The 72,089-nt window shown below is 45.5% G+C and overlaps 1 protein-coding gene across 1 annotated transcript; it reads left to right on the top strand.

The window, feature by feature from the left end:
• Window positions 1–18,070: 18,070 nt before the first annotated feature.
• On the top strand, window positions 18,071–26,711 carry LOC137361857 (probable G-protein coupled receptor 139). Its single transcript, XM_068026459.1, has 2 exons — window positions 18,071–18,251; window positions 25,810–26,711. The coding sequence occupies exons 1-2, from the start codon at window positions 18,071–18,073 to the stop codon at window positions 26,709–26,711; spliced, it is 1,083 nt and encodes a 360-aa protein (XP_067882560.1).
• The last annotated feature ends 45,378 nt before the right edge of the window (window positions 26,712–72,089 follow it).

Here is a 72,089-nt window from a genome sequence, read left to right as displayed (position 1 = left end):
TGGCTCCGAAACTCGATCCCCCTACTAATAAAAGCTAACACGCCATATGCCTCCTTAACAGCCCTATTAACCAGGGTGGCAACTTTCAGGGATTTATGTACCTGGACACCAAGATCTCTCTGCTCATCTACACTACCAAGAATCTTCCCATTAGCCCAGTAGCTGCATTCCTGTTACTCCTTCCAAAGTGAATCACCTCACACTTTTCCGCATTAAACTCCATTTGCCATCTCTCAGCCCAGCTCTGCAGCCTATCTATGTTCCTCTGTAACCTGCAACATCCTTCGTCACTATCCACAACTCCACCGACCTTCTTGTCATCCGCAAATTTACTAACCCACCCTTCTACACACTCATCCAGGTCATTTATAAAAATGACAAACAGCAGTTTCTCCAAAACAGATCCTTGCGGAACACCACTAGTAACCAAACTCCAGGATGAACATTTGCCATCAACCACCACCCTCTGTCTTCTTTCAGCTAGCCAATCTCTGATCCAAAGCACTAAATCACCTTGAATCCCATACTTCCATATTTTCTGCAATAGCCTACCGTGGGGAACCTTATCAAACGCCTTACTGAAATCCATATACACCACATCCGAGGCTTTACCCACATCCACCTGTTTGGTCACCTTCTCGAAAAACTCGATAAGGTTTGTGAGGCACGACCTTCCCTTCACAAAACCGTGCTGACTATCGCCAGTGAACTTTTTCTTTTCAAGATGATTATAAATCCTATCTCTTATAATCTTTCCCAACATTTTACCCACAACCGAAGTAAGGCTCACAGGTCTATAATTGCCAGGGCTGTCTCTTGAACAAGGGGACAACATTTGCTATCCGCCAGTCTTCGGGCACTATTCCTGTCGATTTCCGGTGTGATGTTTTGTGACCTCCTTTGTGAAGACAGAACCGAAGTATGCATTTAGTTGGTCGGCAATTACATTATTCCCCATACTAAACTCCCCTGTTTCTGACTGGAAGTGGCCTACATTTGTTTTCACCAATATTTTTCTCTTTGCATATCTATAGAAGCTTTTACAGTTCTTATGTTCCCCACAAGCTTACTCTCTTACTGTATTTTCCCCTTCTTTATCAATCCCTTGGTCCTTGCTTACTGAATTCTAAACTGTTCCCAATCCTCAGGTCCGTACTTTTTTTTCTGGCAAATTTGTATGCCTCTTCCTTGGATCTAATGCTATCTCCAATTTTCCTTGTAAGCCATGGTTTGGCTACCTTTCCCATCTTAATTTAGCTCCAGGCAGGATGAAACAATTTTTGGTGCTCATCTGGTGACAATGTCCTGGAACTTTTTATCTGACCCGATTGTGGAGCATCAACCATCACAGGGACTGCAGTGGTTCAAGAGAAACTAATCATGGACCCTAAATGTTGTCTCACCCAGAGAGCAGGCAATACAATACTCAGTACAGCTGGTGAGTTAGATTTCAGACATCAGAGCAGAGGCAATAGTGTAAAACATAGTCGGTTAGCACAGTTTCTTTATCCAGAATCCGTCCACCCTGTCCCCGTCACTTTCCCTTTCAGAACCTCAAACGGCCGGTGGTGACTCCAAAACTTTACTCCACCCGGGATAATGGGGCAGAAAAGAGTGAAAGGAGGTTAATTTCGGATTTTTTTTTTCTCCTGGGTGTGCTTTGTTTTAAACCAAGCAATATATCTCAATGGTTAAATCACTCCCCAAATATAGCGCAAAAGAAAACGTTATCGATTCGGTAGTGTTGTTGCCCTAGTATCGTGAAGTAGAATTGGTAGGTTAATGATAAAATTCAGCATACAAAGTGTTAGAATAAGTTTTTTGGTGGAAACCACCGATTTCAGGTAAGGAGGTCCTGATGGGAACATGTTTCTGATCCAGAAATCCAGTCACCTAGAGAAATAAAATGTCAAAGCGACTGTCTCCACTGAGGTCAGTGACTGTTTATGATCTAGCTTAAAGGGAATAAAATGAATTGGTAGTGACTCAGACTGCAAAGTCAGCAGATAGAGAATATGCTATAAAGGATGCGACGATAAATGAAAAATTGAAGATACTTTCAGTCGATTTATGACATTCAGTTGCTGTTTGAGGGAATATAAAATTAACAAATAACACGAACAGCCGATGTGTTTATTATTTGGGAGTTCAGCTATCTGGCAGTCAGTGTGCAGATGGAAGGGAAAATGAAACAACGACTTTGATTGCTATTCACAAACAAACAGAAAGCACGTTCTTAAAGCAGTCGCGGCCAGTGAAAATCTTCCCAAACCCATTGCTCGCCTTCCTCTCCACACAGAAATAGACATACGCGCACTGTGATTGGACTCCTTCACATGGGGATAGTGAGTGGATTTATGACAGATTTCAGTCAGTAAATAGACCATTAAAATGGGGTAATTAAGTGAAAGTGACATTTGTGCAGCGAAAATTCGGTACGAAATATAAAACACAGACCAGAACGCCAGATCTGAGAGGAATCCTTGCCAGGTACAATTATCCAAATATCTGTAGAAACAGCTTGGTATAAACCAGCTGGTGAACCTTTGCCGTGAATGACAGAACCTGTCGGATGGAGGATGGAGAGATTAACGTTTTGTTCCGACCCTCGAGCGTTTAACAGTAAATTATCTGCAAACACATTCAAATCACAATGATGGTGACAGCAAAGAGACAAAGCCAGGTATTGTGAATGCAGAGTAGTTTTGTTGTGTATACTTTTGTATATGTCTATGTGTCTATTTTTTCTGCATACTGATATGTTCATCTGCAGCAGTCTGGGGGCAAGAAGAAATGAGCGGGTATCGGGAGAAACAAATTCCAACTGATTACTGGATTCTGGGCCCACAAGTGGAATTCAGCTAAAGAGAAGCTGGATGAAGTTGACTGATTCTGTGACAGCATCAGTTGGAAATATGAGCGAGGAGCTTATTGTTCTTTGGTATGTTCCCTCACTGTGAGAAAAGATTCGTGTACATAGTGTAAGATGTAGGTTCAGGAGTCACAGTTTACCCAAAATAGGTGGTCGAGAACTCATAAGTAATTTTAAAATATTAAGCTTATGAGGAATCAACATTTTAGACTCGATGCATAATCTAAATTGACACAGGAAGTATACGACCTATGGCAGATAATTTTACTGTCACTCTTTGAAGCTGGAAGAGCGGGCTTCTTCCTCCCTCTCTCTCTCTCTCTCTCTCTCTCTGTGTTTTCACCTCTTCCAGTTAGCCGAGATGCCAGGAAGCTCTCGATCTTGCCCGCGATGGGGCATGCTGTCTCTGCTACTCCGAGCATCCATCGATGTACCTTATTTTGGGGAGCTGGTCGTTCACCTATGTCAATCATTTATTCGAAACCCTGTAATTCAGCACTGAGTTGGATGGGTGAAATTCGAGCGGAATCTTTATTTTGGAATATAGAAACAGGTTGGACAGCTCGAGAATGAATGGCTATACCTATAATGTGAATGTCTGGAATTATAACCAATGGATGAAGTAAGATAACATTTTAAATGTCGCATTTTACTACTTCCGAAGCACATTGAATAGAGCAAATCAGCAAAAACGATTATGATTTATTTCTAATGAGGCCACTTGGCATTCCTTGGAAAGTTGCAGTTAACTAGAGTCTTGCAACGATATGGCACAATATCAGGGATCTTGTGTTCATTCTGCGGTAAGGTATGAAGCTCACCTCTTCTGATTGACTTTTCCTGTATAACCTCCATCAGTGAGTTCAACTCACAGATTAACAGGACTCCGAAGCAGACCGCAACTCGGATGAAAGTCGTTTTATATCTCAGTTCTTAATGAAAACAGAAAGGTTTATCACAGACACAGTCCGCCTTGCATGATGAAATATTTGCAATAAGTATTTAATAATTATATACACTGCTTCAGAGCAATGAGTCAAGCTGAACATTTCCCAGTATGTGTGTTGTGCATTGCAACAGAGCAACGTGTGACCCAGTCTAAATTACAGAGATTTTGGCCCCATGTTTCTGTTGAGTGCAGGACAGTTCAGGTACAGCCAGAAACTGGGGTTAATGGAACTCCAACCAGACGCTTGGAAATATGCGGTGAGGAGAAAATGTTCCAGTCAGTCAGTGGGAATGTGCTCATATTATCTTCCGAAAATGGCAACGGTACTAAATAAACTAATACAAACCTTAACGCTAGCTGGAATACTAATAATGGTAAGTACCTGCAGATGTGGACGGGAAAGCAATTGGAGGCACATCGAACCCTGTGGAATATATTGTACAAAAAATTCAGGAAGATGAAATGTCAGCACTTTACATTAAAATGATAAATATTGTTCTTAACTTCCCGAACGAGTCAATTTAACAAAACAAAGAACCATAACCCACTCTCCAAACCCTGCCACCCTCACCGGAACAAATCACACTGGCATCTTCCTTGTGATCACAGTCGGATTGACCCGACGATGAGGAAGGACAGTCGTCCAGAGAAGATTCACTTCCGGTGCACTTCACCTCATCCAGACAGATAACACCGCCACCCTGGGAAAAAGTAGCTCCTCCTGGGGCGAGTAGAGCGTGGCCACAACCCAGCTCTCTGCAGACAGCATTGGCATCGGCCATATCCCAGGAGTCATCACACACCGTGCCCCCGCTGTTATTGCACAATATCTCCACTCTCCCAGCGCAGTTGTTGTTACCTCCAAACCGGCACAACCATTGTTCTGCATCTGTCAAAGAGAATCAATGATTATTGTTGATGTAGTACAAGACAGGAGTAGATGTCAGATAGTTCCTGACAGCACTGTGGGTGTACCTACCCCATCTGAACTGCAGCCGTTCAGGAAGGCAGCTCACCACCACCTTCGCAAGCGCAATTAGGGATGGGAAATAAATGCTGGCCTCGCCAGCAACGTCCACATGCCATGAATGAATAAAAAAAATTGTTGATACAATAAAGAGGAGGTTTTACCTGGTGAAAGCGCACATTTACAAACATATTCTCGAATGTGGTCCTTTGATCTGTGGGTCTGCTCCATAGTTACTTTTGCTTCTGTTGAGAAGAGAAACATGCTGACTGCATCAATTTCTGAAATTACACTCGCACATTGAGAGATCTGTTGTGTTACCTGCACAAACAACACTAGTACCTCCCTGTGTGTACATTTGTTTTTATCCCACGGGTCTGATTGGCACTGCCAAAGGAACGATTCGTGTGAAGTACACTCAATCTTATTGAGCCAAATGGGTCCAGATCTTTCTCCAAATGACTGAGCGTAATAATCGATAGAACTGAGGGGACCGCAGTCTAACTGTTTACAGATCACTTCTGCATCAGGTCCATCAAGTGTATCTGAGCACACTGTTCCCCATGTGCCATTGTCGAACACTTCCCCTCTCCCCTCACAGCGATGCTTCCCATTCACCAGCCGCAGCTCTTTGTGTTCTGTCAATGAAAGAAGAGATTTCCAGATGGTTATATGGATAATTCGTGTGTCCATACTGCACAGATCAACACATGCTGATTCCCGGGAATTATTTAAGAAAGGCAAGAGAAAAAACATCGACAGCCCGTGATGTAATAATGAATAATCACACGGATTTCACAACAGAAGAACATGCAACGTCATTGAATTCTTTGAAGAAGGTACTGAAAAATAACAGGGATAACGCAGTCGATGAAATATGCATGTTTTTTTAACAAAGGCCTCAGACAAGGTACCATATAGGAGAATCCTGACTGAGGTCGCGCATGTGGAGTCAAGGGATCAGTGAAACAATGGTAGCAAACCAGCTACAAAATAGAATGTCAGGGTTAAAGGTGGTTGCCCAGAATGGCGGAAGGTGGAAGTGGTGTTCCACAGGGATTGGTGCTGGGGTCACTGCTGCTCCATATTTACACAAAAGATTTGTACCTAGACGTGGGATACATAATTTCAAAATTTAAGGTGACAGCAATTTGGGGATATAATTAATATCAAGGAAGAGAGCGACAAAATACGTGAAGACATTAATAAATTGACCAAATGGGCATGCAATTGGCAAATTAATTTTAATACAAATAAAGTCTAAGGTGGTGAATTTTGGTAGCAAAAATAAAGAGGCCACGTACTTCGTGGAAAATACGAGTGAGAATGATGTATAGGAGCACATAAATCTAGGGATACGGGTAAACTAATTGCTTATAACGTGTCAGAGACCACAGCTAGAGATCATAACTATGAGAGAGTCATCAAAATACTAAATATGAAATTTTGCAGAATCGTTTTCTGCAGAGGGTGTGAATCGAATGTGGAACTTGGACCGCATGCAATAGTTGAGGCGAACAGCACAGATGTATGTTAAGTGAAGCTCGATAAGGACATGAGGGACAAAGAAATTGGAGGACATGCAGAGAGGGTTGCATGCAGTAATTTGGAGTGATGCACGTGTGCAGCCTAAATACCACATAGACTAGTTGGGCCGAATGGCCCGATTCTGTGCTGTACATTTATTATGGCCACGACCTGAACAACGCACTTCAATTCAATCCCTTCACTCCACAGGTTGCAACATATTATTAAGGTTTCACACCCAATTGGATAACAGCGAAATTAACCATTCTAGAAACCCCCGGAATACAACAGGCCAAACCAGGTATCTTTAGCCAACAACAAATTAACTATTTATGAAGAAATAAATCTTAAGCGCTATGAAGGCAAACCTAGGTCTAAAGACAGTATGACTTCTTATTTCATTCTAACTCCCCCATGTACACACATACATTAAAAAATAACTGTAGTTAATTGGTTGTTGTTAAAAATTAGTTGCTTCTTAAGATTAAATGAAATAAGCAAGTCTTTGTGGATGACCTTCCTGATGGATGAGGTATTCTAATGGGGAATTAGTCAAAGACCGCTGCTAGTCTTCACGAGGGTTTGATGCAGTAGTCTATTCTTAATAGGCACCAACAGTTCCTTCAGCAATACAAATGGTTTATTGGAAAAAAAGGTGGCTTTTCTTCTTTAGGCCCGTAGTTCCCTGTCAAATCTTTGCTGAGAGACAATAAACAGCTAATTTCTCTTCAGTGTGCTTCTCTAGCCAGTCTGGTTTCAAGCCAGATTTGCCAAATTTACACAATTAAATAGAAACATCATAACATGTGACATTTCTCTCCTGCTGTTGCCAAAGTAACAAAAATGCTGTTTCTGGCACTCAATGCCTTTGAAATTCCAAAACTTTCTATCCCTATTTCTATCCCTACAGCATTATTTTTAACAGAATCATGAAGGCACACACTGTTCTTAATCTAAGGTGAAAACAACACCCTCGCATATGGCAAAATGAATCGCCATTCCTACAATGCCTTTGATTACGTTGCAAAAGCTAAAAAATATTAGGAACTGGGATAAATATAACATTTTCTTCCATATTCAAACGCAATTAATTCTACTGATAGTTTGCAGCATTATCTTTATGCCATCGCAATCCATATAATTCAATAAGGTCTAATTCGGGACAAAGTGTCAACAATAGCATTATTTTTCCCCGATATATGTAAAATGTTTGGATGATTAGGCTGTCATAACAGACTCCATCTAAATATTCTAACTGTTCGGTTTTATTTTTTTACACGAACGTTAATGTGTTATGGTCAGTGTATATTAGTATTTATTTATCGTCTTAGCAGAACTATATTTCAAAATGTTTGAGAGCCATCAAAAGTCCTAATATTTCTTCTTCCACAGTGGAATACATTCTTTGATGACAACTTCGTTTTCTTGAAAAGTACCCTTCTGGCTTCTCTATGCCTGATTCGTCATCCTGAAATAGTACTGCAGCAGCCCCCAGGTCGCTAGCATCAATTGCTATTTTATTTGGTTTAGCAGAATTTGGAGCAGCTAACACTGGCTCATTAGTTAAGATTGCTTTCATCTTTTAAAAATCTGTCTGGCAATCATCTGAGCATACTACATTGTTGTTCTTTTTTGCTGTAAATTGGTTAATGGAGCAGCCACAGTACAAAATTTCCGTACATATTTCCTGTAAAAACCGCACATCCCTAAAAACCTCATTATTTCCCGCTTAGGTTCAGGGATAGGGAAGTCTACTAAGACTTGTACCTTTGCCGTTTTTGGCAGTAACTGTCCTTGCCCCGCTATGTGTCCGAGCTATGTTACTCTGGCTTTTCCCTATTCGCTTTTTGCCAGATGTATCTCTAAGTCCATGGCTTGTAACTTTTTAAACATATTTTCTGGTTGGTTTAAGTGTTCTTGCGAAGCGTTACTGTATATTAGTACATCATTGCGATACACTACACAGTCGGGAAAAACTGAATCATTCATCAATGATAAGTGGCTTGGCACTTTTCATTTAAGCCTGAATGGCATCAAGTGGCCTGATGAAGACTGTCAGATGTTAGACAAGCTGATATATCTGCCTCGACAAGACTAAGGAACTTGCTAGTATCCCTTTAACATGTCGATCTTGGGAGTAAATCCAGTACTGCCCACTCTGTCAATACAGTCTTCTAAACGCGGAATTGGGTAGGAGCCAGCCTTTATTACCTCATTGACTTTTCTGTAGTCCATACAAAATTGGGTTCACCCTTTCAGGTATAGATACCAGCCCATTATAAACGCAAAGTGCTGGAAATCTGAAATAAAAACAAGAAGTACTGGAAATACTCACCAGGTCTGGCAGCTTCTGTAGAGAGAGAAACAGAGTAAACGTTTCAGGTCAGTGACCCTTCATCAGAACTGATACTAGCACTATTGGTGAATTCCAGCTCCTTTGACGACGCTCGATCAAATTGTTTTCCAGCATGTACTGGATCTTAGCTTTTCTTTTTGCCTGTTTGACCAGAGATAAGCGGTAAGCATGTTGTTTTGAAGGAACGATTCCCCCTTTATCTCGATCATGTGTGACTAAGGTTGTACATCCCAGTGTATCCCTACAAACTCCATTAACTGCTGTTGAAAGCCTGGTTAGCTCTTTACGTTGTTTTGCCTCCAAGTGCAAAAGCATGTTATCCAATTTTCCTAGCCGTTCTGCACTCCCTAATCTGAGTGTTGGATGTTCAATCTGAGAATTTTCCATGCATCCTTCTGCCTCATCCTCACTTTCCTTTCCCTTCTCAAGAGTGCCGATTACCTGACATATCTGTACTGGCTTATCCTCCTCACTGAGATAATATTGCTTGAACATATTAATGTGACACAACCTTCGACGATGAGGGGTAGCACTCAAGTAATCTACCTTACCAACTCTATATGGGCAACTGAACCGTGTTTATAATGGTTGTCCCTGTAACTGTAAAAACACTAATATTTCATTCCCTGGTTAAAAATCGCGTGGTTTTGCATTCTTGTCTGCCCATTTATTCATGTTGGCTTGGGATGATTTAATGTGATCCCGAGCACACCACGAGTTCTCCTGACCCTTTCCCAGAACACAGATATATAGTCTAACTTCGAAGATTCCGCGTTTTGTTCGAATAATCTGTCTTTTATGAGTTGTACAAGACTTCTTATCTCGTAGCTGTTAACCAATTTGAAATGAATGAAGCCTAATTCACTCATTCATGACTCATTCAGTAAAGTCTCTGGGGGCAAATTAAAGAAAGTTTTGCTCTTTATCCCAGTCATGTGGATATTCGTGACAGTCTGTTCGAATAATTGTTTTGAGTGTTTGGTGGCATCTCTCTAAAGCACCCCGTGACTGTTGGTTTGATGCTGAAGATTCTAACTGCCTAATACCCTAATTGATCATACTTCTTGAAATACCTTAGGCTTTACATTCGAACCTTGACCCGATTGAACATAAAGTGATAAGCCATATCTCGAAAAGAATTGTGCTAACTTTGCTATTATTATTCTAGCATTAATTGTCCTCACAGGAATGGCCTCTGGAAATTGAGTAGCCATATCCATGATGGTAAATATGTATTGAGGTCCAGATTTTGATTTTGGCCAGGATCCTACAGAATCTACCATTACCCTGGTTCCTCAATCACTGGTATGGGAACTATTGGTGCCGGTGTTGTGGTAGGTTGCGGTTTTCCTACCATTTGACAGGTATGGCATGTCCTACACAATTGTCTCACATCTTTTGGAAGAACTGGCCAGTAATAAGGTTCATTTATACGTGATTTAGTTTTCTGAACTCGTCTAAGCTGTGCAAAAGGAATGTCATGTGCTAACCTTAATAATCTCGAGTAATATTTAGGTGGTACCACTATCTGTTCAACAACTGTCTAGTCTTCATCCGCAGGTCTATGAGACAGTGTCTATTCCCTCCTCACAATAATATAATAGCCTTCTGGAACGCCTTTTGCCTCAGCTTCTGTCAGAGCCTTTGTGATATTTGGTATATCTCTGGATCAGCTTGCTGTAATGTAATGATAAATCCCCTAATAAGGTTTCAGATACTTGGATATCTGTTTGTGCTGCCACGTATACCTCAGACAATGGATCCTGTTTAGCTTTTGCTCGGGTGACTACACACGCAGGAAGTATTCCTGGAAGTTGTTCATGTAATTGCTCTGTTTCCATAATTCACTTGGTTCCTCTGTAATTGTAGGCAAAACTGATTCTTTTGATCTCGCCAAATCATTTCCTAGGAGTCGATCAATTCCCTTGATTGTCTTACTGTGGACACAGATTTAAGGTGTTTGGTAGAAGGATTAGAGGGGGCAGGAGGAAAATCTTTTTTCACCCAGAGGGTGGTGGGTGTCTAGAATTCACTGCCAGGATCAGTGGTGGAGGCAGAGATCCTCAATTGTTTTAAAACGCACCTGGACATGCACCCAAAGTGCTGTAACCTGCGGGAATGTGGGCGAGGTACTAGAAGGTGGGATTAGTTTGGGTGGATGGCTTATTCGCCCAGCGCAGACATGATGAACTGAATGGCCTCCTTCAGTTCTGCATTTTTTCTATGTTCTATGTTCTAACTTGTACAGTTACCATACCAGATATTAAGTCACTCTCCAGGCATACTTTATATAAAGATGCGGGTATATACTCCCTGCCAACTCCATTAAGTAAAACTTTAGCATTCCAGGCGCTCTCTGGTAGAAACGTTATACCTTTCCCCAGTAAGTTTGGGTTGCTCCTGTATCCCTGAGTGTAATGACATGTCTTCCTACCTCACCTAAAGGATGCGCGGTTCCTTTTTCCTTTGAAAAAGAAAATCATAACGTTCGGGCATCGTTTTCTTAACGTTTATCCTCACTTTCATTCATGTATCTTGTTTTAAAGCTGCTGTTTAAAGCTCTAGCCTGGTATGCTATCCTCTTAGGCAGAGTCTTTTCCTCTGCGCAAACTTTGTGTACCCTGAGTCCTATGGGTTTACCTTGCGATTTCCAGCATTCTGAACGAAGATGTCCCGTTTTGTGTCAATGATAACACGTTGGCTTGCGAACCTCACTTCTATCCTCAGCACCTTCCTTTCTGACTTCAGGAGGTGCTACTTGGGCATTTCCAACTGTTCATTCTTGTCTCCGGACACTTACCTTCCTGTCACTCTCCCACTTTCTATCATTCTTGGGTTTTCGGGGGTGATGGACAAAAGGTTTTGCTTATTCACAAGGTCAAAATCATCCACAACTTCCGCTGCCTGCCTAGATTTCAAAATTTTCAGGTTATCTACATAGGTTCACAACACTGAAGGAATGCAATTTTTAAATTCCTCTAAGCGACTTAATTCTCGAAGGTTCTCATATGTGGTGTGTGTCTTTACTGCCCGTATCTACCGGTCAAAATTAAACTGTTTCAACCCCTCAAATTCTACATTTGTCTGCCCAGCCAATCTCTGTCAGTCCTGAAACTTCTGTCCATAAGCTTCAGGGCCTAACTAATACGCGAGGAGAATAGGATTTTTGCCTTCTCACACTCTGCAGAAGCCTCTTCAGGAAGCATCACATAAACTTCATGAGCTCTGCCAACCAACCGGCTTTGCAAAATCAGTGTCCAGCTTTCCTTCGGCCACTTCATATGTTTGACTATTTTTTTCATAAGATAGGAAAAAAGTGCCTCTACGTCCCTTTCCCCCAACGTAGGAACCGCTTTTATAAATTAAACAGCTTTTTGCTGGGTCCTGGGCTGAATTCAGATTCCTCATGACCCGAAATTTCCCTGGATTCAAGACTATCCCTTTGTCTTAGTTCCATCATTGTTCGGCTAAATTCCTTCTCCTTCTCCCTTTCCTCTTTTTCAAGTGCAAGTTTTCTTAATTCGTTTCCAGCCTCAAGTTTTCTTATTGTTATTTATTTTTCTGTTTCCTGTTGAAGCTCCAGTTGACTTAACTGCAACTGAATGTTTGCCAATTCTGCTGCATCAATCTCTGACTTAGTACGTTCTTGTTCCTCGTATTTTCCTTCGAATTATTAGAATTATTGACTATTCGGTCAATTATCGCTGCATTGATGACTTTCAATTCCTGAAAAAGGAATTTCAATTCCTACCACAATTTTGCCGCCAATTCTTTTCATTTATTCTGAGTTAAAGGTGTCAAGCCACTGAGAGAAACATTTTCGTTTCCCTAGAACTCTGCTGCAACTGCTGAGCCATTCCGATGTTATAGACTCTACCTTATTATTCAAGAAAAATCGTTCCCTTTTTTCATAATTGGTGTTAGATTTGGATCCTGACAACCACGTTTCCAATTAATATGATCCCAAAGCCGACAGCAATTAATATGCTGCCAGACACAAGATCCAAAATTTTATGCTGCCCAAGAGACAAGTAATTAATATGATTCCAAACATGAGACCCTCAATTCATCTGATTCTGATCTCAGACGAGCCACCTAATTAATATATTACAACCGCGGTATGAGCAATACACTGTCAATTCAGTCCCGTCACTCCACAGGTCGCAGCATATTCTTAAGCTTTCACACCCAATTGGAAAACTGCCAAAATAAAGACTCTGGTAACCCCAGAATAAAAGAGACCAAACCAAGTATCTTTAGACACCAACAAATTAACTATTTATTGAAACAAAAATCTTAAACACTATTAAGATAAATCTATGACTAAAGACCTGATGATTTTAAACTAACTCCCTGCATTCGCACACATGCATTCAAAAGCAACAGTAGTTAACTAGTTTTAAAATTAGTGTTTTCGAAATTTAGCTGCTTCTCAAGAACGAATAAAATAAGTAAGCCTGTGGATTACCTTCCTGGTGGATGAGGCATTCTAATGTGGAAGTAGTCAAAGGCCCATCGAAGTCTTCATGAGGATGGATGCACTGGTTTGTTCTTCACATGCGTTTAACTGTTGGGCTGCAGGAGGCAACAGCAGTTCCTTCAGCAATACAAACGGTTTCTTGAAAAAAAGGAATTTCTTCTTTAGGCAATTAATTCGGCCCGCAGCTCTCTATAGAATTTTTGCTGAGAGAGAATAAATAGCTCCTTTCTCTTCAGTTCGTTTCGCTGGTGAATCTGTGTTCAGCCACTTTTTTTTCAGTTTTACACACAGTTAAGTAGTAACATTACACCATGTGACCTCTCTCTCCCGCTGCCGCCTAGGTAAAAAAAATGCAGCATCTGGCACACTGTGCCTTAGAAATTCCAGAACGTTCTCTCCTTTAAAGGTGCTCTATTTTTAACAGAGTCTTAAAGTTGCACATTGCTTTTAATCGTAGGCGAAAAAACGAGACATGTGCATGACGCATTCCATACAATTCTGCGGCACAGTGGCGCAGTGGTTAGCACCGCAGCCTCACAGCTCCAGGGACCCGGGTTCGATTCCGGGTACTGCCTGTGTGGAGTTTGCAAGTTCTCCCTGTGTCTGCGTGGGTTTCCTCCGGGTGCTCCGGTTTCCTCCCACAAGCCAAAAGACTTGCAGGTTGGTAGGTAAATTGGCCATTATAAATTGTCACTAGTATAGGTAGGTGGTAGGGAAATATATAGGGACAGGTGGGGATGTCTGGTAGGAATATGGGATTAGTGTAGGATTAGTATAAATGGGTGGTTGATGTTCGGCACAGACTCGGTGGGCCGAAGGGCCTGTTTCAGTGCTGTATCTCTAATCTAATCTAAAAAAAAACTTCTGTGTGAATCCTCACTTACACCTCACTATATATAAAACGGCAGAATCAAAATGTGGATTTAATACCACTGTAAATTGCACCATGAAGACTAGGAAAGCATTGTCAGGACTAACCCATGTGGCCTATATGGGAAAGGGGAGATATTGCTTAACCACCACAGCGAAGGAGTACCAGTATGGACATAAACGGACTTGTCCGGTGAACAACAGTATGTTTTGGTTCAACCCACAATTACCAACCCGAGTAGGGAAGATGGAGTTGGTACAGATACATGAGCAAAAGACAGAAACGATAACTGTGACACAATGTATCAAGGAGGAATTGACAAATTAACTCAGAGAATATGAATATACTATTCAGCCATTGCTCACACGCTTGGGTAAAGAGAGACAGCAGCTGGAATCCATTGCAAGCTGGATCAACAGTCGAAGATGCGACAAGATGAGATTGACAAGATAAATGATTCTACCTGGAAGGAGGACTTATGGAACTGGGGGTCAGACGTGCAGATACACCCCTGGTTTAGAATTATCTCCCATGTCCTGATAGCGCTTTTGGGTATCATGGTGTTAGATTTGACGTACTTAATTTGGCAACTTAAGAAATTAATTAGGCAATGCAAGAGGATGTATGAATACAGGTTGGACAGCTACCCGAAAAGCAATTAGTGTTCGAACTTGCTCTGTAAAAGGAGGGACAATTAGTTATGCCATAAAAAGGGTAATTGTATAACCTTTTCATATATACTTAAAGTGAGCAAATAAATGATCAATGTACTTTATGAAATTGTATTATGTTTATACAATCGATTATGTAACAGTGATGTTTAAATGAATTTTTAATTGTACAAGTGTACCACCTTTTATGTTGTAAGCAAGTATTTGAAGCCCCTGCAAAACATATGCCTTTACAAAATTCCCGCTGCCCCCTTGTGATATAAGCAGGCAACGTATTGAGTGCGACCCCTGCGGGTGTTGAAGGCTGTTTCGAGACAAATAGAGACCATTAAAGGCACCGAGGTGGGATCAAGGGAAGGATTCTTAAAAGGGTTGTTGAAGAGTCAAGAGGGGACTGTGAGAACGGAATTTTAGAATTTTAAGAACAGAATTTTATGGGGACATTTAAGATGAGATTAATCAATCATGTATTGCTCGCTTGGCCTTGCGGCTGGTACAGCGCAATGGCAGGAAATAAACTATGCTCCAATGACTACTTTAAATACCTCTCCCCTCCACATACGATGAAATTGTGTTATCATGGTATGATAAAAGGAGGGATTGTTGGAGAATTTTCTGAGCTTTGCTAATTAATTCTTAACTTTGTAAAAATAGAGAAACAGGACGCAGCTTGTAGCTAACCTAACCAATGATCAGGAAATGTAGACAGAGCAACTGACCACAATCATCTGGCTTAGGAAGGGACAGAGCTCATGATGGATTTTGGGGAAGTTAAAGCAGAGTGTTCGTTACTGACTCTTCCGCTTTTATCATGTTTGTCCAACCTAGCCAGAAGTAACGGCCAAATATAGTACCTGGAGTGTACGTTAAATAGGGAACAATAGCTTGTTATGCTCGAACTAACGCTCTACTGACCTCGGACATTGCAAAGGGCACAGAGCTGCAGGTGGTCTTGTGGTTGTCCTGTGTTTGATGCTTAAATGTGAAACTGCAAGCTCTGCTTCTTTTATACTATATAAATCCACGGCGATTTGTAGCTGGCGGGAGCAGCACTGGACTGCATTTAGGTAAGGTGTGCTCCCCCATGATATCATGTAATAAAAAGTTTGTTCTCAACGTCTGAGTCCGGAGAATTTGTTCAACAATTGGGCACAATCTGGATTTTCTTCAACAGTCACATGGAAGGACAAGGGCAGCAGATGCATGTGAACATTACAACTTGCAAGCTTCCCTTCAAGTCACACAACATCCTGGCTTGGAATTTTATCGCCGTTCCTTCACTGTCGCTGGGTCAAAATCCAGGAACTACTTTCCTAACAGCACTGAGGGTGCACCTACACCACATGGACTGCAGCAGTTCAAGAATGCGGCTCACCATCACCTTCTCGAAGGCAATTAGGGATGGGCAACAAAAGCTGTCAAACCAGCGATGCCCACATCCCATGAACTAATAAAATAAAACTGTATTTAAAAAGATCAGTGGTCCTAATACAGAAGCCTGTGGAAGACGACTTCATACTTTCAATCTGAAGAACAATTGCCCCCCACATCTCTTTGCACTCTCTTCCTCAGCAAACATCATATCCAAACTGTCATTGGCCCTTTACTCCACCGGTTTCAGTTTACCAGACACGTTTCGTAAATGTTAGTTGATCAAACACCTTTATAAAGTCCATCTACATGACATCAACTGTACGTCCTTCCTCAACCCTACCTGTTACTTCATCAAAGAACTCGATGAATCTGTTTATCATAGAATCATAGAACAGGTCCAGCAGAGGGGCAGGTATTTACACCATCTTTTCCGTGCCAGCTCTTTGCAAGTACCACTCACCTAGTCCCACTCCTCTGGCTTTTCTCTGTAGCCATGTTTATTTTTCTGCATAATTGCCCTATTCTTTTTTGAAAGCCAAGATTGAATCAGCCTGCACCAACATCTCAGACAGTTTAATACAGAACCTAATGACTCGCTATGTAAAGGTTTGCCCTCATGTTGCTGTCATTTCTTTTGTCAATCGCCTCAAAACGGTGCCCTCTCGTTCTCCATCCTTCCAAGAATAAGTACAGTCTCTCCATATCTGCTATACTCAGACAACTCTTAATTTTGAACACCGCTATAAAATCATCTCTCAAATTTCACTTATCTAAGGAGAGCAGAACCAACTTTTCCAAACAATTCACATAACGGCATTCCCTCCTTCCTGGAACTATTTTATTGAATCTTCTCTGCACCCGCTCTAATGCCTTCAAATGCTTCCTAAAGTGCGTTGCCCAGAACTGGGCACAATACTTCAATTGAGGGGAACCAGTTTCTCATGCAGGTTTATCATAACTTCCTTGCTTTTCTACTTTATGCCCCAACTTATAAAGCTCGGGAGACCGTTGGCTTCATTAAACATTTTCTCAAGCTGCCCTTTGAACGTCACTGACTTGTGCACATATAACCCCAGGTCCCTCTGCTCCTGCAGCCCCTTTAGAATTGCACCTTTCATTTTATATTACATGTTCTTGTTCTTCCTACCAAAATAAACCACTTCACATTTCTCTGCATTAAGTCCATCTATTTTATATATATACATATATGTATATATAAAAGAAGGGCTGCTACCACTAACTCCTGAAGATCTCCACTGTATACTTTACTACAGTCAGCACTGCTTTACGTTTCCTGTCACTCATCCAATTTCATATCCATTCCGCTACTGCAATTTTTACAAATGTGTTCTAACCCCACCAAAAAGCCTGTTCTATAGCTCATTATCAAATGTTGTTTGGAAATCCATGTTTCCACATAACCCTCATCAAACCTTTCTGTTACCCCATCAAAAAACGCAAGCATTTATTATTCCATGATTTCCCAACCAGCCAATATTTCTTCCTGGAATATGGTCTCTGAAATTTCCCCCATCATTGACATTCTGCAGGCTGGCCTGTATTTACAGGGTTTATCCCCCTCCTTTTTATTCTACAGTTTTACATTTACAACCCTCCAGTCCACTGGCACAACTCCCATATTCAAAGAGGATCGAAGGATTCTGGCCAATGCTTTTGCTTTTTCCACATTTCCTTCCCTCAGCAACGCTCAAACATCTCCTCAAGACTGGGTAAATGGTCTACTTTATAGTTGTACAAAAAGTGTTGAATTGAAAGGAATTAACTGAACCTGTTTTTTCAGTCTATAATTAACATCAGTCTCCATGGACCCTAATTTTGCCACTGGAGGGTTTCCCTTTTCTATTAATAAGGTACTCTTTACAGTGTGCTATCCCATAGAGTCAGCGGAGGCATCACACCTGGCAGTAACAGGGATCAGCGGCCCTGGAGACAGGGAGAGGATAGATCAGGATATGAGAATAATAGATTGGAGTGTTAGAAAAATGGGTGAGAATCTGAGAACAAGAGATTGGAATGTTACAACAATGGTCAGGAGTTTCTCCCCTGCCTTTGACTTTCTTTCTGCATTTTATGATTGGCTAACATTGGATCGCCGAATCTATTTCGCCCTTTTAACGATGCAAACGATGTATTATCCCATCCTTGCTATTGTTGGTGTCGCTGGTAAGTGCCTCTCACAAGTTATTGATTCTATAAATTAAGCTTAACTTCAGTACTGTTATTGTCATTTACTCTGTCTTGCTTGTTGATATAATTGTTCCTGGTAACTCTCTGTGTCCAGCTATTAGATCGTGATATTTGATTTAACTGTATTATTTTCTTGGCACTTGCATTTTGGGAAGACTAAATCTATTGTCATTGATTTCCATCAGAAATTCTGTTCCCGATCCACCCACTCCATCTCGCGCCCTGGCCAATGTCTGAGAATGAACACGACTGCTCACAACCTCGGTGACCCTTTGATCCTAAGCGAAATTCGAATCTCTTAGCCTCTGTATCAGCAAAATTGCCGACTGTCACCTTCATAATATTGCACGTCTCCACCTCTCCGTCAGCTCATCTGCTGCATAAACCCTCATACTTGCCTTTGTCGAATCCAGTCGAATATTCCACAGTTTTTCTGGCCACCATCACAATTAAAAGCCTCCTTAAATTTCAGGTCATCCAGGACAATGCTGCCTAATTCACACCAAGTACAGTTCATCCATAACCCCTATGCTCACTCACCTATCCTCGCTCCAGGTCCGGCAATGTTACAATCTTAATATACTCATTCTTGGGTTAAAATCTCTCAATGGCCTCCACCCTCCGATTAGGCCCATTCCCCTGCACATTTACCATATTCCAGGCACTTCTTGTAGTTTGATTATTTATCATTCCCTTTTTATGGTGAATTTCTTTCTCTGTGGATCTCTCTCTGGCCATGATTTTGGCCTCAGTAGAGTCACTGGGATCGGTGCTGTGGAATCCACGCTGGTGATCATTTCTGTTGTGGCCTGCACGCTACCCATGATGGAGAGGGTGCTAGTCCCTGAGTAACCTGCATGGACTGGCAGCGGGAACATGGTCTGAATTTGGCATCAATCAGGCGTTCTGGCAGCTTTCTAACTTGGTCTGCACTGACCATCTGTGTTAGTCACTCTCAGCTCAACAGGCTATAGTTACAGTGTATCTCTGTCTGCAACATGACAAACAAATGGAGCACAGGCTGCAGTGAGGGGCTGCGCAAAGTATGCGGAGGGTGGGGGGGGGGGGGCGGTGCTCTGCCCTACCCAGCCGGGTTTCCCGAGAGTACTTTTCCTACATACACATAACCCAGGAGCAGTGTGTGAGGTGACTCTGATTCAATAAGGAGGTGGTTACAGAGCTGTGCCACCTGCTACATTACGACCTGAAGCCTCACACCAGGGTGAGGACAGAACTGCCAGTGACCATTACGTTCACATTTTCATTGAACTTCTGTGAATCTGGATCTTTCCAGGGAGGAGCAGGCGACATTTTCAACATCTCCTAATATGTCATCACTCGATGTACCCGGAAGGTGATGGAGGCATCCCATATGGTTTTTCTCCTCAGTTGGGAGAAGCAGGATGAGAAGACCTGTAGTTTTAACAGGATGGCCGGATTTCCGCTGGGGTATGTGGCTCTGTGGGGCCTCCAAGTCAACGGGCAGAGGTACAGAAACTGATATACTCAGTGCATGAATGTGCAGTTGGTGTGTGAACATGCCCAGTACATCATGTTTGTAAATATCCACCAGCCTGGAAGAAGCCACAATACCTTCATTATGAAGTAGTCAGCCCTTCCCCGCGTCTTCAGCTCTCCATGTAAAAAGAGAAATTGTCTCCTCGGAGACATATCCCTCTATACGCGGTTCATTTTCCACCCACCCACCATTGCCCCCACCCCATCACTCAAAATGCAAGGACATCAAGTATATAACGAGAGCAATGCAGTCACTAAGAACATCATGCAGAAGACCATCAGCTTCCAATGACTGAACCGTTCAGGTGGAGCCCTCCAGCAGACATTGAAGCAGGTGCCCAAGTTCATGGTGTTCTGCTGCACCATTCATATTGTTGCCATCATGAGAATACAAGTATTGCATCCAGGAATTCAGAGGACACCTCAGGAAGAGGAGGCAGAGAGGATATTTTCTGGAGACCTTCCACCCGAAATGTCCGTCATAGAATTCCTGATAAGATTCTGGTTCCAATAGGATCATGTAACCATATAACCATACAAATTAGGAGCAGAAGTCGGCTATTCAGCCCATATAGCTTGCTCCACAATTTAATGCTATCATCGCTGATCTGTTTTCTGTCTGAAATTCCACATTCCCATTTATCCCCGATAATCTTTCGTTGCCTTTCCAAACAAGGATCTATCTTACTCAGCCTTAAACGTATTCAATTACCCCACCCCCACCACCTTCTGAGGCAGAACATTCCAAAGTCACATGACCCTCTGAGAGAAACACATTCTCCTCGTCTCTGTCCTAAATGGGCGACACTTAATTTTCATCAGTGCACGCTCGTTCTGGACTCACCCGCAAGAGGAAACATCCCCTCCACATTCACCCTGTCAAGACCGTTCAGGATCTTATATACTTCAGTCAAGTCTCCCCTCACTCTTCTAAGTTCCAATGAAAACATGCCCGACTTGTCCAACATTTCCACATAATACAACCCACTCATTCCAGGTATCAATCTAGTAAATATCCTTTGAACAGCCTCCAATGCATTTTTTTTTAGAATTAGAACATTCCAAAGCAGTACAGGCCCTTCGGCCCTCGATGTTGCGCCGACCTGTGAAACCATCTGACCTACACTATTCCATTTTCATCCATATGTCTATCCAATGACCACTTAAATGCCCTTAAAGTTGGCGAGTCTACTACTGTTGCAGGCAGGGCCTTCCACGCCCCTACTACTCTCTGAGTAAAGACACTACCTCTGACATCTGTCCTATATCTATCACCCCTCAACTTAAAGCTATGTCCCCTCGTGTTTGCTATCACCATCCGAGGAAAAAGACTCTCACTATCCACCCTATCTAACCCTCTGATTATCTTATATGTCTCTATTAAGTCACCTCTCCTCCTCCTTCTCTCCAACGAAAACAACTTCAAGTCCCTCAGCCTTTCCTCATAAGACCTTCCCTCCATACCAGGCAACAGTCTAGTAAATCTCCTCTGCACCCTTTACAAAGCTTCCACATCCTCCCTATAATGCAGTGACCAGAACTGCACGCAATACTCCAGGTGCGGTCTCACCAGAGTTTTGTACAGCTGCAGCATGACCTCGTGGCTCCGAAACTCGATCCCCCTACTAATAAAAGCTAACACACCATATGCCTTCTTAACAGCCCTATTAACCTGGGTAGCAACTTTCAGGGATGTATGCACCTGGACACCAAGATCTCTCTGTTCATCTACACTACCAAGAATCTTCCCATTGGCCCAGTACTCTGCATTCCTGTTTCTCCTTCAAAAGTGAATCACCTCACACTTTTCCGCATTGAACTCCATTTGCCATCTCTCAGCCCAGCTCTGCAGCCTATTTCTGTCCCTCGGTAACCTACAACATCCTTCGGCACTATCCACAACACCACAGACCTTCGTGTCATCCGCAAATTCAATAACCCACCCTTCTACATCCTCTTCCAGGTCATTTATAAAAATGACAAACAGCAGTGGCCCCAAAACAGATCCTTGCGGTACACCACTAGTAACTGAACTCCAGGATGAACATTTGCCATCAACCACCACCCTCTGTCTTCTTTCAGCGAGCCAATTTCTGATCCAAAGCTCTAAATCACCTTCAACCCCATACTTTCGTATTTTCTGCAATAGCCTACCGTGGGGAATCTTCTCAAACGCCTTACTGAAATTAACATCCTTCCTTAAACAAGGAGACAAAAACTGTACGCAGTATTCTAACTGTGGTCTCACCAATGCCCTGCATAACGGAAGCATAACATTTCTACTTTTATTTCCTCTTGTAATAAAGCGTCTCATTCTATTTGCCTTCTTATTAACTGCTAAAACTGCATGCCAACCTTCTGTGACTCGTGCAGTAGAACACCTAGATCCCTCTACACCTCGGAATTCTCCAACACTCCCCCTTTGAGAAATACTCTGTTTTTTTTATTCTTCCTGCCAAAATGAACAACTTCGCATTTTCCCACATTATAATCCATCTTCCAGATTGCTGCCCACTCACTCAACCTATCTCTATCAGTCTGCAACCTCCTTATGTCCTTTCTCACCATGGCTCCCCCATTCACCACCATTACACCCATCTGAGATGCACCATCACAGCGTCGCCTTGGTCATAATAGTGCAATAATAAACCACCAGCAAAACCCTTTACATTTACATAGTTATCAAACAACATTTTCAATTATACAAACAAAACTGATCTATTGACTCTTGTGTATTCGCTTGGTGCCTATTTTGCGGGTTCCCGCGACTTGCCTAGTGCTGATACACAGTGCTTCCCCAGTGGCTGCAGCATGGCTGGTGGAAGACTGACGACTTTCACTGGGGTAGACTGCAGATGGACTTGCAGGACGCTCTCGAGCAGCTGTGGGCCTTGAGGGCTCGAATTCAGACTGCAACACCTCGGCATGTGAAGCAGAAGCCTGGGCTGGCTGATGGGAAGCAGCAAGGACAATGATGGAGTAGCGGTGAAGGGAGAACAAATACTGACATCCTCAGAGAGGACAGCAGGTTTAAGCTCCACGAAGCCACTGCCAGTAACATGGGGCAACACATCAGCAATCCTAGTAATCTACTGGATAACAGATTGCTCGACTGCTGTGAGAGCCTGCAAAAACCTTTGAGCACTGAGATCCACAGCCATGATGGCAGCAGTCTGATCCTGCATGGCAGCAAGCATGGTTCTCATGACCTCAGTCTGAGCTTCCACTGCAGCACTGAAACGTTGGGTGTCTGCCGCCTGTGCTGCAGTGGAAACTGAGACAATGGTTACCAGACGCTGTATCATGGCTGGGTTCGTGAGAGCTGTCATCGAGTTAGTGACCAATTCCACAGCAGAAAGAATGGACTTCATGAGCCATATCCTCTGCGACATTGGAATTGGAATCCTCCATATTCCTTGATGGTGACAACAGACAGCCTGACAGGCCTGTCAATGGATATTGTCTCATCACTCTCTGGGCTGGATTGTATGGGCCCCGTTGAGTTGAGGTCGGAGGCGGTCGACTAGAGAATCGCGATGGGTGGTAGGGGCAGAGAACCTGTCGTCACCCCATCGCCAGGTGATCTTGCCGGGGAGAGGGATAGGCTGACGGTGACTTTCCCACCCAAAGGCCAATTGCGGGCCTTCCGTGGTCACCTAAGGGGCAATTCCTGCTACCTCTGGGACCTCACGAGCCATGTGGGGGGGGGGGAGGGTGGAGGGGTGTTTGTGCGTACCTCTGTGAAGTGGGGAGTGCACCTTGCAAAACGCGGGACCCTTCCTACTGGCTTGGTGGAATCTCCCTCCTCTATGGGTAATCTATGGACCACAGAAGAACATCCCAGGACACCCCTACCCCTGGGCTTTATGGCCACCCCTTCAATCCCCCACACCAGAGACTTCCAGACTGGCCACGGTGAACCCACCTCACTCACCTTGGGTCCACGTTCCAGCACTGAACTTGTGTCCAAGACCTCTGCAGTACTGAAAGTGACCACCTCTCCTGGTGCTTGTGCCGATACTGCTGAGCTGCCAGTTCTCTGAATGGCCAGCAGCTGTTGGAGGTAGGATCCTCATTTTTAAAGGGACTTGGATCCTAGCATAAGACATTTAGACAAAAAACAACGCAGGGTCGCTTTGGGGCGAGGTGGGGGTGGGTGGCACGAAGAGGTCGAGGTGTTGTTAACCCCGCCTTTCTGGCCCGGCGCTAGGAGCCACGCCTGCTACACATATCCAGCCCCATATCGCTGTGATCGCCTCCTGTCCCACCACACACTAACATATCTATGTTCATCTTATATTGGCCTCTTGTGCATTCCTGATTTTAATATCGTCACCATTGGTGGTAGCACCTTCAGTTGTATGGACCCTAAGCTCCAGAATACCATCTCCGCGCCTCTCCTGCTCACTTTATGTCTTTAAAACACTCCTTGATGCATATTTATTTGATCCAGCTTTTTGTCATCTTACCTACAATCTCCTTATGGAGCTTGGTATCTTATTTTGTTACATAATGCGCCTATGAAACATCTTGGGACATTTTACAACATTAAAGGTGCTATAGAAATACAAGTTGTGGTTATTGTTGCTGTCCAGTCCATCACCCTGTCTATGCACTCATGAATTCTATTACTATCTTGCTCGCTCATCACTATACTTCCACGCTTCATGACTTCTGCAAATTGTGACATTGTGAACTGTAGCCTCCCCTTTCGGTAACCTGTGGCCCATGGATGGACCCTTGGCAGCAAAGGTGATTCTCCCTGAAATACCCCCGCACTAAGCGAGCACCATCACCCACTTTCCAGGGGTTACCATACTGGCACTGGCAATCCCAGCCAACTCACCTGGGGTCTGGGACTCCAAGGCTGCTAATATCCCAGGTGTGGTATTGTACCAACAGTAGTCCCTGCTCCCTGACTATCCCCTGCTGCAACACTTGATTTACTTCTGGTCTGGGACTCTAACAATGGACCTGGTCCCAGACCCGTTGTAGTACCGGAACTGGCACCGATCAGCTGACTGTGCGTGGTGTCATCGCCAGACTTACCTATTGGTCTGGGGCACTATGGGTCTAGGATGTAATACTGGCAGTTCCACTGCTCTCAGTGGCGTTGCCGATACTAGTGAGCAGCTGGCCATGATTGTTCAGCAGCTTTGGCAGATGGGATTCCCATCCTTTAAGGGATGTGGACCACGGCACCAGGCAGTTAATTGCTGAAGAGCCACACGGTGTGTAGGCTCTGAATTTCTATGACAGGCCCGCCGTCAGGAACCCCACTGGCTCCACTAAATTCAGCTCCCTGTCTCCAGCAGAAATTCCTGTCACTGGGAAAATAATTCGATGCATACTGAATGCAACAACAAATGTGCAATTGTCATCCTAAACTCCTTGAAACTGCTGTTTTCACTCCCAACCTGGAGTAAAATATCCTGATAATTTCCCTTGTTTACTTTTATCTTAGTGACGATTGAGATTATTTGTTTCATTGCTTTTTCAGTGGACTCATTCCCAATTATTCCTTTGAAATAATTGAATTCCGTGCTGCCTATCACAGGTGGGGGAATCTCTCAGTCAGTCCAACATTTAATTTCCTGCTCAAGAGCGACGTGCAGCAGACGTTGTAAATCTGAAATAAAAAACAGAAAATGCTGGAAACATTCATCAGGTCTGGCAGCACCTGTGGGGAGAGAAGCAGACTTAATGTTTCAGGTCAATGACCCGTCATCAGAACTGGGAGAGTTTAGCAATGGATCAGATTTTAAACCAGACAAGGAAAGGAGGGAGGGGGATGATTATGATTAACATTGATTTTAACATGTCAGTATCATCCTCTTTTCATTTAATCTCTCCTGCCTTCTATTACAACACTTCCCTTGATCTTTCAGCTTCCATCATTTCAGTACATCACTGGATACAGGAACATATTTGTAAATCTCAATAAGTCCTCAATCAAACTGGCAACTATGCTCCTAGACTGATGTATAATTTCTCTATTTATTCCCCTTCCTCACAGTTAACTTGCTGACGATTGGGATCTTATCTCGGGGAAAATGCGGGCTCTCCAAATGTGTCACTCGCTACCTGGTAGCCATGGCAGCGGCGGATCTCCTGGTCATTATCCTGGACCTGATATTGAGACACATTCCCATTGTTTATCCGGAACAGTTTCATTTCCTGTTGTCCATCCCCGTGTGTAATGTCCACGCTATCCTGCTTTACACAGCCACAGACTGTTCTGTCTGGTTCACCGTCACTTTCACCTTTGATCGATTTGTGGCCATTTGTTGCCAGAAGCTGAAAAGTAAATATTGCAGTGAGAAAACGGCGGCTGTGGTTCTGGGAACAGTGATTGTGCTGAGCTGTTTAAAGAACATCTTCTGGTATTTTATGTTCACAGGTCGGTATTTGCTGTGGAACATCCCATGGTTTTGTGATGCAGCAGAGGATGCTCGAAATTCTCCTGTCTGGGGAGCAATCGAGTTCCTCCATTACATTCTAACACCGTTTGTCCCATTTATGGTGATTGTACTGCTCAATGCTCTCACCGTCAGACACATTTTAGTGAGCAGCAGAGGTCGCAGGAGACTCCGGGATCATAGCAGTGGGGACAGATGCAAAGACCCGGAGATGGATAGCCGAAGAAAATCCATCATTTTGCTGTTAATTATCTCGGCAAATTTCATTCTGTTATGGGCAGTGTTAATGGTGTTTTCGATATGGAGCCGGATGTGGTATTTGGGCTATCACTCTGTATTTCTTCCCGAGTTTCTGCGGGAATTGGGTTTTATGCTACAGCTGCTGAGCTGCTGCACAAACACTGCAATTTATGCCGTGACCCAGACTCAGTTCAGAGTGCAGTTGAAGAATGTGCTGAAATATCCCTTTACTCCAATTTTTAAATTCATTCAATGTTGAGATGTGTGCGTGAGATAGAGACAGACCCGTTGTCGGTGCGAGAGAGAAATGCAGGCTGTGTGTGAGAGAGAATCAAGCAGGGAGTGGGTGAGAGAGAGACAGACAAGGAGCGTGTGCGAAAGAGACAGACAGAGAGTTTGGGAGAGAGACCGTTCGGGAATGTGTGTGAGAGAGACAGACAGAGATGGAGTGTAAGGGAGAAAGACAAGGTGTGTATGTCAGAGAGATAGACAGGGAGTGTAGGAGAGTGAGACAGTCAGGGAGTGCTTGAGAAATAAAGAGACAGGAAGTGAGTTTGAAGGAGAAAGACAGGGTGTGTGTGTGAGAGAGAGGGAGACAGACAGGGAGTAGTGTGAGAGAGACAGACAGGGAGACTAGGTGAGGGAGACAGACAGAGAGCGTGTCTGTGTGTGAGAGAGAGAGAAAGGCAGGGAGTGTGTCTGAGAGACAGAGACAGACAGGGAATGTGTGAGAGAGACAGGTAAGAAGTGTGTGAGAGAGGAAAACAAGCAGGGAGTGCGTGAGAGATTTATAGTGAGAGTGTGGGAGAGACAGAGAGGGACTGTGCGTATGAGAGTGAGGTACAGTGTGTGTGAGAGAGACTGACAGGTTTTGTGTGTGAGAGAGAGACTGTGAGGCAGTATGTGTGAGAAAGACAGACAGAGAGTGTGTGTGAGAGACAGACAGGGTGTGTGTGTGGCAGATGCAGACAGGCAGTAATTGAAAGAGAGGCAGACATGCATTGTATGTGAGAGAGACAGAGGGGGCGTGTGTGTGTGATAGAGGCAGTCAGGCCGTGCGTGAGAGACAGACAGTGCGTGTGAGAGATGTAGGCAAGGAATATGTGTGACTGAGGCTGAAAGGGTGAGTGAGAGAGAGAGACAGACACGCTGTGTGTTTGAGAAAACAGCCAGGTCATGTTCATGAGCGAGACAGGCATGGAGTGTGGGACATGCAGGGATTGCCTGTGAGACCGAAAGGGGGGAAGTCTGCATAAGTAAGGCAGACAAGGAGTGTATTTGAGATGCAGACAGGAAGGGTGCATGAGAGACAGTCAGCGATTTAGTATGAGAGATACGGACACGCAGTTTGTGAGCTGGAGAGAGCGACAGGGGGTGTGTGTGTGTGTGTGTGTGTGTGTGTGTGTGTGTGTGTGTGTGTGTGTGTGTGTGTGTGTGTGTGTGTGTGTGTGTGTGTGTGTGTGTGTGTGTCAGGCAAGGCATGAGAGACAGAGAAAGAGAGAGAAAACAGGGACAAGGCTAGAGAGTGAGACAGACAGGGACTGAGGTAGTTGGGGACATGGAGTGAGATAGTGACTGGGAATGGGAGACAGAGACAGGGTTTTTGAATGAGAGGCAGGGAGAGAGGGAGTGAAGAGAAATGTAGGTAAACAGGGAGTTAGAGGTGGTGGAATATGAGAGAGAGTGAGACAGAGAGAGAGTGAATGACAAAAAGAGTGACAGGAGTGAGGGAACGAGACAGAGCGGGACCAGGCGTGAGAAGGGGAGACATGGAGTAGAGAGATTGAGTGTGAGAGACAGGCAAGGAGTGATAGAGAAAGAGATGGGATTGCGGGACTGAGAAAGGGAGTGGCAGAAAGTGAGAGACAGACATGAAGTGTGAGAGATAAAGGGAAACGGAGTGCTGGCACAGTGCTGCAGTGGTTAGCACTGCAGCCTCATAGCTCCATGAACCCGCGTTCGATTCTCGGTACTCTCTGTTCGCAAGTTCTGCCTGTGACCCCGTGGGCTTTCGCCAGGTGCTCCGGTTTCCTCCCACAGCGAAGGACTTGCAGGTTGATTTAAAAATTGGCCAACTTAAATTGCTCCTCGTGTCGGTAGGAAATGTGAGATTACTGCAGGGTCAGTATAAATGGGTGGTTGCTGGTCTGCACAGGCTCAGTGCACCAAAGGGCCTGTCTCAGTGCTGCATCTCGAAACAAATAAAAATGAGAGGCAGAGGGAAAGAAACAGCAACAGAGTGAGAGCGGAGTAGGATACTGAGAGATATAGACCGACAGATCGTGACAGGGATTGGGAGAGACAAACAGACAGATTGTGTGTGGATCGGTCAGACAGACAGAGTGCAAGAGAGAATTACAGGGAGGTGGAGATGAAGAGTGATTCTCAGCCCTTACGGGCCACTGTCTGCCTCAGTAGCGTCCACTTCTCAAAGTGGAGCTGTGGAGGCACCAGAGCTGCTTGCCTTCTGACCTAAGAGCAGCGGGAACATGCTCTGTGCCCTTTATTGGACAGCGAGCTCAGAGCAGAAATTTAGGAAGCTATGTACCGGGCATGTTGTTCCATCAATCTCATTGCTGGGAAGAGCAGGCTCAGGTCCTTCTATGTGGTCCTGACATCAGGTTTCTGAAACCGCAAGAAAATCCGGTGCAGACATGGAGAAAGGGAACGACAGATGGAACATACTGGGTTTAATATTTTGTATGAGCTGTCTGTGGAATTGACCGGTGTCACTGGTTCATTCCCCAGTCTCTGTGAGTGGAATCAGATATTTGAAAATTGCAGTAATATTCCCGACAAGGACTTGGAGTTAAATATATCAAATCAGTAAAACAGATCTCCTGGTCATAATAATAAAAGCAAAATACTGCGGATGCTGGAAATCTGAAATAACAGCAAGAAATGCTGGAAATACTCTGCCGGTCTGGCAGCATCTGTGGAGAAATAAGCAGAGTTAACGTTTCAGGTCAGTGACCCTTCTTCAGAACGAGCAAATGTTAGAAATGTAAATGGTCATAAGCAAGTAAAGCGGGGGTGGGGCAAGAGATAACAAAGGGGAAGGTGTAAATAGGACAAGGTCACAGAAAAGCTGACCAGAAGGTCGTTGAGCAAAGGCAAACAATATGTTAATGTTGTGTTGAAAGATAACGCACGAGTACTGATCGGGTGTTGACAGACTGAGGATTAAACAACCGCAAGTACAAACATGAAAAAAACAGTGGGGAAGCAAACTGAACAAACGAGGATGAAATAAAATAAACACGAAAAAATATTTAAATAAGGAAAAAGAAAAAAAACTGAAAATAAAAGTAAAATGGAGCCCATCATCTTCTGAAATTATTGAACTCAATGTTAAGACGGGCAGGCTGCAATGTGCCTAATGAGGTGCTGTTCCTCGAGCTTGCGTTGATGTTCACTGGAACACGACAGCAGTCCCAGGACAGAGATATGAGCATGACAGCATGGGGGAGTGTTGAAATGGCAAGCAACAAGTAGCTCAGGGTCCAGCTTGCAGACTGAGCGGAGGTGTTCCGCAAAGCGGTCACCCAGTTTGCGTTTTTTTTCATTCATTCATGGGATATGGGCGTCACTGGTTATGCCAGCATTTATTGCCCAACCCTAACTGCCCTTGAGAAGGTGGTGGTGAGCTGCCTTCTTGAACCGATGCAGTCCATTTGGCGTAGGAGCACCCATCGTGCTGTTACGAAGGGAGTTCCTGGATTTTGACCCAGCGACATTGAAGGAACAGCGACATAGTTCCAAGTCAGGATGGTGTGTCATTTGGAGGGGAACTTACAGGTCGTGGTGTTCCCATGTATTTGCTGCCCTTGTCCTTCGAGTTGGTAGAGGTCGCGGGTTTGGAAGATGCTGTACAGGTCTTGCTGCATTTCTACACAGACTGCTTCAGTATCTGCAGAGTCACGAATGGTGCTGATCATTGCGCAATCATCAGCGAACATCCCCACTTCTGACCTTATGATTGAAGGTAGGTCATTGATGATGCAGCTGAAGATGGTTGGGTCTAGGACACTACCCTGAGGAACACCGGCAGTGATGTTCTGGAGCTCAGATGATTGACCTCACACAACCACAACCATCTTCCGTTGTGCTCGGTATGACTCCAGCCCGCGGAGGGTTATCCCCCTGATTCCCATTGACCTCAGTTTTGCTGGGGCTCCTTGATGCCATAGTCGGTCAAATGCTGCCTTGATGTCAAGGGCAGTCGCTATCACCTCACCTCTTGAGTTCAGCTCTTTTGTCCATGTTTGAATCAAGGCTGTAATGAGGTCAGGAGCTGAGTGGCCCTGGCGAAACCCAAACTGAGCGTCACTGAGCAGGTTATTGCTAAGCAAGTGCCGCTAAATGGCACTGTTGATGACACCTTCCATCATTTTACTGATGATTGAGAGTCGGCTCATGGGGCGGTAATTGGCCGGGTTGGACATTTCCTGCTTTTTTTGTGTAGACGGCATAACTGGGCAATATTCCACATTTCAGGGTAAATGCTAGTGTTGCAGCTGTACTGGAGCAGCTTGTCTAGTGGCGCGGCAAGTCCTGGAGTACAGGTCTTCGGTCCTATTGCCGGAATATTGTCAGGGCCCATAGCTTTTGCAGTATCCAGTGCCTACAGTCATTTCTTGATGTCACGCGGAGTGAATCGAATTGGCTGCAGACTGGCATCTGTGATGCTGGGGACTTCAGGAGGAGGCCGAGATGGATCATCAACTCGGCACGTCTGGCTGAAGATTTTTGCAAATGCTCCAGCCTTATCTTAATGCTTCAGCTATTGGTGAACCCAATGTAGAGGACACCACATTGTGAGCAGCGAATCCCATCTACTAAATTGAAAGAAGTACAAGTAATTCGCTGCTTCACCTGAAAGTGGTGTTTGGGGCGAGGGATAGTGAGGAGAGAAGAGGTAAATCGGCAGGTATTACACCTGCTGCGATTGCAGGGGAATGTGCCATGGGAAGGGGACGAGGTGGTGGGGGTAATGGAGGAGTGGACCAGGGTGTCACGGAGGGAACGATCCCTTCGCGATGCTGACAGGGGAAGGGACGCTGTAGGTGGCGGAAATGACGGAGGATGATCCTTTGGATATGGAGGCTGATGGGGTGGAAAATGAGGACAAGGGGAACCCTGTCGCGGTTTTTATTTATTTACCATTTATTTAGAGATACAGCACTGAAACAGGCCCTTCAGCCCACCGAGTCTGTGCCGACCGACAACCACCCGTTTATACTAACCCTACAATAATCTCATATTCCCTATCACCTACCGAAACTCGGGGAAATTTACAATGGGCAATTTACCTATCACCTGCAAGTCTTTTGGATGTGTTAGGAAACCAGAGCACCCGGCGAAAACCCACGCAGACATAGGGAGAACTTGCAAACTCCTCACAGACAGTATTCAGAATCGAACCCGGGTCCCTGGAGCTGTGAGGCTGCCGCGCTAACCACAGAGCCACTGTGGTTTTGGCAAGGAGGGGAAGGAGAGATGGTAGAGGTGCGGGAAATGGGCCGGACACGGTTGAGGGCCCTGTCAACCACAGTGGAGGTGGGGGCGATCCTCAGTTGAGGAAAAAGGAAGACATATCAGAAGCGCTGTCATGGAGGGTAGCATCATCAGAGAAGATGCGTGGGAGATGGAAAAACTAGGAGAATGGAATGGAGTCCTTACAGGAGGCAGGGTGTGAAGAAGTATAGTCGAGGTAGCTGTGGGAGTCAGTGGGCTTATAATGGATATTAGGGAACAACCTATCCGCAGAGATGGAGATAGAGAAGTCTAGAAGAGGAAGGGAAGTGTCGGACATGGATCATGTGAAAGTGATAGAAGGTTGGAAATTATAGACAAAGTTGATCAAGTTTTCCAGTTCGGGCAGGAGCAGGAAACTGCTCCGATCCAGTCATGAATGTCCCGGAAAAAAGATTTGGGGGAGGGGGACTGAGGAGGACTGGAACAAGGAACGTTCGACATATCCCACAAAAAGACAGGCATAACTAGGACCCATGTGGATACCCAGAGCGACAGCTTTTATTTGAAGGAAGTGCGTGGAGTTGAAGGAAAAGTTGTTCAATGTGAGAACAAGTTCAGCCAGGTGGAGGAGGGTGGTGGTGTATAGGGACTGATTGGGCATCTGTTCATGGAAGAAGCGGAGAGCCCACAAATCGTCCTGATGGGGGATGGAGATGTTGGAAGATTGGACGTCCATAATGAAGAGGGGGCGGTTAGGGCCAGGAAATTGAAAATTGTCAAATGAAGTAGGGCGCCAGAAGAGTCAAGGTGGGAAGAGACTGGACCAGAGGAGAAAAGATAAAGTCAACATTGGAAGAAATATGTTCAGTGGGGCAGGAACAGGCTGATACAATGGGTCTGCCAGGACAGTCCAGTTTGTGGATTTTGGGAAGGAGAAGGTGTAACCAGTCAAACAATTTCTATCCTGTGTCAGTGGACAGGACGCAAAGGGAACAGATTGAGAGACATCGTAACATGTTACACTCAGTGGGTGGACACAAACTGCTGACCTGGTGTTTTTCTAGGTGGGAAGGGAGCCAGTCCCAATCCCAAATCCTCTCCCCTCCCTCTCTGCCAGGGAATGGACATGTATCTCAGTCTGGTGTGTGTGGGTTGTGTGCTCTCAGTATCCCTCTGTCTCAATCTTGATCACTTTCAATCCTCTGTTTTCTAAGCGGCATTTGTTTGTAATGGAATGAGAATATTGATGTAACTGAGACAAGAAGCTTTGGAATCTTTCTGTCCCTCTTATTATGCATCTCGTGTTTTGATTTATCCAATTTTCGTTTTCCCTCGCCTCCTGGGAACATTTGCTCTTGCTTCGAAAAATTTCATGACAAGATGGAAAGAGAGAGAGAGAGTTTTGGGATGAGGACTTTTGTTGGACAGTATCTTCCTCTTCCCTGGACAGAGGTCTTTACCCGGCAGCAGCATCGGATTGGTCTCTATGCGTTTGTGTCTCTCTTTACTACACTGAGAGTGAATTTCCTCTCAGGAGCTGAGCTTTGATGCCTCAGTTAAATGTGTTCCTATTGGATTTCGGCGCTTGAGTTTTGAAACTGGTTTAACCCTTTGGTTGATTTCGACCTGGCCTTTCAATGTGACACAAACAGGTTAATTCACAACGCAGAATAGGGAGTGTCCACCCCTGCAGAGAAAAGATTGAAGCCATCAAGTAGACCCTATGCGAAGATTTCTTATCAGTCCAGAATAACGCTTCTGTTTCCGCTCAGTGGAATTTAGTCAATGGTTAGGTGATATGCACGACAGCCATTTTAAAATAAGAGCAAATCATAGTGGTCATTTGAAGTGTTACCTTTCTGTGGCAGTGATTTTAACTGACATGCAGTGCGGCTATTTCAAGTGATATGCAGTAACCAGTTAAGTGTTATGCACTGTGGCCATTTTAAGTAGCAGGCAGTGTGGCATTCTTAATATGAATGTGTGAAAACATTTTATGTGACATGCAGTGCCACCATTTTAAGTGATATGGCAGATCAGAGGCTAGGAATTCTGCGGTGACTAACCCAATCCATTCTCCCCAATGTCTGTCCGCTATCTACAAGGCAAAAGTCAGAAGTGTGATGGAATGCTCCCCACTTGCCAGGATGGGTGCAGCTCCAACAACACTGAACAAGATCGACACCATCCAGGACAAAGCAGCCCACTTGATTGTCACCCCATACACAAAAATTCACTCCCTTCACCACCGACGCACAGTGGCAACAAAGCATACCATCTACAAGAAGCACTGCAACCAAGGCTCCTTAGACAGCACCTTCCAAACGGCGAACTCAGCCACCGAGTAGAACAAGGGCAACAGATGCATGGGAGCTGTGTCAACATCCTGGAACTCCCTTCCTAACAACACTCTGGGTGTACCTGCATCCCACACGGACCGCAGCAGTTCAAAGTGGCAGCTCACCGCCACCTTTTCAAGGGCAAATAGGGATGGGCAATAAATGTTGGTCCATCGAGCGATGACCACATCCCAAGAATAAATAAAAAGAAGACAATTTCAGTGACACACATTGCGGTCATTTTAACTGACATTTGTTATTGCCATTTTAAATGATGTGCACTGTGGCATATTTAAGTGATGTGCATACGACCATTTTAAGTGACATGCACTGTGGCCGTATTAAGTGATATGTAATGCGACCATTTAAAGTGATAAATAGTGCAACCATTTAAGTGAGGTGCAGTGTGGCCATTTGAAAGGATATTCAGTGCGACAGTTTTCACTGATATGCAGCGCGATCATTGTATGCCATTTACAATGCGACCACTTTAAATGATCTGCATTTTGACTATTGCAGGTGATATGTGGTGCAACCATTTTAAGTGATATTTGTTGTAACCATTTTAAATGATCTGAACTGTGGCGCTTTTAAGTGGTATGCATGCAGCCATTCAAGTGAGATACAGTGCGGCAATTTGAAATGACTTGCCCTGCAGCCATCTTAAATGATATGAATTGCGACCATTTTAGGTGACATGCTGTGCAGCAATTTTAAGTGACATGCACTGCAGCCATTTTAAGTGAAATGAAGTTCGACCATTTGAAGTGATATGCACTGCGGCCGTTTCACAGGATATGCACCGCGATAATTTTAAGTGACATGCCATGTGGCCATTTCAATAGATATGCAGTGCAACCATTTTAAGCGAGCTGCAGAGTGAACATTTTAAATGGCATGTACTGCCGCCATTTTGCGTGATATGCACTACCGCCATTTTGAGTGATATGCACTGCGACCATTAATGTGGCATGCAGTGTGACTATTTTAACTGGCGTGCATTGCAGCCATTTTAAGTGACACGCATTGTGGCCATTTTAAGTGGAATGCAGTGAGACTATTTGAAGTGATATGCCCGCTGGCTCTTTTAAATGACATGCACGGGAGCCATTTTAAGTGACATGCTCTGCCAGCATTTGCAATGCCATGCGCTTCCGCCATTTTAAATGATTTGCACAATGGCCATTTTAAGTGATATGCTCTGTGGCTATTTCATTGTCATACACTGCGACCATTATAAAACGAGAGCATTCCACGGCGATCATTTTCAGGGTTTTCTGTCCACGGCAGTGAATAAATGAGATGTAGCTGGTTGTAAATTAGTATAATGGTTCATACAGGGTAATAAACGGTTAGCAAGGGTTATAAAGGATTATAAACAGTTACAAACGATTATACACGGTAATATACAACCGTAAACGATTATAAAGTGCTTTAAGTAATTAAAAAGGATTATGAACGGTTAAAAAGCTTATTGAAGATTCTACAAGTTACAAGGGATTATATAGTGCTACAAAGGATTAAACTAAGTTACAAATCGTCATAGCGTATTATAAAGGGTTTAAACGGGTGTAACGGTTTAGAATGATTATAAATGGTAATTAAAAATTAGAAAGGGTTCTGAGTAATATAAAGAGATTTTCAAGATTACAAATGATGATGCAAAATTCTGACTGTCGTTTCCCTGTCACCATGAGAACAGACCCGGCCCCCATACACTCTTCACCAAGGGAACAGGCTCCACCCCCATTCTCCCGTCGCAATGGGTAACGAGCTCCGCCTTCATTTCCCCGCCACCATGGGAGACAGGTATCGATCCCACTCCCCCGTCATCATTTGGCAGAGAACCTGCCCCCACTCTTCCGTCACCTTGGCTTCAGGCCCCAGCCGTCGGCTGTCACCATAGCGACAGACCCTGCCCCCGTTCAGTGAACACAGCGACAGGCTGAGCCACATCCCCCCATCCCCGCTCTTTCACTGTACCGAGATCCGTGCCCTCCACTTTGCCACCGTCACATAAGGCCCCGCCACCCTGCCCTGTCACCATAGCGACAAGCCCCACCCCCGGCTTTGTCACCATAGCTTCAGCTCGCTCCCCTGGTCAGTCAGCATAGTGACAGGCCCCACCCCGCTCTGTCTCCATAGCGGCAGAACCGTCCCCGCTATCTCACCATAGCGACAGGTCCGACATCCGCTCTGTCTCGACAGACAATCCCCGTCCGCCGCTCTGTCTGCAGAGTGTCAGGCCTCGCCCCTGATCTGTATCCATAGTGATAGGCCCCGCCCCCCCAGCTGCTGGAAATAGTGATTCAGTGCCTCTCATCTTTGAATGAGTTTACCAATTGCAGTAAAGGAATATTTCAGCATATTCTTCAACTGCTCTCTGAACTGAGTATGGGTCACGGTGCAAATTGCAGTGTTTGTGCAGCAACTCAGGAGCTGCAACATGAAGCCCGATTCATGCAGAAACACAGCTAGATTAGCAGACACAGACCCCAAATGCTCCATCCGGTTCCATATCGAGTTCACCATTAACAGGGTCCATATCAGAATGATTCCCCGAGATAACTAACAGTAAAATGATGGATTTCCTGCGACTCTCCATCTCTGGGTCTCTGCGACTCTCCCCGCTGCTGTGAGCCCGGAATCTTCTGCGTCCTCTGCGGTTCACTAAAATTTGCCTGACTGTGAGAGCGTTGAGCAGCAGAATCACCACAAATGGGAGCCCCGGGGTTAGAAAGTGATGGAGGAACTCGATTGTTCCCCAGACACGAGATTCTGCAACATCCTCAGTTACATTACAAAACCAGGGGAGGTTCCCCAGCCGATACTGACTTGTTAATATAAAATACCAGTAGATGTTATTTAAACAACTTATCACAGTCACTGTTCCCAGCACCACAGCAGCCGTTTTCTCGCTGCAATATTTACTTTTCAAATTCTGGCAATGTATGGCCACAAATCGATCAAAGGTGAAAGTGACGGTGAACCAAACAGAACAGTCTGTGGCTGCATTAAGCAGGATGGCGTGGATATTACACACGGAATGAACAACAGGAACTGAAACAGTTCCCAAAGAAGAATGGGAATGTGTCTCAATATCAGGTGGAGGATAATGACCAGTAGATCCGCCACTGACATGGCCACCAGGTAGCGTGTGACACATTTGGTGAGACCAGGCTGTTTAAAAACCGTTCCTTCTCTCATCTCTCCCAGTTCTGATGAAGGGTCACTGACCTGAAACATTAACTCTGTTTCTCTCTCCACAGATGCTGCCAGACCTGCTGAATATTTCCAGAATTTTCTGATGTTATTTCAGATTTCCAGCATCTGCAGCACTTTGCTCTTGTATGGAAAGTTAAATGTTGGACTGATTGAGAGATTCCCTCACCGGTGACAGGCAGTACGGAATTCAAATATTTAAAAGCAATAATTGGGAATGAGTCCACTGAAAAATCAATTAAACAAAGTATCTCAATCGTCACTAGGTTAACTGTAAACAAGGGAAATTATCAGGAAATTATGCATCAGTCAGGAGTAAAAAAACACAGCTTGAAGGATTTCGGGTGAGATTTGTACATTTGTTACCACGTTCTGAATGTCTATAAGTATTGTTCCAGTGACAGGGATTTCTGCTCGAAACAGAGAGTTAAGATTGGCGGAGCCAGCAGAGTTTGTAACAGCGGACTGAAAATATGAGGTGAGCCCGACTTGGCAATTTGGAGCTCACACAGTGCAATTCAGTGGCGCCCAGGAAGTTAACTGCCTGGTGCCCTTGTCCGCATCACTTTTAGGATGGGGATCCCACCTGCCAAAGTTACTGAACAATCAGAGGGCCAGCGGCTCAGTGGTATTGGCAACACCATCAGGAGCAGTGGAACTGCTAGCACTATACAAGGCCTGTGTTCACGACCATCACTGGGGACCTAGACCCCAGGCAAATGTGGCGAGGACACCAGGGCCAGTCAGATAGTCGGGGCCACTGCCAGTAATATACCAGGCAGAGGACTAGGAGCATGTCTGGAGAGCCTGGACCCCATATAAGTGTTTATGGTCCTCTGGGTCTGGTCAGGGAGTGGGTGTCACTGCCAGAACTACTCCAATCCTGAAACCCGGAATATTACTGGAGTCCCAAATCCCAGATGGGTTCAGGGGTTTCGTGGGGACCCGTCAGAGTCTGGGGCCCCATATCGGTACTACACCAGACCTGGAACTAGATGGCATGCTGGACCCCGACACTAAAGGTAAGTGTTGCGGGGTTTCAGGGCCCGTCAATGACCGGGTGCCACAGAGAGTACTACACAGGTCCAGGGACAAGGAATGTCACTCGAGGGTGGACTTCCGATAAGGCTGATAAGATAGCCAGGATCAGTCAGGGAACGCGGTGACTGCCAGTACTACAGCTGGCCTGGGACCAGGACCATTCTTGGACATCCATAGCCAAGGTATATGTGAGACTGTCGCCTCGGAACTATAAGGAAATAGAGGGAGGGAGGGCCACTGCTCAGTACAAGACCAATGCCTATCCTGGAGACACCAGAGCCAGGTCTGTGTGGTGGGGATGTTGGGGCTAGCTACAGAGGAGGGACAACTGCTGACAGTGCACCAGCCCTGGGAGCAGCACCATAGCCAGAACCAGGGACCTCAGATAAATTATGTGGGATGGCTGCGGCCAGCCAGGGAGCATGGGCCACTGCTGATACTGCACCAGGCGGGGGATCAGAGCAGCCTTGGAGTCCCATTCCCCAGGTAAGTGCGGTGGGGAATCAGGGTCCAGTCTGATAGCTCCTGGAAGGTGGTGAGGGGGCTGGCTGATTGCGGAGGGGTTTAATGCAGAAGAAGTCTTTGCTGTTGGGTGCCGGTCCATGGGCCACGTATTACCCTTCGGAGGAGGCCTCCCCCAATTCTGCAGAGGGGCTGTCTTGTTTTGCTGGGCGTCCTGCACAATTTGCGGGGCTGCCATCAACCGATCGTGTAGTTCCACTTAGAGACCTCAGGTGACCTCTGGGTAGGAATGTTGTCCACATCACCACTGTCGGGGCCCCTCCGCCTTCTATCCTGGCTCCTGAAAAGCCATTTAATTCCAGGGTTTAAATTATACAATCATGATTGGATTGGGAAATAGAATTTGTTAACCAACGGAATTCAACTGGAATCAGGAGTGGATCAAGAAGTTATTAAAATAAGAGGATTAAATCAAACATGAGTACTAGCAGATTCATAATAAAGCAGACCCCAGTAAATATTGACGAGGTGAGTAACAGATTACAGGAGGTCTTTTATCAACATTGTGGTGAATGAATGTTTTTCAGACTGGAGGGAGGTATACAGTGCAGTACTCAAGGGTTCCACTAGTACCACTGCTGCTTCTGACAGACAATAATGCCTCAGACTTCCGGCTTCGGGTCACGGTGTTGACATTTGCCGAAGTCATGAACCGTTGAAGAGCAGTGAAGGGTGAGGAAGATATTAATAGAGTTCAAGAGGGCATAGACAGGGTGGTGGAATGGGCAGTTGTTTTTGTTGTTTCTGCCCATTCCACCACCCTGTCTATGCCCTCTTGAATAAGTCACAGAACGAGAGTGAAAGTATGATGGCAAAAAGCTGGATCAGAAAAGGAGGTTTTAAGGAGTGTCTTAAAGGCAGAACGTGAGGTGGAGAAGTGTGGAGAGAGTATTTCAGAGTTTAGGGCCCAGGCAACTGAAGGTACAACCACCAATGATGAAAAGAATAAAATCAGAGTCCACTAATAGACGAACACAGACCTGGTGTTGGGGAATAAGCCCGGCCATGTGGTTGAAGATTCAGTAGGGGACTACTTTGGGAATAGTGATCACAATTCCGTAAGTTTTAAAATACTCATGGACAAAGACGAGAGTGGTCCGAAAGGAACAGTGCTAAATTGGGGGAAGGCCAACTATTCCAAAATTCGGCAGGAGCTGGGGAATGTAGATTGGGAGCAGCTGTTTGAAGGTAAATCCACATGTGATATGTGGGAGGCTTTTAAAGAGAGGTTGATCAGCGTGCAGGAGAGACATGTTCCTGTGAAAATGAGGGATAGAAATGGCAAGATTAGGGAACAATGGATGACAGGTGAAATTGTGAGACCAGCTAAGAGGAAAAAGGAAGCTTACAGAAGGTCTAGGTGGCTGAAGAAAGACGAAGCTTTGAAAGAATATCGGGAATGTAGGACCAATCTGAAACGAGGAATTAAGAGGGCTAAAAGGGGTCATGAAATATCTTTAGCAAACAGGGTGAAGGAACATCCCAAAGCCTTTTATTCATATAGAAGGAGCAAGAGGGTAACTAGAGAAAGGATTGGCCCACTCAAGGACAAAGGAGGAAAGTTATGCGTGGAGTCAGAGATAATGGGTGAGATTCTAAACGAGTACTTTGCATGGGTATTCACCGAGGTGAGGGACATGAAGGATGTTGAGGTTAGGAACAGATGTTTGATTACTCTAGGTCAAGTCGGCATAAGGATGGAGGAAGTGTTGGGTATTCTAAAAGGCATTAAGGTGGACAAGTCCCCAGGTCCAGATGGGATCTAGCCCAGGTTACTGTGGGAAGCGAGAGAGGAAATAGCTGGGGCTTTAACAGATATCTTTGCAGCATCCTTAAACACGGGTGAGGTCCTGGAGGACTGGAGAATTACTAATGTTGTCCCCTTGTTTAAGAAGGATAGCAGGGATAATCCAGGTAATTATAGACCGGTGAGCCTGACGTCAGTGGTAGGGAAGCAGCTGGAGAAGTTACTGAGGGATAGGATCTATTCCCATTTGGAAGAAAATGGACTTATCAATGATAGGCAACATGGTTGTGTGCAGGGAAGGTCATGTCTTACCAACTTAATAGAATTCTTCGAGGAAGTGACAAAGTTGATTGATGAGGGAAGGGCTGTAGATGTCATATACATGGTCTTCAGTAAGGCGTTTGATAAGGTTTCCCATGGTAGGCTGATGGAGAAAGTGAAGGCGCATGTGGTCCAAGGTGTACTAGCTAGATGGATAAAGAACTGGCTGGGCAACAGGAGACAGAGAGTAGCAGTGGAAGGGAGTTTCTCAAAATGGAGACGTGTGACCAGTGGTGTTCCACAGGGATCCGTGCTTTCCTTCATCGGACGGGGTATTGAGTACAAGAGTTGGCAGGTCATGTTACAGTTGTATAGGACTTTGGTTCGGCCACATTTGGAATACTGCGTGATGTTCTGGTCGCCACATTACCAAAAGGATGTGGATGCTTTGGAGAGGGTGCAGAGGAGGTTCACCAGGATGGTGTGGAGGGCGCTAGCTATGAAGAGAGGTTGAGTAGATTAGGATTATTTTCATTAGAAAGACGGAGGTTGAGGGGGGACCTGATTGAGGTGTGCAAAATCATGAGAGGTATCGATAGGGTGGATAGCAAGAAGCTTTTTCCCAGAGTGGGGGATTCAATTACCCGGGGTCACGAATTCAAAGTGAGAGGGGAAAAGTTTCGGGGGGATATGCGTGGAAAGTTCTTTACGCAGAGCGTGGTGGGTGCCTGGAACGCGTTGCCAGTGGAGGTAGTAGACGCGGGCATGATAGCGTCTTTTAAGATGTATGATTAGATTAGATTAGATTAGAGATACAGCACTGAAACAGGCCCTTCGGCCCACCGAGTCTGTGCCGAACATCAACCACCCATTTATACTAATCCTACACTAATCCCATATTCCTACCAAACATCCCCACCTGTCCCTATATTTCCCTACCACCTACCTACACTAGTGACAATTTATAATGGCCAATTTACCTATCAACCTGCAAGTCTTTTGGCTTGTGGGAGGAAACCGGAGCACCCGGAGAAAACCCACGCAGACACAGGGAGAACTTGCAAACTCCACACAGGCAGTACCTGGAATCGAACCCGGGTCCCTGGAGCTGTGAGGCTGCGGTGCTAACCACTGCGCCACTGTGCCACCACTGTATCTAGACATATACATGAATGGGCAGGAAGTGAAGAGATACAGCCCCTCAGAAAATAGGCGTCATGTTTAGATAGAGGATCTGGTTCGGCGCAGGCTTGGAGGGCCGAAGGGCGTGTTCCGGTGCTGTAATTTTCGTTCTTCATTGTTCTTTATAACGTGCTGGGGCCGGATAAGATGCATCCATGCATACTGAGGGAAGTGAGAGTGGAATATGCTGAGGCACTGGCCATAATTTTCCAGTCTTTGTTAGATTCTGGAGTGGTGCCAGCAGACTGGAGAATTCCAAACGTTACCCCCTTGTTCAAAAAAGGGTGTAACGATAAACCTGGAAACTGCAGGCCAGTCAGTTAAACTTCGGTGGTGGGGGAAATTCTAGACAGAATGATGTGGGCCAAAATGAATAGTTACAGGATCAAATGCCGATTAATTAAGTAAAGCCAGCACAGATTTCATGAAGGAAAATCATGATTGCTGGAGTTTTTAAAGAGGTAACAAAGAGGCTTGTTGAGGGCAATGCTGTTGATGTGGTATACAAGGACCTTCAAAAGGTGTTTGATACAGTGCCATACAACAGACAAGTGAGTAAATTTATAGCTCCTGGACTAAAAGGGATAGCAGCAATACGGATACGAAATTGTCTGCATAACAGAAAACGGAGAGTGTTGGTTCATGGATGTTTTTCGAGTTGGACGAATGCTTATAGTGGAGTGCCCCAGGTACTCTTGCTTTTCCTAATATATATTTATGATCTAAACCTTGTTGTACAGGGCACAATTCCAAAATTTCCAGATTATTCGAAACTTGAAAGTACTGTGAATTGTAATTGATAGAACTTCAAAAGGACATGGACAGATTAATGGAATGGGTGGACACGTGGAAGATGAAGATCAGTGCAGAAAAATGAAAAGTGATCCATTTAGGAAGGAAGAACAGGGAGAGACAATATAAAGTCTAGGGAACAGTTCTAAGGGGGTGCAGGAGCAGAAGGAGCTGGGTGTATATGTATATATTTCATTGAAGGTTGCAGGACAGGTTGAGGGAGTGGTGAATGAAGCATACAGTATCCTGGACTTTATTAATAGAGGCATCGAGTACAAGAGCAGGGAAGTTATGTAAGACACTAGTCCTTCCTCAGATGGAGTGTTGTGTCCAGTTCTGGGCGTCACACTTTAGGAATGATGTGAGGGCATTGGAGAGAGTGCAGAAAAGGTTCACGAGAATGGTTCCAGGGATCAGGAATTTTGTTATAAAGATGGATTGGAGAAGTAAGAAATGTTTTCCTTGGAGAATGGAAGGCTGAGAGGTGATTTGATAAAGGTGCTCCAAATCATGAAGAGAGCGGACAGAGTAGATAAAGATAACTGATTCCACTTGTGACAGGGTCCAAAACGAGAGCAGAAAAGTTTAAAGTGATTGGCAAACGAAGCAAAGGCAACATGAGGGAAAACTTTTTCACACAGCGAGTGGTTGGGATCTGGAATGCACTGCCTGAGAGTGTGACGGAGGCAGATTTAATCGAGGCGTTCAAAAGGAAATTAGACAGTTGTCTGAAACAGAAGAATGTGCAGTGTTACAGGGAGACGATGGGAGAATGAAATTAGGTGAACTGCTCATTTGGAAAATTGGTGTGGCCAGGATGGGCAGAATAGCCTCCTTCTGTGTTTTCATCATTCTGTGATTCTGTGATTCATTTATTGCAGGATTGAGGACAAGGGGACACGGTGATGGGGCGTCTCAGATGGACGTAACGGTGGGAAATAGGGCTCCATGATGGTAAATGGAAGTTGCCTTTTTGGAACCCTAGTCTTAGCAGACACTGTCCTGTCCTGGCTGAAGGCATCCAGGAAATATCTTCCATTCATCCTCTTCCTCCCCATCATCCTCCTCCTGGTACTCATGAGGTGGCCTCCAGATTCCTGTTGGCAATGCCTGTGTCCCCATGATGGTGATGATCGGAAGGATGCAGAAGAACATCATGAATCGGACACCTACTCCAGTGTGTACTGGAAGAATCCCCCCGAGCGGTTCAGACATCGGAAGCATTGCTTCATCACACCGATGGTCTGCTCCACGATGTTCCTGGTGGTTTCGTTGCTTACGTTATTCACGGATTATTTGATGACGTTAGTGGGTGGCAGTGGTGGGGATTGGTTGTTTCTGGGGTGTAGAATCATGAGCCCAGTATGAAGGGGAAATCATCTGCTTCTGAGGCGCCATATTCCGGTTCTGCATGAAGGCCCAGAAATGTTGGGACCGGCTGACTGCTTCAGACTGAAGGTATCGTGGCTGCTGCCAGGGGAGTGGACATTCACCAACATTATATACTGGGCATGCTCACACACCAACTGTATATTAATGAAGTCAGGGTTTCTTTTCAGTTCCTGCACCGCTCCGGCTGATATGGGGGCTCGGCAGAGCCAAGTACACCATCAGGAATCCCGCTGTCCTAATATAGCCACGGGACCTCTCATCCTGATCCTCCCTTCTGAGTGAGAAAATAATGATGTAGACAGCCACCCCCACTTCACAGGTGCATCGATGGATAACACACAGTCCTAGCAACGGCAGGTTCGTTATTCTAGCACTGGGGATGAAATGCATCACCTGGAACAGAACATGGATAGGCCAGCATTGTGGGCAGAGAGGTATCAAATGGAATTTAATACTGGCAAGTGCGAAGTGATTCATTTTAGCCGAAGGAATCTGGAGAGGCAATATATAATTAATGGCACCGTTCAAAAGAGTGTGTAGGAACAGACGGACCCGGGGTGCATGTGCAACGATCTTTGTAGGAGGCAGGACATGTTGAGAAAGTGGTGAGTAAAGCATATGGGATCTTGGAATTCATAAACAGACACATTGAGTACAAAAGCAGGGACGTTATAATGGACCTATGTCGAGCTCTGCTTAGACTGCAGCAGGTGTATTGCATCCAGTTCTGGTAACCACACTTTAGGAAGGAAGTAAATATCCTTGAGACGGTGCAGAGGAGATTTAACAGAATGGTTGCAGGGATGGAGGACATTAGCTACAAGGTTAGGTTGGAACATCTGGGGTTGAACTCCCTCCAGCAAAGGAGATTAATGGGAGATATATTAGCGGAGTACAAGATTATGACAGATTTAGATCAGTTAGATAAGTAAAAACCGTTTCCATTAAATGATGGAGCAACGACTAGAGACACAATCTGCAGGTTGCATCGTTCATGGGATGGGGGCGTCGCTGGACAGGCCAGCATTTATTACCCATCCCTAATTGCACTTGAGGAGGTGGTGGTGAGCTGCCTTCTTGAACCGCTGCAGTCCATGTGGGGTAGGTACACCATCAGTGTGTTAGGAAAGGAGTTCCAGGATTTTGACCCAGTGACAGTAAAGGAACGGCGATATAGTTCCAAGTCATGATGGTTTGTGGCTTGGAGGGGAACCTGCAGGTGGTTTTGTTCCCATGCATCTGCTGCCCTTGTCCTTCTAAGTGACGGAGGTCAGGGGTTTGGAAGGTGCTCTGTAAGGAGCCTTGGTGAGTTGCTGCAGTGCATCTCAGAGATGGTACACACTGCTGCCGCTGTGCGTCGGTGGTGGAGAGAGTGAATGTTTGTGGATGGTGTGTCAGGCAAGCGGGCTGCTTTATCCTGGATGGTGTCGAGCTTCTTGAGTGTTTTTGGAAATGCAGCCATCCAGGCAACTTGAGAGTATTCCATCACACTCCTGACTTGTGCCTTCAAGATGGTGGACAGGCTTTGGGGAATCAGGAGGTGAGTTACTCACAGCAGGAATCCGTGCCTCTGACCTGCTCTTGTAGAGACTGTATTTATATAATTACCTCCGTTCAGTTTCTGGTCAATGGTAACTCCTAGGATGTTGATAGTGGATGATTCAGCGATCGTAATGCTATTGAATGCCAAGGGGAGATGTTCAGATTATCTCTTGCCTGAGTAAGAGATGCAGGGGAATATGTGGAAGATCTTTTTTTATGCAGTTTGTAGTAATAACCTTCAACTCACTGCCCACGAGTGTGGTGGAAGTGTAGACAATCAATGATTTTGAAAGGAAACTGGATGGGCACTTGATGGAAATGGACTGGCAGGGCTATGGAGATCGGGCGGGGGAGTGAGACTGAACGGGCTATTCGCCAGTTAACCTGCATGCACTCGCTGGGAGTAATGGCCTCCTTGTGTCCAATTTAGGACTATTCCCCTACCACTCTCTGTGACTCTATGTTGGATATAACGACCGCTAGAAGATTCGGATGCATAGAAATTCAATGAAACTGTGACCTAAACGGCCACTGACAGCTCCGTCCTCACACTGATGTGAGGCTCCAGGTCGTGTTACAGAAGGTGACATAGCTCTGTGACAACCTCCTTATTGAATTGGAGTCACCTCAGACAATCCTCCTGGGTTCGGTGTAGGTAGGAAAAGTGCTATTGGAAAACCCCTGGTGAGTAGGGCAGAGAGCACCCCTCCCCCTTTGCAACAACATCCCATCTCTGCAGCCTCTGCTCCATTTGTTGCTCATGTTACAGACCCAGACACACTGCAACTATAGTCCCTATAGCTCGTCCAGAGTTGGCTCACCAACTCCTGTGTCCTTCCTGAATGTCTGCAGTAGTTCACAACACAACCTACAGAAAAATATCCACAGCACCTCCACTAACTTTACAATTGCAGAAGTAAGTCAAAATCCCTCACCTGTAAGTTCGATGTCTGGTCCTTTTAAATCAAACTAGAGGGGGTCCCTTGCGCTGCTTGCTTAATGTATGTTCAGCTGAGAGTAACAAACATAGGCGGTCAGTGGACATGCACAGACCAAGTTTCAAAGAAGTACATCAAAGCTGTCGGAATGGTAGATTGATGTCTCATTCAAACTCCTCCTAACACTGACACCACATGCTCGGTATGTCCAGGCTGGAGCCATTCCCAGCATGGTGACTGCGCAGGCCGAGATCGAATTGTCTTTTTTCGCAGATTCCATTATTTTATGGACAAAGGCTTCCATAGTTTTGGTGCCAACGGTGCTATGGAGCCAAAATCACAATCGGGGAAGATAGAGAGGGGGAAAAACACTTTAAGAACGGCCAGGGCAGAAGGGCCCGACTGCTCATCTTGCACTGTTTTATTGATCCAGGCTTCCACAGTGTCAGCGGCAGTGATGCTATTGAACCGAAATTCAGGGCCAGTGTTGGATACAGAGGGAAAGAGATTCGCCAGGCATAACAAAAGCAACAAGCAAGGCATATAAGGACAGTAATGCAGTTAAACAAGGTTCAAGCAGGGACACCAATCATAGCCAGCATAGGATAGTAAATGAATTGAATCAACAGAAGTGTGAGCTTGATCCGAGTGTCTAGTGATAGCAGATCATAAAATGTAGAAAGAATGTAAAGATTCCAGGAGAAACTCCTGCCCATCGTTGTAACATTCCAGTCTATTGTTCTCAAATTTTGATACATTGTCATAACATTACAACCTATTGTTCTCAGATTTCGACCCATAGTTGTAACATTACAACCTATTGCTCTCAGATTCTGATCTTTACTATCCCTCCCTCTGGAGCTGTTGATCCCTGTTAGTGCAGGGGTGATATTCTTGCTGACATTATGGGACAACACACTGAACGTATGTCCTTATTAATAGAAGAAGGACATCCTCCAGTGATACAATTAGGGTCCATGGAGACTGACATTAATTGCAGTCAATGAACAAACAAGTTCAGTTGACCCTTTTCCATCCATAATAACATAGAATATTTTGTACCATAATTATTAGAATTAGAATTAGAATATTACAGCGCAGTACAGGCCCTTCGGCCCTCGATGTTGCGCCGATCATCTGACCTACACTATTCCATTTACATCCATATGTCTATCCAATGACCACTTAAATGCCCTTAAAGTTGGCGAGTCTACTACTGTTGCAGGCAGGGCGTTCCACGCCCCTACTACTCTCTGCGTAAAGAAACTACCTCTGACATCTGTCCTATATCTTTCACCCCTCAACTAAAAGCTATGTCCCCTCGTGTTTGCCATCCTCATCCGAGGAAAAAGACTCTCACTATCCACCCTATCTAACCCTCTGATTATCTTGTATGTCTCTATTAAGTCACCTCTCCTCCTCCTTCTCTCTAACGAAAACAACCCCAAGTCCCTCAGCCTTTCCTCGTAAGACCTTCCTTCCATACCAGGCAACATCCTAGTAAATCTCCTCTGCACCCTTTCCAAAGCTTCGACATCCTTCCTATAATGCGGTGACCAGAACTGCACGCAATACTCCAGGTGCGGCCTCACCAGAGTTTTGTACAGCTGCATCATGACCCCGTGGCTCTGAAACTCGATCCCCCTACTACTAAAGGCTAACACACCATATGCCTTCTTAACAGCCCTATTAACCTGGGTAGCAACTTTCAGGGATTTATGTACCTGGATACCAAGATCTCTCTGCTCATCTACACTACCAAGAATCTTCCCATTAGCCCAGTACTCTGCATTGCTGTTACTCCTTCCAAAGTGAATCACCTCACACTTCTCCGCATTAAACTCCATTTGCCATCTCTCAGCCCAGCTCTGCAGCCTATCTATGTCCCTCTGTACCCTACAACACCCTTCGACACTATCCACAACTCCACCGACCTTCGTGTCATCCGCAAATTTACTAACCCACCCTTCTACACCCTCATCCAGGTCGTTTATAAAAATGACAAACAGCAGTGGCCCCAAAACAGAACCTTGCGGTACACCACTAGTAACTAAACTCCAGGATGAACATTTGCCATCAACCACCACCCTCTGTCTTCTTTCAGCTAGCCAATTTCTGATCCAAAGCTCTAAATCACCTTCAACCCCATACTTGCGTATTTTCTGCAATAGCCTACCGTGGGGAACCTTATCAAACGCCTTACTGAAATCCATATACAGCACATCCACGGCTTTACCCTCATCCACCTGTTTGGTCACCTTCTCGAAAAACTCAATAAGGTTTGTGAGGCACGACCTACCTTTCACAAAACCGTGCTGACTATCGCAAATGAACTTATTCTTTTCAAGATGATTATAAATCCTGTCTCTTATAACGTTTTCCAACATTTTACCCACAACCGAAGTAAGGCTCACAGGTCTATAATTACCAGGGCTGTCTCGACTCCCCTTCTTGAACAAGGGGACAACATTTGCTATCCTCCAGTCCTCCGGCACTACTCCTGTCGACAATGACGACTTAAAGATCAACAACAACGGCTCTGCAATCTCCTCCCTGGCTTCCCAGAGAATCCTAGGATAAATCCCATCTGGCCCAGGGGACTTATCTATTTTCACTCTTTCCAAAATTGCTAACACCTCCTCCTTGTGAATCTCAATCCCATCTAGCCTAGTAGGCTGTACCTCAGTAATCTCCTCGGCAACATTTTCTTTCTCTACTGTAAATACTGACGAAAAATATTCATTTAACGCTTCCCCTATCTCCTCTGATTCCGCACACAACTTCCCACTACTATCCTTGATTGGCCCTGTTCTAACTCTTATCATTCGTTTATTCCTGATATACCTATAGAAAGCCTTAGGGTTTTCTTTGATCCTATCCGCCAATGACTTCTCGTGTCCTCTCCTTGCTCTTCTTAGCCCTCCCTTTATATCCTTCCTGGCTAGCTTGTAACTCTCAAGCGCCCTAACTGAGCCTTCACGTCTCATCCTAACATAAGCCGCCCTCTTCCTCTTGACAAGCGCTTCAACTTCTTGAGTAAACCACGGCTCCCTTGCTCGACAACTTCCTCCCTGCCTGACCGGTACATACTTATCAAGGACACGCATTAGCTGCTCCTTGAATAAGCTCCACATTTCGTTTGTGCCCATCCCCTGCAGTTTCCTTCCCCATCCTACACATCCTAAATCTTGCCTAATCGCATCATAATTTCCTTTCCCCCAGCTATAATTCTTGCCCTGCGGTCTATACCTGTCCCTGCCCATCGCTAAGGTAAACCTAACCGAATTGTGATCACTATCGCCAAAGTGCTCACCTACATCTAAATCAAACACCTGGCCGGGTTCATTACCCAGTACCAAATCCAATGTGGCATCGCCCCTGGTTGGCCTGTCCACATACTGTGTCAGAAAACCCTCCTGCACACACTGGACAAAAACAGACCCATCTAAAGTACTCGAACTATAGTATTTCCAGTCAATATTTGGAAAGTTAAAGTCCCCCATAACCATTACCCTGTTACTCTCGCTCCTGTCGAGAATCATCTTCGCTATCCTTTCCTCTACATCTCTGGAACTATTCGGAGGTCTATAGAAAACTCCCAACAGGGTGACCTCTCCTCTCCTGTTTCTAACCTCGGCCCATACTACCTCAGTAGACGAGTCCTCAAACGTCCTTTCTGCCGCTGTAATACTTTCCTTGATTAACAATGCCACACCTCCCCCTCTTTTACCATCTTCTCTGTTCTTTCTGAAACATCTAAATCCCGGAACCTGCAACATCCATTCCTGCCCCTGCTCTACCCATGTCTCCGAAATGGCCACATCATCAGGATCCCAGGTACCAACCCATGCTGCAAGCTCACCCACCTTATTCCGGATGCTCCTGGCGTTGAAGTAGACACACTTTAAACCAAGTTCTTGCTTGCCAGTGCCCTCTTGCGTCCCTGTAACCTTATCCCCTACCTCACTACTCTCAACAGCCTGTACACTGGCACTGCAATTTAGGTTCCCATTCCCCTGCTGATTTAGTTTAAACCCCCCCGAAGAGCACTAACAAATCTCCCCCCCAGGATATTGGTACCCCTCTGGTTCAGGTGAAGACCATCCTGTTTGTAGAGGTCCCACCTACCCCAGAAAGAGCCCCAATTATCCAGGAAACCAAAACCCTCCCTCCTACACCATCCCTGCAGCCACGTGTTCAACTCCTCTCTCTCCCTATTCCTCTCTTCGATAGCACGTGGCACAGGCAACAACCCAGAGATAACAACTCTGGTTGTTCTCGCTCTAAGCTTCCACCCTAGCTCCCTGAATTTCTGCCTTAAATCCCCATCTCTCTTCCTACCTATGTCGTTGGTGCCTATGTGGACCACGACTTGGGGGTGCTCCCCCTCCCCCTTAAGGATCCCAAAAACACGATCGGAGACATCACGTACCCTGGCACCTGGGAGGCAACACACCAACCGTGAGTCTCTCTCGTTCCCACAGAACCTCCTATCTGTTCCCCTAACTATGGAGTCCCCAATGACTAATGCTCTGCTCCTCTTCCCTTTTCCCTTCTGAGCAACAGGGACAGACTCTGTGCCAGAGACCTGCACCCCATTGCTTACCCCTGGTAAGTCGTCTCCCCCAACAGTATCCAAAACGGTATACCTGTTGTTGAGGGAAACGGCCACAGGGGATCCCTGCACTGCCTGCTGGTTCCCTTTCCTTCCCCTGACGGTAACCCATCTACCTACTTCTTTTACCTGAGGTGTGACTGCCTCCCTATAACTCCTGTCAATAATCCCCTCCGCCTCCCGAATGATCCGAAGTTCATCCAGCTCCAGCTCCAGTTCCCTAACGCGGTCTGCGAGGAGCTGGAGTTGGGTGCACTTTCCGCAGATGCAGTCAGCAGGGACACTCTTGGCGACCCCTACCTCCCACATTCTGCAGGAGGAACATACAACTGCCTTTACCTCCATTCCCACTATTCTAGATTCCCAATAAATCTACTGAAAAACCAAACGAAAAAAAAAAGTCAAAACTTGTTCGCTTAGCAATCCGACGGACTGAAGTTTTAAATAAAAAGCTTACCTTATCAACACCCTAGAGTCCTTTTTTTTTGGTTAGAGGAGGAGGGTGGGTGGGAGACACTACACGTGTAGTGTCTCGGGTACTGCCACTGCCCAAATAAATAGTTTTCCCCTACCCAGCAGTCCCCGGTCCTCCGAAACAAAAAAGGGATTAACTTTAAAAGGGATTATGTAGAACACTTACCCAGTCCGGATGGAATGTATGAGAGAAATCATAGTGGAAATAGTGGTGGCACTGGCCAGAATCTTTCAATCCTCCTGGAATATGTGATGGGACTGGAGGAGTGGAGGGTTACAAATGTTTTTTAAAAAGAGAGATGTGGTAAACCCTGGAACTTCGAACCAATCAGTCCAACGTCACTGCTGGGTAAATTTCCGGAGGTCACAACCCAGGAGAAAATAATTCATTGTTTGGATAAACATGGGATAATTACTGCAAAGCAGCAAAGATATGTTAATGTCATAACATGTCTGCAAACTTTAACAAGCACCACTTATACGTATGTAGTGCATTTAAAATAACAAAACATCGCAAGGCATTTTTCACAGGAGCATTATAAAACAAAGTATAACACTGAGACACAACAGGAGATTGGGCAGCACAGTGGCGCAGTGGTTAGCACCGCAGCCTCATAGCTCCAGCGACCCGAGTTCAATTCTGGGTACTGCCTGTGTGGAGTTTGCAAGTTCTCCCTGTGTCTGCGTGGGTTACCCCCGGGTGCTCCGGTTTCCTCCCACATGCCAAAGACCAGCAGGTTGATAGGTAAATTGGCCATTATAAATTGCCCCGAGTATAGGTCGGTGGTAGGGAAGTATAGGGACAGGTGGGGATGTGGTAGGAATATGGAATTAGTGTAGGATTAGTATAAATGGTTGGTTGATGGTCGGCACAGACTCGGTGGGCCGAAGGGCCTGTTTCAGTGCTGTATCTCTAAACTAAAAGGAGATATTAGGTTAGATGACAAGAAGCTTGGTCAAAGAGGTAGGGTTTAAGGAGTGCCTGAAAGGAGGACAGCGAGGCAGAGAGGAGCAGAGAGGATATTATAGAACTTGGGGCCGAGGCAGCTGAATGCAAAGCTGCCAATGATGCAGCATTTCGGATGCACAAGAGGCCAGAATTGGAGGAGCACAGGTATTTCGGGGGTTTGTCGGGCTGGAGGAGAGATCGGGAGGTGCGAAATCATGGAGGGAGTTGTAAACAAGGATGATAATTTTCAAATCAAGACATTGCTTGCCTGGGAGCCAATGTAGGTCAATGATCGGGAAAAGAGATTTGGTGTGAGTTAAGACAAGATCAGCACAGTTTGGATGACCTCAAGTTTACAAAGAGTCGCATGTGTGAGAAGAGCCAGGAGTGTGTTAAATTCTTGAATGGAAAGCTACTCTTAGTAATGGTGCCATGAAACCTTCATTGATTGTTGTAAAACACTATCTTGTTCACTAATGTCCTTTAGGAAGGAAATCTGCTGGTCTTGCCTCCCTGTGACTCCAGACCCACTGCAATGTGAATCACTCTTAACTGCCCTTTGAAATGACCTAACACTTCATTCAGTTCTCAAGGAATATTAGGAATGGGCAACAAATGCTGGCCTTCCCAGCGACGCCCATATCCCATTAGAGAATAAAAATGAAAGAAAATTGTCAAGTCTAAAGGAAAGAAAAGCATGAATGAGGGTTTCAGTAGCAGATGAGCTGAAACAGGCGCGAGATCGGGCGCTATTACAGAGGTGAAAATGGGCAGTTGTAGTGATGGCACGAAGATGTCTTTGGAAGCTCATTCCCTCGTCAGATATGACACTGAAGTTGCAAACAGACTAGCTTATTGTCAGACTATTACAAGGGAGAGGGATGGCATCGGGAACAAGGGAATAGAGTTTTGAGTGGGAAGTGAAAATAATAGCTACAGTATTCCCAATATTTAATTTGAGGAAATTTCTGCTCCCCAGCACTGGATGTCGGATAAGCAGTCTAATAGAAACATAGACCTATAGAAAATAGGAGCAGGGATAGGCCATTCGGCCCTTCGAGCCTACTCCGCCATTCATCATAATTATGGCTGATCATCCAACTCAGTCACCTGTTCCCATTTTCGCCCCTTTACCCTTTGATCTCTATGGAACCAAGAGCTATATCTAACTCCTTCTTGAAAACACACAATGTTTTGGCCTCAACTGTTTTCTGTGGTCGCGGATTCCACAGGCTCACCACTCTCTGGGTGAAGAAATTTCTCCTCATATCAGTCCTGAATGGTTTACCCCGTATCCTTAGACTATGACCCCTGGTTCTGGACTCCCCCACAATCGGGAACATCCTTCCTGCATCTACCCTGTCAAGTCCTGTTATAATTTTATAAGATCCCCCCTCATTCTTCTGAACTCCAGGGAAAATAATCCTAACTGACACAATCTCTCCTCATACGACTGTCCCGCCATCCAGTCTCGTAAACCTTCGCTGCACTCCCTCTACAGTAAGATCATCCTTTTTCAGATAAAGAGACCAAAATTGCACACAATATTCCAGGTGTAGCCTCTCCAAGGCCCTATATAATAATGATAATTTAATGACAGTGGAGGAGGTTCTGAGTTAAACTTGATGGATTTCTTTGATAAAACAATGGAGAGCGTTGATGAGGGTGGTGTGATTGAAGTTATATACATATGGACATTCAAAAGGCGTTTGATCAAGTGACATTCAATAGACAGGTTAGGAAAACTGAACCCCATGTATTAAAGTGGCCAATCCCGCCATTGCACACCAAGCAGCATCTATATAGACACACTTCTGAAGAATTGTATCTCTTTAAATTAGATCACCTCTAATCCTTCAACATTCTAGGGAATGCTGTAAGAAATGGTCGTTGTAATAGTGTTATAGAATTCCAAAACAAACGGCAGAAAAGTGGTAGTTTTACAACAATGGACTCTCTCTCACTCTGAATATTTCTTCAGCAGCCCGTGTGAGCTAACACAAACACCGAACAGCAGAGTCAGGCAGATTACATTTTTCTGAAGGGTTTTTCATTATTCAGCGACATAACGCTGGACATAGGTCTTTGTGTGGGCTTTCCTGGGCTTGTCATGTCCACATATCTAAACAACTGTTAGTTATCAGTTGTAATATTTTACCTTTGACTTGTTATTCTATGTTTCAAAAGTGAGAGTTATGAGAAATAAGGAGACAACACTCAAAGCTTTAATTAACCACTTGACAGGGCAGGAATACTACTCGTTAACAATACAAAACACCCAGTGCATCAATCTTCAGCCAGAACTTCGGAGACGATGATCCATCTCAGCGTCCTCCTGAACTCGCTAGCATCATAGATGCCAGTCTTCACCAATTCGAGTCACTCCGTGTAATATCAAGAATCAACTGAAGGCACTGGATATTGCAAAGGTTATAAGGTCCTGACAACATTCCAGCAATAGTTTTCAGCTTAGTTTAATTTAGTTTAGGGATACAGCACTGAAACAGGCCCTTCGGCCCACCGAGTCTGTGCCGACCATTAACCACCCATTTATACTAATCCTACACTAATCCCATATTCCTACCACATCCCCACCTGTACCTATATTTCCCTACCATCTACCTATACTAGGGGCAATTCATAATGGCCAATTTACCTACCAACCTGCAAGTATTTTGGCTTGTGGGAGGAAACCGGAGTACCCGGAGACAACCCATGCAGACACAGGGAGAACTTGCAAACTCCACACAGACAGTGTCCAGAATTGATGCCGGGCCACTGGAGCTCTGAGGCTGCGGTGCTAACCACTGAAGTACTGAAGACCTGTGCTCCAGGATATGCTGCGCCCCTAGCCAAGATGTTCCTGTACAGCTACAACACTGGCAACTCCCGGCATTGTGGAAAATTGTCCAGGTATATCCTGAACACAAAAAGCAAGACAAGCCAACCCGGCCAATACCGCCCCATCAGCCTACTCTCAATCATCAGTAAAGAGATGGAAGGTGTCATTGACAGTGCTGTCAAGCGGCGCTTGCTCAGCAAAAACCTGCTCAGTGACGCTCAGTTTGGGTTCCGCCAGTGCCACTCAGCTCCTGACCTCATTACAGCCTTGGTTCAAACATGGACAAAAGAGCTGACCACAAGATGTGAGATGTGAGTGACTGCCGTTGACATCAAGGCAGCATTTGAACGAGTATGGCATCAAAGAACCCTTGCAAAATTGGAGTCAATAGGAATCGTGGTGGGGGGGGGGTGGTGGGGGCGGGGGAAAGCTCTCCGCTGGTTGGAGTCATATCTAGCATAAAGGAAGATGGTTTTAGTGGTTGGGGGTCAATCATCTCATCTCCAGGACATCACTGCAGGTCTTCCTCGGGGTTGTGCCCCAGGCCCAACCATCTTCAGCTGCTTCATCAATGGCATTCCTTCAGTCATAAGGTCAGAAGTGGGGATGTTCGCTGATGATTGCACAATGTTCAGCACCATTCACGATTCTTCGTATACTGAAGCAGACCATGTAGAAATGCAGCATGACCTGGACAATATCCAGGCTTGGGCTGATAAGTGGCAAGTAAAATTAGCACCACACAAGTGCCAGGCAAGGACCATCTGCAACAACAGAGAATCTAAACTTCTCCCCTTGACATTCAATGGCATTACCATTGCTGAATTCCGACAGTATCAACTTTCTGGGGGTTACCATTGAACAGAAACTGAACTGGAGTAAACATATAAATATCTTGGTGACAAGTGCAAGTCAAAGGCTAGGAATCCTGTGACGAGTAGCTCTCCTCCTGACTCCCCAAAGCCTGTCCACCTTCTACGAGGCACAAGTCAGGCGTGTGAGGGAATACTGTCAACTTGCCTGGACGGGTGCAGCTCCAACAACACTCAAGAAGCTCGGCACCATCCAGGACAATGCAGCCCGCTTGACTGGCACCCCATCGACAAACATTCACTCCCTCCACCACCGACGCACCGTGGCAGCAGTGTGTACCATCTACAAGATGCACTGCAGCAACATGCCAAGGCTCCTCAGACAGCACCTTCCAAACCTGCGATATCTGCCAGCTAGGCGGACAAGCGCAGCAGATCCATGGGAGTACTACCACTTGCAAATTCCCCTCCAAGCCACACACTATCCTCACTTGGAGCTATATTTTCCTTTAGAAACTCCCTTCCAGCCATCACTGTGCGTGTACCTACCTCACATGGATTGCAGTGGTTCAAGAAGGCAGCTCACTACAATCCTCTCAATGGCAATTAGGGATGGGCATAAATGCTGGCCTAGACAGTAACGCTCACAACACAGGTAACAAAAAAAGCAATGCACCTGTTAGCAATACTACCATTACTCACAGATGCATTGCAAGGAGTCATATCTACATGATCACACAGTGAGAAGTCCCCTCCCTGCGGATCATTATCTTCAGTTACTGACCAAGTTACCCGATTAAGCACAGAATCACTATTTTGAGAACGTTCTTTCCAAGGTGGGCTGGATGCTTCATTGACAAGATCACACTGTCCCATCAAAATTCACCGAAAGCTACAATTCTTCAATGAATAGTCTAATTCTTTCTGCTAACTATGATATGAGAGACTGAAATGAGAACAGGAAGTGTCAGAAACACTCAGCAGGTCTGGAAGCATCGTGAAGAGTGAAGCAGTGTGATTGTTTCAGGTCTGTGACGTTTCATCAGATAAGTTCTGCTCCGCCTCCTCCATCCATGGACGGCTTGATTACTGGAAAATGCCAGGGTTTCTGGTAATCTGGGCCTCAGCCGCAGGCCAGCCTAAGAACAAGACTGACATTGATGGGATCGGTCAACAACCATCCACAGTCACTGACGGTGAGGGAGATAGCAACATCACAACCACACAGAGGTCCCTCACCCCCGTCGTTGAGGCCAGGACTCTAAAGAAGGAACTGGGAAAGGTGGATACGAACAGAATCTCCCTCGATCTCACACCAAAGTGGAACTTTTTAAAGTCACTTATTCTGAATTAGAAGGCAACGACCTTAAACAGGTTCTCCTGGTCGTGTGTTCCCTGGAGTTAAAGAAAAAAAGACGGATCGGATTGCTCTTGTGGAGAGCACGATGGACGATGTGGAGACTGACCTGTGGAGGACACTGGGGATAGGGAACATTGGCGTCCATAAGGTCCTGGCCAATGCCAAGCAGGGCCATACCGAGAGTCTGAGTGTCTTCACAGATAGGTTCCGTGACATCTTGAGGCACAACAGAGAGGATGGGGCTAAAGCATTTTAAATCCCAAGGTTTAAAATCCGTCTTTCTGATCGGCTTCCAACCATTAGTCCACTTAGCCTTGAATTTACATCAACTAAGTTCACATCCATTCCTGAACTGCTTGAGAGCAGACTCGTGTCAATATTCCCCAAGCGCCATCAACGTTAAGGTAACGCTATCGAAGCTATTACCCAATCAGATATCAGGTCTGGAACTCCAATGCCAAAAGAGTGCCCCAATCCCCCGTTTTACTTATTATTACATGGGGCATTGTGCGGTTTTACTTATTACCACCTGTGACTGCTGCAATAGAAGCATTGGTAAGGCTGACAGTAGCAGTGATTCAAGCGATCCTCCAGGCTGAGCCTCTGTCTCTGTGACTTCTGCAATAAGGACATTGTTGAGGCTTACAGGAACAGTAGTTCCCTCTATCCTCCGAGACAGACGACTTCACACCCTGTTGAGCAGCAGCTACAGAGGATGGAGGCAGCAATAGAGGCCGTGCAGATCAGTAATGGAGCTCGAATGCTTGTTGCAATGCATCCGACCAGTCAAACAGATCAAGATCCACATTGAGTCTACCAGAGCTCCCAGGGACAGCTGGTCTCTCCACTGCAATGCGATGGCAGTGGGTGACCGGTACTCCACACTGCTGATACTGGAGGCCATCAACAATGCATGTTAGTCGAGTCTGGCTCCTCCAGCATCACCAATCCTGCTCCACACTTGGACCTAATGGATAGTGCACGCTAATTTCTATCAGGCTTTGCTAATTCGACCTATCCAACTGTACAAAGATCCTTTCCCCTCCAGTGAAACGTAAATTACATTCAAATAAAAACCTTGGCTCCATTTCAATGCAACATGCAAAGTGGACAGGGACTAATGGGCAGTAATGTGCTCAAAGGTTATCATCAGTAATTGATTATCCCTATATTTGTATATTCTAAAGCCTTAAAACGTACCCCTCCTCTGGTGTCCAGTGCACTCTCAATATATATGATTAAAATATCAGAGCAATGTGAACCTGACACCTCTGATGACCCTGTGGTAAAGGCGATTCTCGAGTCGGCGCTGAATTTATTCACAACCCAGAAAGATGACTGTGGAAACATAAGGAGAACCGAATGAATTAACTGACAGTTGCATGCTCCATGAGGCAGTATTCTTACCGAGCTGAGATGATATCATATATTCAAGACAACATCAGGTCACTGTTATACCAGGGTGCAGTTCACTAAGACACATTCACGACTAACTGCCCGATTTGGCTGGTTAGAAAACCGGATGGAAGTTGGTGACTGCCACAAACTCAACTCAGTCACCCCTGTGTGAATCCGTTTCTCGAAGAGACACCCATCCTACTCTCCCTAATTCCCAGTATCAGGGCTGTCTTCTCCACCCTGAATATCTCCAATGGTTATTGGAGTATCCCAGGAAAACTAGCGAAACAATTTACATTCACATTGACTTCTGAGGACCAGAGAGACCCCTGGGCATGTCTGTCACAAGGGGTTCCATAATATCCACACTATTTTCAACAGATGTATGACCGGGGCCCTTAAGAGCTTTTCACAGCCTTCCTGCTTGCTGCAATGTGTTGATGATCGCGTCCTCATCACCACAGACAGTGTCCATACATTTAACCTTTTTACAGGAACTGCTGTAGTTACTTTGGTGGCTGGAATAAAAGACCAGCCCACGTAAGGCCCAGATGGTGCAAGATCGTGGCACCTTTCCAGGTGTCCAGATTGGGTCATACAGCATCAGCCCAGAGGAACATCAGGTCGAGACCGTCCAGCATCTGCCCCTGTACACCTCAAAATCTGCCCTGTGTCCTATCCTCAGGCAGTGGGATATCAGCGAAATTCCAGCCAGTATCTATCTCTTTCCACCTGAAAGACTGCCCTGTATCCTATCCTCAAGGTGGTGGGGTATGAGTAGACCCTCATCCTTCGATTTGCAGAGAATGTGGCTCCTCGATATGATCCACTTAATTGTGGCAATGACCAGGTTCAATCCGGTTGCACCGGAGAGAGCAGGGAAGCAGTAACACGATTGATAGCAGAGAACATGAAGAAAAATCACATAATTGCACAAAGGTGGCAGGTCATAAGATTGGATAGAATATGAGAAAACAACAAAGAATGACTTTAAAATGGATAAGGTGGGAAAGTTAGATTAGGAGAGAAAGCTCGTGCGAAATATAAAGATAGGTAGTAAGTATTTCTGTAGATATGTAAAAAGAAGTTAACAAAGTGTGCGTCGGTCCTACAGGAACTGAGACTATGGAATTAATAATGGATAATAAAAAGATGACAAATTAAATGAACATATATTTTGCATCGGTCTATAGAGGACACAAGTAACATCCCAGTATTATCTGCACGTCAGGAAATAGAAGGGAGAGTAACTTAAGATAATCACAATCACCAGGGAAGTGGTACTGAACAAACTGTCGGAGCTGTGGGCTGACAAGTTCCGGTTCCTGATGTACTTTACCCTAGGGTCTTAAGAGAAGTTGCTAGTGAGATAGTTGATGTGCTGGTTTTAATTTTCCAAAATTCCTTAGATTCTGTGGAATATCCATGAGATTGGAAAATAGCCAGTGTACCTCCTTTATTCAAATAGGTAGGGAGACAAAAAGCAGGAAACGACAGGAAAGTTAGTTTAATAGCTACCTGAGGGAAAATGTTAGAAGCTATTGTTAAAGACGTTAAAGTAGAGTGCATAGTAAAATTTAAGGTGATTAGGCATAGTAAACAGGCTTATGAAAGGGAAATCATGTTTAACCAATTTATTGGAGTTCTTTGAGGGAGTTGCATGTGCTGTGGATAAAGGGGAACGGGTGGCTGTATTGTCCTCAGATTTTCAGAAGGCATTTGATAAGGTGCCACATTAAATGTTACCATAAAAACATAAAAGCTCATGGTGTAGGGGGTAATATATTGGCAAAGGTAGAAGATTATCTAGCTAACAGGAAACAGAGAGTAGGCATAAATGCATCAATTTCTGGTTGGCAAGATATAATGAGTGGTGTGCCACAGGGATCTGTGTGGGGACCGTAATGTTTTAAAATGTATATAAATGATTTGCATGAAGGGACCGAAGGTATGGTTGCTAAATTTGCTGATGACACAAAGATAGGTTGTACAAGAAGTTCTGAAGAGGGCTTAAAGAGGCGACAAGGGGAAATAGATAGGTTAAGTAAGTGGGAAAACTTCTGGCAAATGGAGAATAATGTGGGAAAATGTGAAATTGTCCATTTTGGCAGGAGGAATAAATAGTGAGAGATGGCAGAGTTCTGAGATGCAGATGGATTTGAGTGTCCTGCTGCATGAATGGCAAAAATGTGTGTATGTAGTTACAGCAAGTAATTAACAAAGCAAGTATAATATTACTGTTTACTGCGAGGGGAGTTGAATACAAAATTAAAGATGTCATGCACAGTTATACAGGGCATTGGTGAGAGCACATCTGGAGTACTGGGTAAAGTATTGGTTTCCTTATTTACGCAAGGATGTATAAGCGTTGGAAGCAGTTCAGAGAAGTTTTACCAGAATAATGGCTGGAATTGGCGGGTTGTCTTATGAGGAAAGATTAGACAGGCTCGGCTTGTATCAGCTGGAGTTTTGAAGAGTAAGAGGCGACTTGATTGAAACTTGTCAGATTCTGAGGGATCTTAGCAGGGTGGTTGTGGGAAGGATATTTCCCCTTGTGGGAGGATCCAGAACTAGGGGTCACTGTTTGAAAATATGGGGTCGCCCATTTTAGACAGAGATGATGAGAATTTATTTTCTCTCAGAGGTCCGTGAAACGTTGGAACTCTCTTCCTCAAAAGGTTGTGGAAGCAGAGTATTTAAATATTTTAAGGCAGAGGGCGATATATTCTTGATAAGGAAGGGCGTGAAAGGCTATTTGCGGTAGGCAGGATTGTGGAGTTGAGGTCACAATGAGATCAGCCATGATATTATTGAATGATGGAGCAGACTCGAGGCATCAAATGGCCTACACCTGATCCTAATTCACATGTTTTATGTCTGTTGCTGCAATGCTGAACTGCCTCTACATTCGGCTGACCTAGATATCTATCATCACCATCAACCTCTCCTCGTGTAGGTACAATACAGAACACCCTTTATATTACCCTGGCTGTGAAACTACACTTTCGGCCAAGTGTCAGCATCGAGCACTCCCTAGGTCGGCACAATACAGTGCTCCCTCTACAATACCCTGAAAATGAACCCCAAGCATATACCCAGTGTCAGCATTGAACACTGCCCGTGTCGGAACAATGCAGAGCTCCCTCTACATTTCCCTGACAGTGAAACGCCACTATATACCTAGTGTCAGCAATGAACACTCCAGTGAATGTTGATAGGGAATGTGAGCACCGTGAGAATGCTGAAAGGGAATGTGAGCGCTGTGTGAATGCTGACAGGGAATGCGAGCACCGTGTGAATACCGACTGGGAATGTGAGCACCGTGTGAATGCTGACAGGAAATGTGAGCACCGTGTGAATTCTGACAGGGAATGTGAGCACCGTGTGAATGCTGACAGGGAATGTGAGCACCGTGTGAATGCTGACAGGGAATGTGAGCACCGTGTGAATTCTGACAGGGAATGTGAGCACCGTGTGAATGCTGACAGGGAATGTGAGCACCGTGTGAATGCTGACAGGGAATGCGTGCACCGTGTGAATGCTGACAGGGAATGTGAGCACCGTGTGAATACTGACAGGGAATGTGTGCACCGTGTGAATACTGACAGGGAATGTGTGCACCGTGTGAAGGCTGACAGGGAATGTGAGCACCGTGTGAATGCTAACAGGGAATGTGAGGACATGTAAATACTGACAGGGAATGTGAGCACCGTGTGAATGCTGCAGGGAATATGGGCACCGTGTGAATGCTGACAGGGAATGTGAGCACCGTGTGAATGCTGCAGGGATTATGGGCACCGTGTGAATGCTGACAGGAATATGGGCACCGTGTGAATTCTGACAGGGAATGTGAGCACCGTGTGAATTCTGACAGGGAATGTGAGCACCGTGTGAATTCTGACAGGGAATGTGAGCACCGTGTGAATACTGCAGGGAATGTGAGCACCGTGTGAATTCTGACAGGGAATGTGAGCACCGTGTGAATTCTGACAGGGAATGTGAGCACCGTGTGAATACTGCAGGGAATGTGAGCACCGTGTGAATGCTGACAGGGAATATGAGCACCGTGTGAATGCTGACAGGGAATGTGAGCACCGTGTGAATACTGACAGGGAATGTGAGCACTGTGTGAATGCTGACAGGGAATGTGAGCACCGTGTGAATACTGACAGGGAATGTGAGCACCGTGTAAATACTGACAGGGAATATGAGCACCGTGTGAATGCTGACAGGGAATGTGAGCACCGTGTGAATACTGACAGGGAATGTGAGCACTGTGTGAATGCTGACAGGGAATGTGAGCACCGTGTGAATACTGACAGGGAATGTGAGCACCGTGTGAATGCTGACAGGGAATGTGAGTACCGTGTGATTGCTGCAGGGAATATGAGCACCGTGTGAATACTGACAGGGAATATGAGCACCATGTGAATACTGACAGGGAATGTGAGCACCGTGTGAATGCTGACAGGGAATGTGAGCACCGTGTGAATACTGACAGGGAATATGAGCACCGTGTGAATACTGACAGGGAATGTGAGCACCGTGTGAATACTGACAGGGAATATGAGCACCGTGTGAATACTGACAGGGAATGTGAGCACCGTGTGAATTCTGACAGGGAATGTGAGCACCGTGTGAATGCTGACAGGGAATGTGAGCACCGTGTGAATGCTGACAGGGAATGCGTGCACCGTGTGAATGCTGACAGGGAATGTGAGCACCGTGTGAATACTGACAGGGAATGTGTGCACCGTGTGAGGGCTGACAGGGAATATGAGCACCGTGTGAATTTCTTTTTTCTTTTTTTCTTTTGGGCCTCCTTATCTCGAGAGACAATGGATATGCGCCTTGAGGTGGTCAGTGGTTTGTGAAGCAGCGCCTGGAGTGGCTATAAAGGCCAATTCTGGAGTGACAGGCTCTTCCACAGGTGCTGCAGAGAAATTTGTTTGTTGGGGCTGTTGCACAGTTGGCTCTCCCCTTGCGCCTCTGTCTTTTTTTCTGCCAACTACTAAGTCTCTTCGACTCGCCACAATTTAGCCCTGTCTTTATGGCTGCCCGCCAGCTCTGGCGAATGCTGGCAACTGACTCCCACGACTTGTGATCAATGTTACACGATTTCATGTCGCGTTTGCAGACGTCTTTATAACGGAGACATGGACGGCCGGTGGGTCTGATACCAGTGGCGAGCTCGCTGTACAATGTGTCTTTGGGGATCCTGCCATCTTCCATGCGGCTCACATGGCCAAGCCATCTCAAGCGCCGCTGACTCAGTAGTGTGTATAAGCTGGGGGTGTTGGCCGCTTCAAGGACTTCTGTGTTGGAGATATAGTCCTGCCACCTGATGCCAAGTATTCTCCGAAGGCAGCGAAGATGGAATGAATTGAGACGTCGCTCTTGGCTGGCATACGTTGTCCAGGCCTCGCTGCCGTAGAGCAAGGTACTGAGGACACAGGCCTGATACACTCGGACTTTTGTGTTCCGTGTCAGTGCGCCATTTTCCCACACTCTCTTGGCCAGTCTGGACATAGCAGTGGAAGCCTTACCCATGCGCTTGTTGATTTCTGCATCTAGAGACAGGTTACTGGTGATAGTTGAGCCTAGGTAGGTGAACTCTTGAACCACTTCCAGAGCGTGGTCGCCAATATTGATGGATGGAGCATTTCTGACATCCTGCCCCATGATGTTCGTTTTCTTGAGGCTGATGGTTAGGCCAAATTCATTGCAGGCAGACGCAAACCTGTCGATGAGACTCTGCAGGCATTCTTCAGTGTGAGATGTTAAAGCAGCATCGTCAGCAAAGAGGAGTTCTCTGATGAGGACTTTCCGTACTTTGGACTTCGCTCTTAGACGGGCAAGGTTGAACAACCTGCCCCCTGATCTTGTGTGGAGGAAAATTCCTTCTTCAGAGGATTTGAACGCATGTGAAAGCAGCAGGGAGAAGAAAATCCCAAAAAGTGTGGGTGCGAGAACACAGCCCTGTTTCACACCACTCAGGATAGGAAAGGGCTCTGATGAGGAGCCACCATGTTGAATTGTGCCTTTCATATTGTCATGGAATGAGGTGATGATACTTAGTAGCTTTGGTGGACATCCGATCTTTTCTAGTAGTCTGAAGAGACCACGTCTGCTGACGAGGTCAAAGGCTTTGGTGAGATCAATGAAAGCAATGTAGAGGGGCATCTGTTGTTCACGGCATTTCTCCTGTATCTGACGAAGGGAGAACAGCATGTCAATAGTCGATCTCTCTGCACGAAAGCCACACTGTGCCTCAGGGTAGACGCGCTCGGCCAGCTTCTGGAGCCTGTTCAGAGCGACTCGAGCAAAGACTTTCCCCACTATGCTGAGCAGGGAGATTCCACGGTAGTTGTTGCAGTCACCGCGGTCACCTTTGTTTTTATAGAGGGTGATGATGTTGGCATCGCGCATGTCCTGGGGTACTGCTCCCTCGTCCCAGCACAGGCATAGCAGTTCATGTAGTGCTGAGAGTATAGCAGGCTTGGCACTCTTGATTATTTCAGGGGTAATGCTGTCCTTCCCAGGGGCTTTTCCGCTGGCTAGGGAATCAATGGCATCACTGAGTTCCGATTTGGTTGGCTGTATGTCCAGCTCATCCATGACTGGTAGAGGCTGGGCTGCATTGAGGGCAGTCTCAGTGACAGCATTCTCCCTGGAGTACAGTTCTAGGTAGTGCTCAACCCAGCGGTCCATCTGTTTGCGTTGGTCAGTGATTATGTCCCCCGATTTAGATTTGAGGGGGGCGATCTTCTTGATGGTTGGCCCAAGAGCTCTCTTCATGCCATCATACATTCCTCTGATGTTTCCGGTGTCTGAGGCCAGCTGAATATGACTGCATAGGTGTTGCCAGTAGTCGTTTGCGCAACGCCTAGCTGTTCTTTGTGCAGTACTTCTGGCTGCTTTAAGTGCTGCGGATGTTAAATCGCTGGGGGCTTTCTTGTTGTTCAACAGTGCAATGCGCTTAGCGGCTGTGACAGGTTCCAGCTCTTCATTATGAGATTGAAACCAGTCTGCATTTCTCTTCGCACTTTTGCCGTAGGTGGTCAAAGCTGACTCATCGATGGCGTCTCTGATGTGGGCCCACTTGGTCTCAGCATCCCCTGTGGGAGTGTTTTGAAGGGCTGTTACAAGTGAATTTAGAAATTTTTGTAACAGCTGTGGGTGAGAAATTCTGCTCGTGTTGATGCGCGGGTGGCCCTTCTGCTTGGAATGATGCAACTTCTTTGGTCTGAGTCTAACCTTGCTGCACATCAGGGAGTGGTCGGTGTCGCAGTCCGCACTGTGGAAGCTGCGTGTGATTTGAACACTGTTTAAGGCGGCTCGCCTTGTGACAATGAGGTCTTGCTGGTGCCAACGACGTGATCTTGGGTGCCTCCATGAAACCTGGTGACAGGGTTTAGTGTGAAAGAACGAGTTGGTGATGCAGAGGTGATGATAGGTACACAACTCAAGCAGTCTCTGCCCGTTCTCATTCATCCTTCCAACGCCATAGCGCCCAAGGCAGGAGGGCCATGAGTCATGGCCGGCCCCAACCCTGGCGTTAAAGTCCCCCAGCAGGAATAGGTGTTCGGTGTTGGGGATGCTGCTAATGATGTTATGGAGTTGTTCATAGAACTGGTCTTCAGCTTCATGTGGGGAGCAGGGTGTTGGAGCATAGATGCTGAGTAGGTGTACTGGACCAGAGGTGGTGAGCAGTCGGATGGACAGTATGCGTTCCGAGCCATTTGAGGGAGGCTCTATCATGCTGAGCAAGGAGTTTCTGATGGCGAAGCCCACTCCATGCTGTCTTGGTTCTTCAGGATCCCTGCCCTGCCAGAAGAAGGTGTAGTCTTGCTCTGCTAGAGAGCCACTCGCGGGGAGGCGAGTCTCCTGAAGTGCTGCAATGTCCACATTGAATCTACTGAGCTCGTTGTTAATGATGGCGGTCTTCCGAGAATCGTTGATTTGTGTAAGGTCTTCCGACAGGCCAGGACACATAGTTCTGACGTTCCAGCTTGCAAAGCGAAGGGCTGGTACCTTCTTTCCTTTTTTCATGTTGTTTGGTGCGGTGTATCATTCCACCGCTAGTGATAGCATCTAATCTAACAACCAACTGGAATATTTTACACTCTATATGAGTTATCATACCTAATTTAACAATTAATCAGAATATTATAGCCTGTGTATTAGTAATGGCATTTAATCTAACAAGTAACTGGAACAATTTATGCTCTATATTTGTTGTCTTGCCCATTTGAGAATTAACCAGATTATATGCTGTGTAATGGTGACTGCATGTTGTTTAACAATTTGCTGGCATGTTTTACACTCTATATTAAACTGTCTATGTTGGAGGCTGCAGAGAGAAGATTTCCAGCGGAGATGAGGTCAGTGATAGTCCTGTGGATAGTAGCTTAATGTTCCGTGGTGGGGTCATGGTCCGGGGGAAATAGGAAGAAGTGTCTGGAAGTTGGCGCTGAGTCTCTGCAAGGTCGAGGTCGGTCCACTGGACAAGAACAGCTCCACCCTTATCTGCAGGTTTGGTGACAATGTCGGGGTTAGACCTGAGTGAACGGAGAGCAGCAAATTCAGAGCAGGGGCAGGTTAGAATGAGTGAGGGAGGCAGAGAAATTAAGATGGCCGATGTCTCGCTGACAGTTTTCAATGAAATATAAAGAGCAGGTAAGAGGCCAGAGGGAAGGGTCTAGGTAGAAGGAGCATGCTGAAGGCGGGTGAATGGATCTGCTCGGTGTGGGGGAGGATTCCTGGTCAAAGAAGTGAGCACGGAGGTGAAGGCAATGGAAGAAGAGCTCAATGTCAAGTGAAGCATGGAATTCATTGCGGTGGGGGTGTAAGGTGATTAAACTGAGTCCTTTGCTGAGTACTGAAAGTTCAGCGCCAGAGACGGGAAGGTCAGGGTATAGTGAATACATGGCAAGGGGTCAGATCAGAAGGAGTGGGGTCAGAGAGAAGTGAAAGGAAAGGAGGATTTGCAGGGACATTCGTCCCCTTCAGCTGCTGTAACTTGCGTTCCTTAGCACATGAAAGGAAGAAAAAATTATTTTTGTTAAGGCATCGGATAAGACGAAGGATGAAATGAAACTGTGGAGTAAAACAGCTTTGAGATAAGGTGAGGCGGAGCTTCTGGAGAGAGAGGTCCAGTGTGTCCATGTGATGGTGCACGGCACTGAGTGTGGATCTCAGGTTGCGGCAAGGACAGCTGTCCGAGGAAAGTTGTATTTCCCAGAGATGCTGGTGGATTCAAAAAACGAAGGATGAAACCTCAGTTGCAATCCACATGGATGAAGTCGGAGCCGGAGACAGGTACTGAGGAAGGAGATGTGGCTGTAAAACATGTTTTGGCAGACACTTTATCAACAGCAGGACGGAAATAGAAAGCAATGAAGGTGAACAAGGTAAAAGAGACAAACGAAAATCCCTTTGGAGAGAAGAGCAGAACTTCTTCATGGTCGGCATTCCTGGAAGAGATGTGGCAGTGAATTAAACACTAAAATAAAAGCAAAATAAAGCAGATGCTGGAAACCTTAAATAATAACAAGAAATGCTGCAAATACTCAGCAGGTCTGACAGCATCTGTGGAGAGAAAAGAAGAGTTTACGTTTCAGGACAGTGACACTTCTTCAGAACTGGCAGATATTAGAAATGTTAGAGGTTTCAAGCAAGTAAAGAGGGGGTAGGGCAAGAGATAACAAAGGAGAAGGTGCTGATATGACAGGGTCAGAGAATAACTGACGATATTGTCATGGAACAAAGGCAAACGCTATGTTAACGAAAGACAAAGCATGAGGACAGAGAGGGTGAGAATTAACTGCAAAGCAGAAAGTACTAAAAGCACTAACATTAAAAAAATTAAAAAGTAGGTAAGCACAGGAAAGAAACTGAAAAATCTGAAATAAATAACCAAATAAAGAAGGAAAAAAGAAAAATAAGAACAAATATCTAAACACAAAAAGTGTGGTGGGGGGGCTGGGTGGTGGTCATGCTCTGAAATGATTTAACTCAATGTTCAGTCCCGCAGGCTGTTGTGTGCTTAATCGCTATATGAGATGTTGTTCCATGAGCTTGTGTTGATGTTCGCTGGAACACTGCAGCCATCTGAGGACAGAGATGTGAGCATGAAAGCAGGGGGTGGTGTGTTGAAATGGCCAGAAACCGGCAGCTCGGCATCATGCTTACGGACCGAGCGGAGGTGATCACCATGTCGAGCTGGTAGTGTGAATATGGGTCAACCAGCCGAGGATGTTGATTGGCATGCCGAGCTGGTACAGTGTGAATATGGATCAACCAGCCACGGATACTGATCACCATGCCGAGCTGGTACAGTGTGAATATGGGTCAACCAGCCCCGGATACTGATCACCATGCCGAGCTGGCACAGTGTGAATATGGGTCAACCAGCCCCGGATACTGATCACTCTGCCGAGCTGGTACAGTGTGAATATGGGTCAACCAGCCCCGGATTCTGATCACCATGATCAGCTGGCACAGTGTGAATATGGGTCAACCAGCCCCGGATACTGATCACTATGCCGAGCTGGTACACTGTGAATATGGGTCAAACAGCCGCGGATACTGAACAACATGCCTAGCTGGGACAGTGTGAACATGGGTCAACCAGCCCAGGATACCGATCGCCATGCTGAGCTGGTACAGTCCGAATATGGGTCAACCAACCCAGTTTATATATTGCCATGCTGAACTGGTACAGTGTGAATATAGGTCAACAATCCCAGGATACTGATCGCCATGCCGAACTGCTACAGTGAGAACATGGGTCTCCCAGCCCAGGACACGAATCACCATGCCGAGCTGGTACAGTGTGTATATGGGACACCCAGCCCAGGATACTGATTTTCATGTCCAGCCAGTTCAGTCCGAAATAGGTCAACCAACCCAGTTTACAGATCGCCATGCCGAGCTGGTACAGTGTGCATATGGGTCAACCAGCCCAGGATACTGATCACTATGCCGAGCTCGTACAGTGTGAATATGGGTTACCAGCCCAGGATACTGATCGCCATGCGGAGCTGGTATACTGCGAATAAGCATCAATCAGCCCAACACATCGCATTGATTTATGAACAAAGTTACCTCACCTCCTTTCCCTTTTTGCCTTTTCTATCCAGAATATCAGATGCATTGAGTTTCGTGTTCCCAGTCTTGGTCATTCTGCAACCTTGTCTCTGTAGTTGCTATCAAATCATATTCATTTATTTCTATTTGTGCGGTCAAATCAGCTATCTTGTTATAAATGCTGCGTCCATTCAGATAAAGAACTTATCTTAGACTTTTTACCATTGTTACTCATTTTGGTTCTAATTTCTGCTGCAGTATTCTGCTTATATTTTCTGCCCCTTCCTGTCACACTTTGATTACTGTTCGCCTCTTCACTACCCTGCATCTCTGATCTCGCGTTTCCTTTTGATTTTTTATAAACTTCCCTTCAATTGTACCCTCCCCCCTCTAATTAGTTCAAAGTCCTATCTACAACCCTAGTTATACGATTCGGCAGGTCACTGGTCCCAGCTTGGTTCAAATGAGGGTCGTCCCAAAGGAACACCTCTCTCCTTCCTCAGCACTGATGCCAGTGCCCCATGAATCGGAATCCATTTCTCCCACACCAATCTTTGAGCCACGCATTTACCTCCCTAATCTTATTTACCCGACGCCAATTTGCACGTTGCTGAGGTCGCAATGCCGAGATTATTACCTTTGTGGTTCTGCTTTTTAGTTTAGCCCCGAGCTGCTATCGTCCCTCAGCAGAACCTCTTTCGAAGTCCTACCTATGTCATTGGTACCTACGTGGACCACGGCAACTGGAACCTTCCACTCCCACTTCAAGTTCCTCTCTTGCCCAGAAGAGATCTCGTTAACCTTGGCACCAGGTAGGCAACACAGCCTTCCGGACTCCCTGTCTTTGCTGCAAAGAACAGTATCTATTCCCCAAACTATGCGATTCTCTATTGCTATTACATTTTGTTTTCTGCCCTCACTTGAATGGCACTCTGACCCACGGTGCTGCGTCAGGGTTGAGGGAATTATGTGTTGCAGATCACAGGGACATAGATCAGAGTGAGTAAAGGGGGCAGGTTTCATTTAATCACACCTGCTTCCATATTAACATAAAAGTTAACTCTTTTACTCTCTCCAATCCTCATTTTCCCTGGTTCTGTATTTGTTAAAAGTAGTTAATCCCGATCATTAAATATTTAACGTCTTACATCGGTAGTGGCAAATTATTGGAGAGGATTCCGAGAGACAGGATTTATGATTATTTGGAAAAGCATAGTTAGATTAGTGACAGTCAGCTTGGCTTTGTGAGGGGCAGGTCATTGCTCACAAGCCTTATTGAATTCTTTGAAGATGTGACAAAACACGTTGATGAAGGAAGAGCAGTGGATGTGGTGTATATGGATTTTAGTAAGGCGTTTGATAAGGCTCCGCATGGTAGGCTCATTCAGAAAGTAAGGAGGCATGGGATTCGGGGAAAGTTGGCTGTCTGGATACAGAATTGGCTGGCCCATAGAAGACAGAGGGTGGTAGAAGATGGAAAGTATTCAGCCTGGAGCACGGTGACCAGTGGTGTTCCGCAGAGATTTGCTCTGGGACCTCTGCTCTTTGTGATTTTTATAAATGACTTGGATGAGGAAGTGGAAGGCTGGGTTAGCAAGTTTGCCGATGATACGAAGATTACTGGAGTTTTGGATAGTGTA

This window comes from Heterodontus francisci, unplaced genomic scaffold (genome assembly GCF_036365525.1).
Source record: "Heterodontus francisci isolate sHetFra1 unplaced genomic scaffold, sHetFra1.hap1 HAP1_SCAFFOLD_101_1, whole genome shotgun sequence".
Lineage (NCBI taxonomy): Eukaryota > Metazoa > Chordata > Chondrichthyes > Heterodontiformes > Heterodontidae > Heterodontus > Heterodontus francisci.
The sequence above is the reverse complement of the archived record's forward strand: the minus strand, read 5'-3'. Positions and strand labels throughout refer to the sequence as shown.

Excerpts from the sequence above, each read along its gene's own strand:
- LOC137361857 (XM_068026459.1), top strand. The coding sequence starts at position 18,071 with ATGGGTGAGAATCTGAGAACAAGAGATTGGAATGTTACAACAATGGTC. Across the intron at positions 18,252-25,809 it reads TGCTATTGTTGGTGTCGCTG|TTAACTTGCTGACGATTGGG; the intron begins GTAAGTGCCTCT and ends CCTTCCTCACAG.